Raw genomic sequence first — 72,089 nt, 5'->3', positions numbered from 1 at the left:
AAATATTAAAGTATGTATATATATATATATATATATATATATATATATAAAGTGTGAAAGCTTCTTCAAGAAGCTTTACTTTAATTAATGTTTACTATTATATATATATATATATATATATATATATATATATATATATATATATATATATATAAATAACACAAGCTTCTTGAAGAAGCTTTGAAAGTCAAAATCCAAATTGAATTGGATTTTTGGTGTGCGTGAGTGCACTCTCTCTCTCTCTCTCTCTCCTACGACTCTCTCTCTCTTCGATTCCGGGCTAGTTTTATGCCGGATCAACAAACCAAAGCCACCACGACGCTCCTAGCGAAATTCTCTACAAGTCTGCCGGAGCGGATCGTCAGGAAAACGAAGTTGGATTTCATCCCAAATCCAAGGTAAGACTTTATATTCAATATTTAGATTTTTGACAGTTGAAGAAAGTGATATACGCGTAAAAATACTGAACTTTAATACTGGAAATTTTCAGTTCCAGGGTGTTGATTGGGAACATTGGGAATCATCTCTAAGTTGAGGTAAGACTTTTTAAGTCGAATTTGACTTGGTGATAGTTATAGAAAATGTTGTACGTACGAAAATACTAAACTTTAATTCTGCGAGTTTTCATTTTCAGGGTGTTGAGTTGAGAACCTTGTGGGTACGGGGAAGATTTTCTTAAGGGCTTTTCAGGAATCAGATAAGGGAATAAACTAAGCTAGTTTTGTTTTGAGAAAATGTATGCATATATATGTAGCATCTGGTTTCAGGAAAAATAAATATATTTATATATATGATTTATATTTGAAAAATACTGTTTAAATGATGATATATTGAATACGTGGAAAATTTGTTTAGTGTGGCATGAGTATAAAAATGTTGTGAAATACTGTTTTTTGGGAATGGGGACGATATGGATTTCTATAATGGAAAACCGGCGTACGGGCCGAGATATATATATATATATGTGATTTACCGGCATACGGGCTGTGCTATGTGGATGAGATTTGCCAGCGTACGGGTTGTGCTACATGATTTGCCGGCGTACGGGCCGAGCTATGTGATTTGCCAACATACGGGCTGTGTTATGTGATTTGCCAGCGTACGGGCCGAGCTATGATAAAATGTGAAATACCGGCGTACGGGCCAATGATTTTCATGATATATGTATATGTGAAAAATGATATGAATGATTTGATAATTAATGATATGAGTTATCCATGTATCACGATTTTAGTATATGTATATGATATCAGAACCTAGTTGGCTTGGTCTATGCTAGCACTTGCACAGTACTGTTGCTATGTGTCCATGGTCCTCGTGATTATGATATCTGTGTTAACGCCACTGTACGGAGTGGTGTGAGATTGGATGGTCAATGTGGTTATTTTCAAGAAGTGTGCTGTTATCGCCCCTGGTGTACGGACCATCTAGGTAGACCCATCGGACCTACAGACTACTGTTTGACTTGGCAGTGGTCGGCCAACCATTGTCAGGTCCCGCCTTCGGGCCACACAACCCAGTCATGTGGGGGTAATACATGACAACAGCCAGCTAACCTACCAGGATTGTTTTATGTTATTATTAGTGTATGAGATTAGATATGTTTATGAAAATGCAGTATATTCTGCTATGTGTTGATATATATGTATGTTTTCCCAGATTTGATAAACAGTATTGAATATGTTATGTATGGTATATGTAGAACACATAATACTTATGTTGCCACACACTGGTATTAGTTTATTTCCCTTACTGAGAGGTGTCTCACCCCTAAATCTTATTAACTTTTCAAGAGCCCCGGATAGGGGAGCGGAAAAAGCCCCGCTGATATAGTACGGTCTATCTACCCTTTTTGAAGGGTAAGTTTTGTAGGGACAGTTAGATTTTGTGGAAAATGTCCCTAGGTTTTATTTTTGGGATGTATATATGAAAATACAGTGATTGTAGTAACTCTGGTATATTATGGTATATGGTATTGAGATGTACATGTTTGTATATTTTCTGCTGCTAGGGCTTCTGCTTTATACTTTGATATATCCTTGGTGCCCACGGGCCCAGGTAGATTGTGACTTGCTGAGTTAGAATGTATGATGTGATGATAATTTATTTATTAAAAAAATATATATGTGAAAAAGGAGCAGGTCATTACATGCATAATTATATACTTAGTTGACATAAACATGTACTATTATTGCGTATAGCGAACATAAAGCTGAACTCCTAGCCCAAAATGAATGGAATATTAACGAAAGACATAAGAAGAAATTTATCAATTGGTTTGGGAGTCGTGTAAGTAACAAATACTGCTTAAGTGAGAAGCAATGTATGTTTTTACTATTGACGATTTATTCTTCTAAACTCTTGTTTATTGAATAGATAAAAGTCATGTATTACAATAAGGAACCAAGGGTAAGTAAAATTTGTACGCATTGGCATGTGACCCTGATCAATAAGTTAACCGTTACAATGGTTGCATTGTCAACGGGTTACGATTTCATACAAAGTCCCTCGAACTGTATAGAAGAACCCAAAATTGTGGGGTTGTGATGCTAGACATAGAAGGATATGAAGAAATTGACTACTTGGTGTGCTGGATGACATTATAGAGCTTAGCTATGAAGCAAACAGACTCATCCACCTGTTCAAGTGTACCTGGTGGGACATCGGCAATAAAAAGACTGGGATAAACACCGATGCCTACTTTACCAGGGTTAATTTTAGCAAGACCTAGTATCAAAATGACCCTTTCGTGCTTGCGATGCAGGCAGAACAAGTGTTTTACCTTAAAGACACCAAATTTAAGGGTGAATAGCATGTGACCCCAAAGATTCCTCCCCGAAGTTTGTACGCTATTGCAGAAGTTGCAGATGGTGAGATGAGTGCCAGTGAGACTGCATTCCAAGAAGATGAGCCATCTGTCAGTGCAGCTGCGCAATCTGCTGCAAATGTCATTGAAGAAGGTGTCGATCCTATACCATTGCATAGGTATGGTGCCACGGCTGAACACGTAGGGACTGCTGACATTATAATTGAACCTTTTGTAGATGTTCACTTCATTGACGATGAGGAAACTGATAGGGAAGATGAAACAGGGGTCAAGTACTGTAGTGAAGAGGAAGATACTTTAGAAAGTGAGGATGATACCGATATTGAGGACGTACAAAGGGGGTAAGCATGTTATTTTTGTCACTATGTATCTGACATGTGTAAATAACTTAAAATATATGTATAATGCATCCATCTAATATTCATACTTCTTATATTTACTTGTCTACTAAATTGCAGATATGGCACCAGGAGGTCGACGTTGGAGACTTCCTTTTAGGCACACGAGTTTATCGCATAAAGATGATCTAACATCCTCGGGACCGGCGGAGCCCGTCGATCCTGATGCGGAGGCACCATTATCTGAGCCATCGGCACCTAAGCCAGACATAGATACCACTTATGCGACTGATACGTACGGTGAGTTGTCGATCGTGATGAGCAATGTTGGTATGGATACGATTAATTTATTTACATGTCAATTGTTGATGATAGTTATTCACGTGTATGATTATAATGTTGTTCTTAAATTAACTCTACTTTCAGCATCTACATCCACGGTCAGGTCAGGCCGTGGTGCAGTGAAGAACATGTCGCTGAAGAAGCACCTGGATAGGACAAAACAGTGGAATCAGATTGACATTCCTCCAGGATACACCGCCTCGCTGAATGATTGGTGCACCGCGTGGACGAGGGAGCTCGACATTATATGCAGATAGTATGCTCCAGTCACTACATTCAGCTGGCCGCAGGTGACTCAGGAGCAGCCCATGGTTCTTTACATGCACATTTTGGTAAGTTCCCAAATCCTATAAAGTTGTTTTTAATTTAAATGTTTTTTTACTTTTAATATACTAGCCAATTAATAACTATCTAATATTGTAATTGTATTACCTATATATGCAGGAGGAGTTTGATATAGACATCCTCAAGGATGACCATGTGAGGAGGGCGGTCGATGTCCAATTGTGTAATAAATTTAAGAGCTATCACTCAAAAATGCGCTCCCATTTTCGAGTGATAGGAGATGAAGCAAAAGCGCGACCATACGATGAGATATCCCAAGAGGATTGGAAGGTGGTGTGTCGCCATTTACATGACCCACGCTATCAAGTTATGTGTTTGTATTATAATCACAAATTTTGCACAATGATGTTGCTAATAAACCCTCATTACATCTTCCTTGTAGGCCATATGTGAAACAAATGTTGCGAACCGCAGCAAACTCCCTACGACGCATTGCGGTGGATTAAGGCTATTCGTAAATCATCACCAAGTAATTACTATATATAAAACTATTTGACCATTACATGACATAATACTAATGATGTCTTATATGATAATGTAGCATGATCCCGAGACTGGCGTAGAGGAGCCGCTGCCGGATCTTTATCAGAGAACACACTAACGGCGATCGGGGGAGTGATGCGAGGGTGCGTAGAACAGACATGTAAGTGAAACAAAAGATTTAGTTTATTACTTTATTCAAAAAATTAAAGTTTTAGTCTTACTTATTCATTTTTATTAATTTCGTGACTAAAATTATGCACGAATGGTTGAGCTGAGGGATGCACCTGTTTTAGAGAGGAGTCAACACATGACAGATTTCGAGATCACTTCCCAGGTGCTTGGGCAACGAGCAGGGGGCTGAATGAAAGGTCTTTGAAGTGGATACATCACCCCAACAGCATCATCATCCATGGGTGTGGCGGCTTGTGCAGAGATGGAACGAGGGCGTCGAGAGGCCGAGTATGAGAAGCAGGAGATGGCTCGACAAATGCAGATGATGGAAATGGAGAACGCACACAATTGAGAGACACGATCTCCAACTTTCAAGCCCAGATGCAAGCCATGATGGATAGGCAAACGTGGTTCGAGGAAATTATGCCCCAATCTCGACCAGATGATGCGGGTGGCTCCTCTAGTTAGAAGGTATGTATGGTACTTATAGCTTAACATAGTACTTGTGTAAAAGTATTTTATGATTTTGTTTGTGTTACAATATAGAGAAATTTTCAATGATTAACAAATACTCATACTAGCTCCTCTGAAGAGCTTTATATGTTATTCTAATTTGGACACTAAAAACCATTAAGCTGAGTGTTAGGGGGTGACAATTGTAGACACCCTATTTTTACCCTAGCCAAATAGAACAAAGGAGTCCCTTCTCATTATATTATTATTATTACCTTATTTTTATTATTATTATTTTCTTATAATTATTTGTATTATTTATTATTGTTCATTACTAGTATTATAATTAGTGTTACCTTACTATTATTTTGGGTATATTTTTTAATTTTTTTTATTTATTATTATTTTTATTATTTTTATTATTATTTTCCTATATTATTAGTACTTTACTATTATTTTGCTAGTATTTTTATCATTACTATTATTATTTTTCATTTTTATTATTATTACTAGTACTTTGATTATCTTTATTTTATTTTTACTTTACTATAATTATTTTTATTTTTCATTTGTTTTATTGTTTTTGATATATTACTATTATTATTATTATTATTATTATTATTAGCATTAGTATCTTATTTTGGCTATTATTATTTTTATTATTATTTTTAGTATTATTACTTTATTTTTATTAATATTAATACTATTATTATTTTACCAATAGTATCTTAGTTTTTATTTTTACTATAATTATTTATTATTATTAGTAGTAGTAGTATTATTATTACCTTATTGATACTAATATTATTATGATAATAATTATTATTATTATTATTTCCTTTTTCATTATTACCATAAGAATAAAAGAATTAAAAAAAAAAAGAAAAAGAAAATCAAAGAAGGAAGTTGCTTTAGGGTTTTGAGATTTTTTTTATATAATGGCAAAGGGGAGCACACGGCTAGAGGGGGGGGGGGGACACAGCCGGCAGCGCACAGCGCACGGAGACACAGAAAACACAAAAAAAAAAAAAAAGCCATCTTCTTCACGGCCATTGCACATCTGACTATCTTCTTCTCTCACTCTCTCTCCCGTAGCCCAGGACCCGCTTCCTCACGCCTAGCCTCCATCTCCATCCGCTGCAACCGTCAACGTAGCCTCCTCTGCCCCAAGTACACACATAGTAGTAGCCACGGCCCCGATCCAATTGCAGCTGCTCCACGGCCAGCTTCTGCAACTCCTTCCCTTTCACCAACGTCCACGGCTCCTCCGGCCTCGACATCACCACCCCATTGCATTCTTCATCGTCAACCATCTGCCGTCGTCGTCGCCGTCGCTCGCCATCACAGCTCGTGCATGCCGTCACCAACCCCCAGCCACCACCCATACACCAGCAGCCCCTGCAGATCACGGCAGCGTCTCCATCAGCTGGATCTCCGACCATCTATCAGCACCTTAGCTCTCCTCCTGCAGCCACAAGCACGGCCAGCACACTCAGCCCCCTCACGCACGGCAAGAACAGTAGCAGCAGCAGCAACGTCGGAGCGGAGCAGAGGTCTTCACCGGCGAAGTAGCGCAGGCAGCGTTTTTTTTTTGGGTAACTTGATAGATTATTATTGTCAGGATTTTATTATAGTGTTTAGTTTTATTTTGTATATTGTTGTTAAAAGGTTTTATTGTTAGGTATACTTTGTGCTTTTTATAGGGAGTTTTCTTTTATAGTATATTATTAGAGTTTTCCTTTTATTATTATTAGTATGTGCTTATGATATAATTGTTAATATTGTTATACATATTTACTGTATATAATCTATATTGTTATCTATTCATCATATATAATTTTAATTATTATTATTTATCTTGTTGTTATATTTAATGCTTATAGTGCGGTTATATTTAATTTAATATGTATTGCTAGGGTTGTGTTGTTAGCTGTTCTAATTGTTGTGAGAATTTTAATATGATTGTATTTATCAAAACATTAATATTTACATTGAGGGATTTGTATTGTTGACATATGTAATTCGATGCTTAATACGTCTTTAGGGTGTCGTTGCTACTTGTTATGTGTGTAATATTAATATTATAAGATTTTATCATAGTGGTATTTATTAAAATGTTAATGTTCATATTGTAAAGTTTAAATTGGATTTAATTTTAAAATGTATTTCTAAGGTTTCATTTCGTTGTGTTTATTGTGTGTTTGATATTTATATTATAAGGTTTTTATTATTGTGGTCTCGATTCAAATGTGTGATTTTCGTATTAGGGTTTCCTTTGTATACATATTGTTGTAGCATTTAATTAATAATTGTATCTATGTTATTGCTGTAAATATCCTATGGTATGTTATTTATGTATTGTGTATTTAGGGTTTAGATTATTACATGTTTTGTTTAGGATTTTAATGATACATTTAGGGTTTTGTTCATCATGTGTTTTATTTAGGGTGTGATTGGTCTCTCATGTTATTATGATATATTAATGGTAAGGTTTTAAATTATTTCCACAATTATTATTGTATATTTTAATTCTAGGGTTTAAATTGTTTCCCATGATTTTACTTGTGTAATATTTTCCATTATTGTATATATTGCATGTGTATTATAGGGTTTAATTTGTTTCCACATTTTTATTGTACATTAATGGTAAGGCTTCAATTATTTCCATAATTATTATTGCATATATTGTATATTTATTTTAGGGATTGGCTAATTCCATAATTTCATCTTATTTGTTTCCATGTTTGTTTTTAACTTTTAGGGTTTGATTTATTGGCGAGTTCTTAAATGTTTCCTTTATTCTTAATATTAGGGTTTTGTTAGTGCTATGTTAAAGTTTTGATTATTTATAATTAGGGTTTTTGCATGTATTTGTTAAAATGTATTATTATCATATTGTATAGTTATTAAAATTATGATATATATGTATTATTAGTATAGTAGTATTATTATGGTATAATATTAATATTTACGTATTAGGATATGTATATTATTGTGATATATGTGTATTAGTATTCTAGTAGTATTGTTATAATATATGTGTATTACTATTGCTAATAGTGTGATATAGGTATATTATCATTCTAATAATACTATTATTGTACAATGTTAGTACTTACGTGTTACGATATATAATATTAAAATATTGTTTTAACATTTATATGTTATTAATATTATGAGATATATATATGTATCACTATCATAGTAGAATAGTTATTACATGTAGTGTATTATCATTATGATGTATTAGCCTTATTATTATCATATATATATATATATATATATATATATATATATATATATTTTACTATTTTTTATGTTTCTATTGTATTACAATATTTACTCTTTCTAGTATTTTTGTGTTATTGTATTAAGTATTTTCGTATTTATATCCCTATGATTTTATTGCGGGGGTATGAGCCTTCGGGCATCACGTACCCTAAGCTCTGAGAGAATATATATATATATATATATATATATATATATATATATATGTATATATTTATTTACTTATTTATTTTTTACATGTATTTATAAATTCATAAAAAGGAGTAATTTAAAGACTTGTTAGATTAACTTAGGGATGATTTCAAATTAATTAGGTACTGTTCGTAAGAACGGGCGCGTAGGGGGTGCTCGTACCTTTCCCTGGCGTAACCGAACTCCCAGCCCCAACTCTGGTAATGTAGACCGATTCTACCCCTAACGGGGTAGTAATCATGTGTTCTAACCGCACTAAAGGTTAGTGGCGACTCCGATACCCATGTTTTTCCATGAAAATATTAAATTGATTTTTGATTTCGCCGCCCGGGGCACACGCGCTCCCGGGACATCGCGACAGCTTGGTGACTCCGCTGGGGACCTTAGAGAGTCGAGCCATTAATTAATTAGAAATTATCCCATGTTCTAATTTAATAAATCTTTTAATTACTCTTTATTTTGTGAATATTGTAATTTGTAAGTAACTTTGATGAATTGTAGATATTTTACTTCCATAATTTGTAAATAACCTTAATTAATTAAAAATATTTGTTTTCCTAATTTTTTGAATATTAATTGTGGATATTTTGTTTCCAAATATTTTGAATAAGCATATTAATTGTAGATATTTTGAATAAGCATATTAATTATAGATATTTTGTATACTAATCGTAAATATTTCGTTTCCTTATTTTTTGTTTCCAAATTTTTTTTTTTGAATAAACATATTAATTGCATATATTGTGTTTCCTTATCTTTTGAATATATATATTAATTGTAGATATCTTGTGTCCATATTCTTAATAGCATGTGAATAAATGTGGGGATAGCGGGATTAGGTTAAAATTTGAATTCACACACTCTCACTAGCCCTCTACCCGGGCTTCACCCTTTAAGATTAGAAAGGAGCACAGTACCGTTAGCCCTCATGGGACAAGGTCCTTGGGAGCGCGCAAACCACTCCGCTCAGTTTGAACTTTGCCCAAGCCCATTGGGTGAGGATAGGGTTTAGGCTGGGAACCTTTGTATATAGGGATTAGAGCTTACCCACACATACTTGTATATAGTCTTCCTTAACTAGGATAGTGCCATGACAAACCCTGTATATACATACCTACCCTAGGTTGGGACATCCTTATCCCCATACCGTCTATTGTATATATGCTGTGAGATACCTTGTATTATACCATGCATGCTGCATCCATTTTAAACTTACATACTACTTAGCCAGTATTCTAAAAAAGCCCAATAATGAGACCATGACCCATCCTTCCAAAAAAAAAAAAGAAAAGGAAGCACTTGGCCCAAACATTTTAAAAATATGGGTCGGCCCAACCCTTTTCAAATAACTCGGGCCCAATTCTTTAAAAACAAATATTGGGCCTGACCTTTTCCTAAGCAAAAACTCAGCCCATGCCTAAGTTTCAAAAATGGGCAAACCCAGATTTCAAAAGAGGACTTTAACCCCATTGCCTAAAAATTTGGGCCAAGATTTTTTTCAAGTAATCCAAGCCCAATTCCTTTTTAACTAGGGCCTTAACCCATCATGAAATAGCTCGAAGCCCATATTTTAAAATACTTGAGGCCCAAGTGCACACTAAAGTCCCCAAGTCCACATTGAATGAATCCAATGGGTTGACAGGCCTGGGTCAACCCCAACCTCAGAACATAATTTGACCCTTTATAGAATCTGAGGTACATGGACCATCATCAAGGAAATGAATGGGTAAGGGAGAAATTGAATTGAAATCGTGACCCATCAATGGTCATGTTAATCTTGACCCGTTTCATTAGTGGGATTTTTCTAGAATTCTAGCTAAGTAGTAATTTAGGACATCATATTCATGCATTTCATTTCATACATAGTCATGCACGATAGGCTGCATGCACGTTTATATCTTTGTTTGTATATGTAAGTGCACTAGTTGCATTCATGCACAAACACCTATTGCATACCCTAATCATGCATCAAAACGCTTTCACTCATGCAGTACATAATTGTGTATTTATGGTTCTAAAAAAGGAAATTTTTTGGTTCACAGTTCCTAATCAAAGAGGTGGTTTGAGTAATATAAAACAATAATTGAGACCACCACGCATCAGTACAATACCAGGCAAAGAGCGAGAGAAATGAGCGAACAATTGGAAAATAGAGTCCTGGGTCTAGAACAAGGACAAGAAGAGATAAATGACAAGATAAGTAAGGTTCTGGAGTTACTAATGAACAAGGGAAAGGCAGTGCATGTTGATCCCGAAGTAGATGTGGACCCCGCTCATCCCCCTGGGTTCACCCCAGATCATGGACAAACATCAATTCCGCACCTGGTGTCATGGGGGGTCCACCGCCAAATATGCCTCCTTTCATTCCTGCCATGCCAGCGCAGGGGTTTCCAGTGGTAGGAACTCCTCCGTTAGTACCGTTTGATATAGGAATAAGCAAATCTGAGGCTGAGCGTCGCTGCGACGTATTAGAAGAACTCTTAAAAGCAATGAAAGGTTCTAATACTTTCGATTCAGTTAATCCAAATGACCTTTGCTTGGTGCCGAAAGTCACCCTGCCGCCGAAATTCAAAATGCCAGACTTTGAAAAGTTTGACGGGACCCGATGCCCTCGAACACATTTAGTGATGTACTGCCAAGCAATAGCCGCTTACTCAGACGATGAAAAACTATTGATGCATTGCTTTCAAAGCAGTTTGACAGGGTCTGCTATCCGTTGGTACATTCAACAAGATAAGGCTCGGGTCCGCACTTGGAAGGACTTGGCTAGTGCCTTTATTACTCACTATCGCCACGTGACGGAAATGGCACCTGATCGAATGACTCTGCAAGAAATGGAGAAGAAATCCACCGAAACATTCAGAGAATATGCTTATAGATGGAATGATATGTCGATCCAAGTGGACCCCCCGGTGAGTGACCGAGAGGCTATCTCCTTGTTCGTGAGCACATTAAAGGACCCCTACCGTACGCACCTTCGGGGAGCAACTCCCCATGATTTTATGGATATTGTGGCTGCGGGAGGAAGAATTGAAGGCAATATCAAGGCAGACCTAGTCAAGGATAGCGGCACAGAAACTGGTTTAGGCAAAAGGTGGACTAATAGGAAGAAAGAGGAAGAGGCGCAAATGATATAGGGGCAGTTTAATTGGAAAAAACAGTACACTAGAGGTGGGAACCAATGGCCCAAGAAAAACTTTGGTTTTGAGCCCATGGTAAATCAAACGACGCATACAGGCACAAGGCCCCAGATTGTTCACTCTGGTCCACCGAGCCAGCAAACACAAGATAGGTTTGTGACCAGAAACTTTCGAAGGGTGGACCCTATTCCTATGACATATGCCGAATTATTTCCTCAGCTGCGGGAAAGGGGGATGGTATCTGCAATCCCTGGAATGCCCGTTGCGAACCCTCCTCCACAGTGGTATGATCCTGGGGTTCGTTGTGAGTACCATGCTAACTCTCCCGGCCATACCATTGACTGTTGTTGGGCTTTCAAGCATAAGGTGCAATCGTTAAAAAATGCAGGATGGTTAGCTTTTGATGACAAGCAACCAGGAGTCCAGGGGAATCCTTTGCCCAAACACGAGGAAGGAAGTGGTTAACATATCCAGGAGGTTCCCAAATCAATGGTTTCAGTCATTATCCACCGAGGTTAAAATGATGGAGTACCGAACTTTTGACTATCTAATCCTTTTCAGTTAATGTTCTTTTGTTTTCTATCGTTATTTGCTTTTTGTAATCCGTGGACGCCTGTGTCTCGGAATATTTTCTATATTCAATAAAATGAGTTATGCATTTCATTATCTTACTTGCATCATGAGTCCAGTTGCCAAATTTTGTTTACTTATGTTTCATGTCGGAATAGGGAAAGTAATATTGCCAGTGTTCATGAGCTAGAAAGAGATGTTAAAGGATGAAACAATCATTGAATTGAGATGATATGAAGAAGTTTTTTGTTACTTTCAGAAGTGGTCGCGCTGTTCTGATAATTTCCAATCAATTAATCACTCATGCTTTGATCAAATGATGGATGGCCCTCTTTGGCCGACCAATTATCTCTAAAAAGAATCCAAACAATGATTTACCATTTGTTAACCAAATTGAACTTGAATGTTAAGCCAACTTTTTCTTAAAATTCATATCACCAAAAATTCAACCTGGGTTTGGGTCCCTTAGCGTTTGGCAAATCATTTGAGACAATAGTCATTACCAAAAGGATGGCAGGCCATTATTCTGCTACCCAAAAGTCAAAGAAGAAATCCCTTGCCAACCCCTTTTACTCCTGAAAGATTCATTTCTTGATTAACCTGTTGAAGGATCACACCCCACACTAGGGCAGTTTTTAAAAGATTGGTCCCAATTGAAGTTCAAATGAAAAAGAAGTCAAGATTCCTTTATAAAAGGAAAAGCGAAAGTTGCAATAAAAGAAGGAAAAGAAGATGAAAAGGGAGAAGAAAGAAAAATATGGGACATACTACATATGTGATCTTGGACCAAATTACCCTTGATGAAATTGATGATTTTTGAGCCTTATGTGACCCGTTTCTTCTTTAACCTATGCTCTTAGCCTACATTACGATCCAAATGAAAGTCCTGACCAGATTGGTATACATTGTTGTCTCTAATGATTTTTCAGACTCAATATTGAGTCTGAACTATGTAATGACCTGATCCTGAAAAGGTACGTAGGCAGTTTGTTTAAACAACAAGTTCGGTCAACATCTTGCAAAGCGCCTTAACTCGAACTGGGGGCATAAAACATCATTTGGGGTGGTATATTTGAGCCTTAGTTTCCCTTTTATTCTGAAAGCTTACATCCCTAAGCCTACGTTTCGTCCCGAGTCTTAAAGACCATCTTGAGATCAAAGCATGGGTTGATGGAACTGGGATAGTTGAAGAGAATGACAGTCGTCTAGGCTGGGAAATCAACGTTACACGACTTTTGAATACTGGTATGAATTTTTCCCTATGATAGCATTGAAACATGGTAAAACATTTATTTTGTGCGGATGGTCTTCTGATTAAGTAAGTTGATGTCATAGTTGCATAATCAATTCATCGTTCCTTTAAAAAAAAAGGAAAGAAAAAAGGAAACCTTCTTACTCTTCAGAATGTTAAAAGAGGATAGATAGTCAAAAGGTTTCAAAATCCCTAGTAGTTTCTACAACAAGATACCTGTGGAGAAAGAGCAGCCTAACTGGGGCAAATGTTATGACAAGTTTCAAAGAGAATCCAACAATAGAGTCAAGATCGGTGGCAGATGAATTTAACTGGGGCAAATTTCGAGTTGAGTCTCAGTAGGTCCCATTCAAGCACCTTCTTATCAGATTGGAATATGGAATCAAAGTCAAGATCAGCTGTAGGTCCATTCAATTGGGGTAGATTTTGTGATTCTCATTTGAGCTGAGTCGATCACTTCCATGACTGAATGAATAAAGAAGATTAAGCCAAGATCCGTTACAGATCCATTCAAATGTGGCGAATTTCATGTATAGACCAAAGATGAGATCATTAGGAGAAAAGATCCATGCATTGTCATGCATTACCCCAAATTTCACGCATTGTCATACATGTCATGCATTGCCATGCATTCCTTGCATTACCATACATCTCATGCATTTCATGTATTACCATGTATCTCATGCATTTCACGCGTTACCATACATCTCACGCATCACCATTGTGTGTTTCATACATTACACAAAAAATAAAAAATAAAAAATGCATACATATAAACATAAGTTAGCAGCATGCATATCAATAGCAACATATCACTGCATTCTAGCATCATAATTTATCAACATGCATACATATAGCAGCATATCTTTGCATTCTAGCATCACGGGCAGCAATAGAGCACCCTTCACACTTGTCTTGAGCTTTCAAATTATTATTTGACATCCTGGATGGAGAGATTTCAGTTGTGTTTAATTTTGAGTTGGGGTAACTGACCCCAAGCGCACATTGATTTACTTGGAAAACTGGGACAAGTTGACCCCAGACACATATTGATTTATTTTGAACTAGGGCAATAGATCCCAAAGACAAGGGGATTCATTCATTGACATTCGGACTTTACCCCAAGTGTGTTCTCCAAATAGAGTAACAACTTTCAAAACTTTGCTTGCACACCTTATTACTGGTTGAGATGGCTGGATCATTGTGTCCCTACGGCTCGGATTCTTACATTCGAAGCACACCATCATTGTGTCCTATGGCTGGATCATCGTGTCCCTACGGCTCGGATTCTCACATTCGAAGCAAGCCATCATTGTGTCCCATGGCTGGATCATCGTGTCCCTACGGCTCGGATTCTTACATTCGAAGCAAGCCATCATTGGGTCCCATGGCTGGATCATCGTCTCCCTACGGCTCGGATTCTTACATTCGAAGCAAGCCATCATTGTGTCCCATGGCTGGATCATCGTGTCCCTACGGCTCGGATTCTTACATTCGAAGCAAGCCATCATTGTGTCTCATGGCTGGATCATCGTGTCCCTAAGGCTCGGATTCTTACATTCGAAGCAAGCCATCATTGTGTCCCATAGCTAGATCATCGTGTCCCTACGGCTCGGATTCTTACATTCAAAGCAAGCCATCATTGTGTCCCATGGCTGGATCATCGTGTCCCTACGGCTCGGATTCTTACATTCGAAGCAAGCCATCATTGTGTCCCATGGCTGGATCATCGTGTCCCTACGGTTCGGATTCTTACATTCGAAGCAAGCCATCATTGTGTCCCATGGCTGGATCATCGTGTCCCTACGGCTCGGATTCTTACATTCGAAGCAAGCCATCATTGTGTCCCATGGCTGGATCATCGTGTCCCTACGGCTCGGATTCTTACATTCAAAGCAAGCCATCATTGTGTCCCATGGCTGGATCATCGTGTCCCTACGGCTCGGATTCTTACATTCGAAGCAAGCCATCATTGTGTCCCATGGCTGGATCATTGTGTCCCTACGGCTCGGATTCTTACATTCGAAGCAAGCCATCATTGTGTCCCATGGCTGGATCATCGTGTCCCTACGGCTCGTTTTCTTACATTCGAAGCAAGCCATCATTGTGTCCCATGGCTAGATCATCGTGTCCCTACGACTCGGATTCTTACATTCGAAGCAAGCCATCATTGTGTCCCATAGGTGGATCATCGTGTTCCCATGGCTCAGATTCTTACATTCGAAGTAAGCCATCATTGTGTCCCATGGCTGGATCATCATGTCCCTACGGCTCGGATTCTTACATTCGCAGTCAACCATCCCTGTGTACCTCAACTTGGATTCTTACATTCAGTACAAATCATCTCTGATTGGCAGAAATAAACAACTCTTGATTAACTTGAAAAGCCATAGAAAGTTGAATGGCTTGGCTAAAATAGGTGTCTTTTATCTTTGCAGGCTCGTTGCTACAAAAAACGTAGGAGAGTTCCTACCGTTACATTGAAGCAACAAAGCCTACAAAGAGGGGCAGCTGTAGACACCCTATTTTTACCCTAACCAAACAGAACAAGGGGTCTCCTCTTATTATTATTATTATTATTATTATTATTATTATTATTATTATTATTATTATTATTATTTTCCTATATTATTAGTGCTTTACTTGTATTTTTATTATCATTATTATTTTTTTTTTCATTTTTATTTATTATTACTAGTACGTTTATTTTATTTTTACTTTACTATAATTACTTGTATTTTTCATTTATTTTATTGTTTGTGATATATTATTATTATTATTATTATTATTATTATTATTATTGTTATTTGTTTATTATTATTTATATTATTATTATTATTTATTTTCCTATATTATTATAAGTAATTTATTATTATCACTATTATTTATTTATTATCATCATTATTATGATTATTTTATCTTTATTATTTTTATTTTTACTATAATTATTTATTACTATTTACTATTTAGTATTATTATTATTATTATTACCTTATTGATATTTATATTATTATGATTATTATTATTAATATTATTTCCTTTTTCATTATTACCATAAGAATAAAAGCAGAAAAAAAAAAGAGAAAGAAAAAATAAAATCAAGAAAGGAAATTTTGTTAGGGTTTTCAAAAAAACAAAAAAAATTCTTTTATAAGGAGGAGGCTGCGCACAGCTAAAGGGGGGGCGGAAACCAAAGGAAATTTTTTTTTTCTTCATCTCTCTCACACGGATACTCTCATCACAGCCTCACGGCATCACCCCACCATCATCCTCACCATTCCCTTGATCTCCATAGCCTCTCCCCATCACTCTCACTCCCTCCAAAATCCCTGCAAGTAGCCGAGCATCCCACGGCCACCATCCTCCAGCCTGCAGCAGAACCCCCAGCAAACCACTCTCCGGCCACTCCAGCAGAGCAGAACCCACGGCCCCCTGCTGCCACCGTCACAACCCCACGGCCACCATCATCCTGCCTCCTCGGAACTCCAGCCACCGCAAGCACCAGCAGCATATCAGCTCCAGCGTTCTCGCTGCTCACGGCCACGACCCCATCACCGACAACACCCACTGCAACTCCACAGATCCACCCGCCGCAGCGCCACCAGCGGCTGTCGCACGTTCTCCAGAGCTCCTCTCCACCCTCGGCCTCCCACAGCAACAGTGCTGCCAGCCCTCTCGGCCAGATCCCAGTGGCCACACTAGAGTCTGCTACGGCCAGCTTTCCTCTTCTGCTGTAAGCTGCCATAGAACAGAAGCAACCCGAGGCCACCTACTCCACGCCTCCCTGTTCCAATTTCCCACAGTAAGTCTCTTCTGTGAGTCTCCCTGCACAGAACACACACACACAGGCATGCAAATTTCATTTTATTTTTGTTATTTTGTTTTATTCTGTTTTTATTTATTTCTCTTCTAATTTTGGTCTTTACTAATATCTAATATTCGGGTTTTTGTTTTGTTTTGTTTTTTTTGTTTTTTATTTATGCAGGTATGTGTAATATTTAGTGTCTTTGTTTTGTAATATATAGCCTTCATGTTTAGACTCTTATTATATGTATTAGTATTATTGTTGGATTATTATTTTTTTTAATACCTTATTACATGTCCATATTTATTGTTTGAATATCGGTGCAAAGTGTTTATATTATCATTGTATTTTCAATCATTGTGATATACTTATTTATTATTTAGGGTATCTATGTTATTGTTGTTTACTATCTTGTAGTATGTTATTTATTTTAGTATATACTGTGTATTTAGGGTTTAAATTATTACGTGTTGTATTTAGGGTTTTAATGGTATATTTAGGGTTTTGTTCATCATATGCTTTATTTAGGGCTCGATTGGTCTCTCATATTGTCATAATATATTAATGGTAAGGTTTTAAATTATTCCCATAATTATTGTCGCGTGTTTTATTTATTAACTTTAGGGTTTAAATTGCTTTCGGTAATATTACTTGTGTAATAGTTTCTATTATTGTATATATTGCATGTGTATTATAGGGTTTAATTTGTTTCCACATTTTTATTGTACATTAATGGTAAGGCTTCAATTATTTCCATAATTATTATTGCATATATTGTATATTTATTTTAGGGATTGGCTAATTCCATAATTTCGTCTTATTTGTTTCCATGTTTGTTTTTAACTTTTAGGGTTTGATTTATTGGCGAGTTCTTAAATGTTTCCTTTATTCTTAATATTAGGGTTTTGTTAGTACTATGTTAAAGTTTTGATTATTTATAATTAGGGTTTTTGCATGTATTTGTTAAAATGTATTATTATCATATTGTATAGTTATTAAAATTATGATATATATGAATTATTAGTATAGTAGTATTATTATGGTATAATATTAATATTTACGTATTAAGATATGTATATTATTGTGGTATATGTGTATTAGTATTCTAGTAGTATTGTTATAATATATGTGTATTACTATTGCTAATAGTGTGATATAGGTATATTATCATTCTAATAATACTATTATTGTACAATGTTAGTACTTACGCGTTACGATATATAATATTAAAATATTGTTTTAACATTTATATGTTATTAATATTATGAGATATATATATGTATCACTATCATAGTAGAATAGTTATTACATGTAGTGTATTATCATTATGATGTATTAGCCTTATTATTATCATATATATATATATATATATATATATTTACTATTTTCTATGTTTATATTGTATTACAATATTTACTCTTTCTAGTATTTTTGTGTTATTGTATTAAGTATTTTCGTATTTATATCCCTATGATTTTATTGCGGGGGTATGAGCCTTCGGGCATCACGTACCCTAGCTCTGAGGGAATATATATGTATATATTATCTTCATTTATTTATTATTTTATTTATTTATTTATTTTTCACATGTATTTATAAATTCATAAAAATGAGTAATTTAAGGACTTATTAGGTTAACTTAAGGATAATTTCAAATTAATTAGGTACCGTTCGTAAGAACGGGCGCGTAGGGGGTGCTCGTACCTTCCCCTCGCGTAACCGAACTCCCGGCCCCAACTCTGATAATGTAGACCAATTCTACCCCTAACGGGGTAGTAATCATGTGTTCTAACCGCACTAAAGGTTAGTGGCGACTCCGACATTCCATGTTTTTCCATGAAAAATTTAAAAATGATTTTGATTTCGCCGCCCGGGGCACACGCGCTCCCGGGACGTCGCGACAACAATAATAGGGTCCAATTTTTTTTTTTTTTGGGGGGGGGGGGGGGTGAGAGATAGCATTACATGTATTCTCTAGGAAAAGTACAAATTTAGGGAAGAACTAAAGTCTCATATTTGGGGCAATTTTTATATTATGTAGTTATGGATAGTTTGCATGATAATGCAAAAAATTAATATTACAAACAGATATGACTTGAAAATAATATTATTTTTTAATCTTTCTTGTTTCAAAAAGTTCCATTAGTGTTGCACTTTTTGGATGCATCATCCTTGTGAAAGCATCCTCCTTATGGATATGCCTATACATCCTCTCTGTGGATTCAACCTCCTTTTAGATGCATCCTTCTTGTGGATGCATCTTCGTTTTCATTGCGGCTTCCTTTTGAACGAACCGTCCTTTTGGATATGTGCTCCTTCTAAATGCATCCTCCTTATGGATCCATCCGGCTTTTGGATGTTGTCATTTCTAATTACTTGATATGGTTGCATAATGCGTACATGTTTTTTTCTTATGTAATTATTATTATAGTTGTATATCTTGTTCAGTTGGGAAATTTTCATATGATAGCTATTCGTCTTGTATGGATGATAGCTTTACTTGTTGGATATTCTGAATTTAATGGAATGTACTACTGTCGTGAATTGTTGATTGGTACATGATTGTGTGCTAGTCTAGAATGTCTCCTGCATGACGGATGCAGTTGATATGTATTGCATGCTGGTAGTGGATATAGGTTCTCGTGTGCCTTGAACTTCTTATAAATGACTTATTTGAACCTATCAGGTGTAAGTTTTATGGGAAAATGTCCAATTTACAGACGGCATGCTGCCGAAATTTCGTTAAAATTTTTCCCAAAAAAAAGAAAACCATGTACATCGATAATTATGATAAACTTTAATGTTAAAATATTTTTGAAATTATGAGTGAAAGTTAAGAATCATAAGAAATGAGGCAATATAGGCTTAGTTCATTTAAAGAAACATTCATTTATATGTTTTTGGTCCGGTAAGCCTAAGACATTCATTGTCGAGCCGAAATCATTGAAAATATTATAAACACTTGACTAAGGATTTAAAAATTTGAAAAAGGCATAAGTTGAATATATACATAACTCAGATGGAGCATCATTTTCATTATTATTTAAATTAAATGCTCTCATCATCTCATAACATTAATGTCCAAATGCCTAAATGAATAACAATACTACACCGAACTCAATACTATCCACTGTTCTCTGCTATTTATATTCTGAATTTAATGGATACATGTATTACTGTCGTGAATTGTTGATTGCTACATGATTGTATGCCAGTCTAAAATGCATCTTGCATGGTGGATGCAGTTGATGTGTATTGCATGCTGGTAGTGGATATAGGTTCTCGTGTGCCTTGAACTTCTTATAAATGACTTATTTGAACTTATCAGGTGCAAGTTTTTTGGGAAAATGTCCAGTTTACAGACGACATGCTGCCAAAATTTCGTTAAAATTTTTCCCAAAAAAACGAAAACCATGTACACCGATAATTATGATAAGCTTTAATGTCAAAATATTTTTGAAATGATGAGTGAAAATTAGGAATCATAAAAAATGAGGCAATATAGGCTTAGTTTATTTAAAGAAGCATTCATTTATATATTTTTGGTCTAGTAAGCCTAAAGCATTCACTGTCGAGGCGAAATCATTAAAAATATTATAAACACTTGGCTAAGGATTTGAAAATTTGAAAAATGCATAAGTTGAATATATACATAACTTAGAGGGAGCATCATTTTCATAATTATTTAAATTAAATGCTCTCATCATCTCATAACGTTAATGTTCAAATGCCTAGATGAATAACAATACTTCACCGAACTCAATACTATCCACTGTTCTCTGCTATTTATATTCTGAATTTAATGGATACATGTATTATTGTCGTGAATTGTTGATTGCTACATGATTGCATGCCAGTCTAGAATGCATCCTGCATGGTGGATGCAGTTGATGCGTATTGCATGCTGGTAGTGGATATAGGTTCTCGTGTACCTTGAACTTCTTATAAATAACTTATTTGAACCTATTAGGTGCAAGTTTTATGGGAAAATGTCCAATTACAGACTGCATGCTGTCGAAATTTCGTTAAAATTTCCCAAAAAAAAAAAAAAAACCATGTACACCGATAATTATGATAAGCTTCAATGTTAAAATATTTTTGAAAGGATGAGTGAAAGTTAGGAATCATAAGAAATGAGGCAACATAGGCTTAGTTCATTTAAAGAAGCATTCATTTATATGTTTTTGGTCCGGTAAGCCTAAAACATTTATTGGCGAATCGAAATCATTGAAAATATTATAAACACTTGGCTAAGGATTTTAAAATTTGAAAAAAGACATAAGTTGAATATATACATAACTCAGAGGGAGCATCATTTTCATAATTATTTAAATTAAAAGCTCTCATCATCTCATAACGTTAATGTCCAAATGCTTAGATGAACAACAATACTACACTGAACTCAATATTATCCACTGTTCTCTACTATTTATATTCTGAATTTAATGGATACATGTATTACTGTCGTGAATTGTTGATTGCTACATGATTGCGAATGCAGTTGATGTGTATTGCATGCTGGTAATGGATATAGGTTCTCTTGTGCCTTGAACTTCTTATAAATGATCTATTTGAACCTATCAGATGCAGATTTTATGGGAAAATGTCCAATTTACAGACGGCACGTTGCCGAATTTTTGTTAAAATTTTCCCAAAAAAAAGACCATAAACATGGATAATTATGATAAAATGAATGTTAAAGTGATAACGATTGGATTGACATCTCTATCAGTCCTAATTAAAATATTGCGCAGATAATGTCAAATTCTAAGTTGGATTCGTCTAACAAGTGGATAGGTAAATGTAAATATTGCCCTTATAGCCACATTCACCCTCCCTCCATTTATGCATCAAATTTCAAGTTTTGAAAATTCGTAAGAATGCCAAGATGTGACACAAATTAGGGATTCATCTGGACATATGAGTTGCAATGTCACTGTAGAAAAGAACAAAAAAAAGTGGAAAAAAAAGGTCCATGCACGAGATCACCGATGAAAGCGCCTAGGGCATATTTTATTTTCCATGATTTTTTCAGCTACCAAACAAATTACCAATTTCATGTCCATTTGACTAGCATATTTTACTTATTTTTAATATTTTCTCATTAAGACTTGAAAATATACACACTTGTTCATGCCATTTCATGACCTTTTTCTCCACGAATCTTCCTATTTCCCTCTTCTGCAAACCTCACAATCACTGTTTAGAGTTTTATTTCAAGTAGAGTAATAATGCTTGTCTACGAAATAGTAAAGCATGCTAATGGACACGCGTCCCCGGTTGGATTTATTCGCTGCATCTCCTTCCCCACGCAATGCTAATACCTCATTGAGTCATTGTGCAAATCCCCCATAAACTAATCTCATGTTGCGTTCCAAAGCATGCATTTTAGATCTTAAATTTAGATTTAAATAAACTTTAATAAATTTCAATATAATTTTATGCTCCTCGTGTTTGGAGACACTTTGGACTTGAATTTACATTGAATTTAAATAAAATGTAATATCAAATTATATTAAAATTTGTCCAAATGCATTCAAAATGTTCGAAATCTATGCTCTTGAATGCAACGTTACATTTTTCATTATTGATATTACTACAGTACAAATTATGTAATATGCATGATTATGAAATTTTTGTGAATTTGTTATATCATATAATTATTTTTCCTGATTATACTGAGTGTCAGCTCTCCTCCATTTGTATACTAAATTTTTTTAATGATTTTTAATTTGTAGGATTCGCGGTTGTCATAACATCAACATGAGGCCATTTATGCATGCACTACAGTCATCAGATGCAACTTTTGACTATTTCTTTATAATTTTTATTGTTATTTAAACAAATGAAGTTTTTTTATTTTAATTTGAATTTGTACTAGTATTTGTATTTGAATTTTGAATATTTTTAAATAATTTTTGTTATTTGAACATATGCTATTTCTTTATTTTAATTAAATTTGTATTTAAATTCAAAAATTTGAATGATTTACGAATTTTGTAGTAATTATGGTTTGAGTTTATGTATTTGAAAATGTAATTACAAATTTTTATATAAGAATTGATGATTAAAAAAATTAATATTAAATATTTTATTTTTATTTTTCTAATTATTGGTAAAGGATTCAAATTCATCACTAATACCCTACTATTAGTGACAAATTTGACTCATTCACTAATGTTAGGGTATTAGTGACGAATTTGACTCCTTCATTAATGTTAGGGTATTAGTGACGAATTTGAATCATTCACTAATGCCAGAGTATTAGTGACGAATATGTAATTCGTCACTAATACCAAACTAATAGTGACGAATTTCAATCCTTCGCAAATATCCTACTTTTAGTGACGAATTATAAATTCGTCACTAATACCCTACTAGTAGTGATGAATTTCTAATTTGTCACTAATACCCTACTATTAGTGAAGAATTTGAGTTGAGCCCTTCTAGACTATATAGTGACGGTATTAGGGTTTTAGCGACGATTATAATCCGTCACTAATACTCCATTATTAGTGACAAAATTTTGAACTCGTCACTAAAAGTTAGTAGTAACGGCACGAATAGCAACTATTTAAAAGCCCACTAATACCCTGATTTTTTGTAGTGTTTTCTCCTAATTTCTCTCTTTCTAATGTTCTTTATGTGTCTTCATTTAAATTTAATTTATTGTCCATTAGCAAACTTACCATTGATCTCAATTGTGTTGCTATATTTTTTCCTACCTTTTGTGTTTTTCAGGACCCATCAACGAGGAGGCTGATTGGAACGTGTGAAGTACGGGATAGATTTTACCACTATAAACCTCTTTCCGCCTCAATTTTCCACTCTTAGCGTGCTTCTGACACCACTCTTTGGCATCATCATCTTGGTCACCCCTCTCTTTCATGTATTCCGAAAACTTTAAATATTTCTTCTTCTTATTTGCCTTGTGATGTTTGTGTTAGAGCAAAGCACTCTCGTTTACCTTTTTCTTTAAATACAAATAAGAGCACATTTTGTTTTAATCGGATTTATTGTGATATATGGGGTGGTTATCCTACAGTTTCACTTTCTGGTGCACATTATTTTTTAACAATCGTGGATGACTACTTGCGTGCTACATGGGTCTATCTTATGCATTTCACTTGCCTTAAAATTTTTTGCACCATGATTAAAAATTAATTCAATTGCACTATTAAGCACGTACGCACTAATAATGGTAGAGAGTTTCTATTCACTCTACTTCAAACCTTTTTCCATGATCAAGGCATTTTTCACAAGCACACATGTGTGGATACACCTTAACAGAATGGTGTTGCCGAGCGTAAACATCGCCATCTTCTTAATGTGGCTTGGTGTTACATTTTCAAGCTAATCTTCCCATATCTTTTTGGGGTGAATGCATTCTCACAACCACTTATTTAATTAACCGCACTCCTTCACCCAGCCTCAATCATAAGTCCCCTTATAAGCTTCTTTTTCAGAAACCACCATCGTATACACACTTACGAGTGTTTGGGTGCTTGTGCTATGCCCAAACCGCTCACCAACATCGCGACAAATTCTCTCCTACTCTTCGATGAGTTTTCTTAGGTTATCCTACTCATCATAAGACTTATTGTGTATACGATCTTGAAAATAAAAAAAATTTCATCTCCCGTAATGTCACTTTTGAAGAAAATGTTTTTCCCTATCATCTCATACCTCTAACTCCTACATCTTCTCTAGTCCTTCCCCTTCCTATTCCTAATATACACCATTATTACACTTTACCTACCCAATCAACCACACCTACCCCTAGCCCCTCATCTCTCCCGCCTTCTCCCTTGGTATCCACACCGAGACCCTCACCCTTACTCCCTTCCCCACCACTCCATCCACCCATCTCTTCATGACCCAAACAAGCTGTCACACATCCATCTTACTTGGATTATTATATTTGCGCTATTTTATCAAAGTCCTCCACGACTTCACAAGTTTTAAGATCTTCCTCAGGTACGGTTCATTGTCTCTCCTCTTTTTTATCTTATCATCCTTTTTCTACTCAACATTTGACTTTTCTTTTTGTTATGTCCCAACATCTCGAACCCAACTTATATTCTCAAGCCGTGCTACACCCACATCGGTGCGATGCCATGGCTTCTGAAATCCAAGCCTTAGAAGTCAATCATATTTGGGTTCTTCAATATCTTCCACCTGGAAAAAAACCAATTGGCTGTAAATGGGTATTCAAAACAAAAATTTGGGCCGATGGATCCATAGAGCAACACAAAGCTCACTTGGTGGCCAAGGGCTACACTCAGGTAGAAGGTTTGGATTATCATGACACTTTTGCTCCTATTGCTAAACTAGTTACTGTTAGGTGTGTTTTTGTAATGGCTGTAACTCGGAATTGACATCTCCTTCAATTGTACATTAACAATGCTTTTCTCCATGGTGATCTCGACAAGGAGGTTTATATGACCCCTCCACCGGGTAATTGCAAATAGAGGGAGACTCATGTTTGTCCTCTTCAGAAATCACTTTATGGGCTTAAGCAAGCCTCTCGCAATTGGTTCTCTAAATTATCTTCTATTTTACTTGCTGAGGGTTTCACCCAATCTTAGACCGATCACTCTATCTTCACCCACTCTCGGGTTCAGTCTTTTACTCACATTCTTATTTATGTTTGTTGACTCTATGAGTCAAATCCTGTTTTGATAATGACAAATCATTTGGTATTTGACCTGTGCAATTGAGTTTGTGAACAGGATCATGATTTAGAATGTACGAACGGTGAACTTGTATAGAAGCTACGAGGAACCTAAAGTACATATCACTTGGCGCAATCCATGGAATAAGAGGGATGAAAGGATGATGAAGCAAGCTTCAAGTTCAAGATCTTCAATGGAATGGGTATTTAGAATTGAATGTATTTACATATGTGATATGATATATCTCGAAGCTCAAATATACCCTAAACAGACCTTAGGACTCATGCATTTCATGAAAATTACATTTACATTAGTTCTAAGTTGAAAGAAATTTTTTAAGGTAAACTTTAGAGGCCTCGTCGATGAACCTAATGGCCTTATCGATGAACGTATGAAGGCCACTCGGCGATGAACAGTGTTGTCTCATCGACAAACAAATACCAAGAGCCTAAAAAGTTCAGACAGTGCTCTCGTCGATAAACTTATGGCCTCGTTGACGAACAAGTGTTATACACTCGTCGACAAACTTACCCATTCGTCAACGAAGGTCGGGGCGCTGATTCACGTTTTAGCCTGGACATAGACTAAAACTTTTATTTTTAAATGATCCAATGACCAAGATTTAATCTAGGGTCGAGAACACTTATAAAAACAATCTCTAAACCCTAGAGCACCACTTTTTGCCTATCTCTTGAGAGCTTTGAGCTGATTGCATCAATCTTTGGCATATCATTGAGAAGCTTTGAACATATTGCTAAGAATCGTTGCCTGCACTTCAAAGAAGTCACATTTGTCTAGGCATTTGCATATTCAAAATCTGAGAAAATACACGCATAATTCCTGCTAAATCTGGTTTGATCTTGAGGTTTGGAAAAATATTTTATTGAGCTTTAATTTTTTTATTAACCGATCATCTTCTCCATTATTCGTTTATTGAAAAATATTTGTAGGAGCACGAGCCTAATTTTCCCATAGCTATTTATTTGAAAAATCTTTTGGGAACAGTATTCTAAAGTTTTGAATCCTTGGGATATTGAAAGTTATATTTTTATCTAAAGAGATTTATCTTATTGGTGCAAAAAGTATTTGAAAAATAGTGTTTTAAATCTTTGAAATATTTAAAGTCATATTTTTATTCAAGGATTTAATCTTACAAGTTATTTTGATAGCAAGAACTTAGATCTGCATAATATTCAAGGTTATTTTTTTAAAGATCTTATTTGGTATTTTTGCATAAAGTGATTTGAACTCAAACCCTAAGTTCTCCAAAGCATTTATTTATAAAAATTATTTTTGGGAGATATTGATAAAAAGGTAGATTTGTGAAGCATATCATTCTTCTTATACAAATCATATTATTACATACATACTGAGCTTCAAGTATTTATCATATGATTATGTGTTAGGATTAATCTTGTACTCACTAGCTTGGTTAGAAGCATTCTAAGTTGTTGCATAAATTGTAATCTTTATTTTGCAATCACGGTTCGGGCTATGGGATTGAGGAAGAAGTTACGCTTCTTGTAAGTAGCAGGTTGTAAAGGAAGCTCCATTCCAGTTAAAGGAGCGAACTTTTTGTGGAATCCTTGAGTGGGTTGCTCAAGGCGAGGACATAGGCTGGGGTAGGCCAAACCTCGTAAAAATCGAGTTTGCATCTCTCTTACCCTTACTTCTCTTTAATTTCCGCATAATCTCATTGTGTATGCGTTGAACTTTTAGTACGTGTGTGAGTAATTGAGTAACATTGTATGCTTGATAAAGACATAGATAAAATTAATCAAATGTGAAACATTGAGCATTGAGGTGGTTGTGAGTAGCTTGCAAGTTTGAAATTGATAGTTTTCAAAATTAGAACCTAAATAACCTATTTTTTAAATTGATAGTTTTCGGCCCAAATAATGGATTTTGAATTGTGAGATTAGTAGATTGGGAGATTTCAAAAGATTTTGCTCTAGAGATTGCTACAGGAGTGTTTTAGATGTAGTCTAAGTCTTCTATACGCATAGGGTTGATATATAAACTATATTTGTTACCCTTGATGTAAGTTTGACAACTTGACGAATTGATAGTGAAAAGCAGCCGCTTGCTCCTGTGGACGTAGGCACATTGCTGAACCACGTAAATTCTTGTGTCGTGTTTTATTCTCTTTGTGGTTGATTGTGTTTCTGTATATTCTTCGTTGAGTGTTTGCATTACTTGTCTGAATTTGAATTATGTGTGTTTCTACTGTGCATTAGATTAAGAGATTTCAAAAGATTTTCCTCTAGAGATTGCTACAGGAGTGTTTTAAATATAGTCTAAGTATTCTGTACACATAGGATTGATATATAAACTATATTTGTAACCCTTGATGTAAGTTTGACAAGCTTGACGAATTGATAGTGAAAATCAGCCACTTGCTCTCGTGGACGTAGGCACATTGCCGAACCACGTAAATTCTCCTGTCGTATGTTTTTAGTGCTTTATTTTACTCTCTTTGTGATTGATTGTGTTTCTGTATATTCATCGTTGAGTGTTTGCATTACTTGTATGGATTTGAATTATGTGTGTTTCTACTGTGCATTAGATTGGGAGATTTCAAAAGATTTTCCTCTAGAGATTGCTACAGGAGTGTTTTAGATATAGTCTAAGTCTTTTGTACACATAGGATTGATATATAAACTATATTTGTAACCGTTGATGTAAGTTTGACAAGCTTCACGAATTGATAATGAAAATTAGTTGCTTGCTCCCATGGACAAAGGCACATTGCCGAACCACGTAAATTCTCATGTCGTGTGTTTTTAGTGCTTTATTTTATTCTCTTTGTGGTTGATTGTGTTTTCGTATATTCATCATTGAATGCGTGCATTACTTGTTCAGATTTGAATTATATGTGTTTCTGTTGTGCATTCGAATCAACATAAATCTTAGAATTAAATAAATAGAAACTAAAATTGCAATCGCTCAAATGAGATTTCATCATTGTATGATTTGTAGTCTCAACAATTACATCAAGAATTTCATTCAAGAAAGTCATGAGCAAGCTAACATACTCTATTGCACTTTTCACGAGATAATTCAAAAAATCTACTATTGCTAGATCATACTTATTATTTTGTTCCTGTTTTTCATTTTGTTTTTATTTTTTCAATTATGGGCAATCGTGTAGCAATAGTGTCTAATGGAAGGGTTAGCTCCCTAATTACCCTTGCTAGACCATTTGTCTTTTTTTCTTTGCTTGTTCTTTTTTTATTGTGAGCAATAAAAGTCATTATTATGTAACAGCAGTGTAGACACCCTATTTTTGCCCTAACCAAATAGAACAAAGGAGTCCCTTCTCATTATATTATTATTATTACCTTATTTTTATTATTATTATTTTCTTATAATTATTTGTATTATTTATTATTGTTCATTACTAGTATTATAATTAGTGTTACCTTACTATTACTAGTATTATAATTAGTAATCATGTGTTCTAACCGCACTAAAGGTTAGTGGCGACTCCGACATTCCATGTTTTTCCATGAAAAATTTAAAAATGATTTTGATTTCGCCGCCCGGGACACACGCGCTCCCGGGACGTCGCGACAAGTAGCAAGCTACACGACTAAATATAATACTTAAAAGTTATATCTTGTGACATTTTGCTTACTTATTAGTTTCTATTTTGTAATGTTGTGATGATTTTTTTCGGGACGCATACAGAATCTTCATTTAAAGTCTTGTTTGGGGTTTAAACAGATTTGTGGTTTTTTGTATTCTGAAAATGGTTAATGTGGCATGCTTTCCTACATCTATTCCATTTAAGAAAATAACTTCAAGGAGTTTTACCCTCCCTCCCAAAAAAAAAAAAAAGTGCAACTAAGATTTTGTTTGGTGCTGTAATTTTACTAGCTTCAATTAATTTCCTTGTAAATTGAGTTTGTAAACTCAATAGACAAAATGGAACAGATGCATCTCTAATAGAGATTAATGAATACAACATAAACCATCTACAAAACAATCTTTAAATGCTTCAAATTCATGAACTGATTCTTGGAATACATTATCTGGTGGCATTAGAAGTATACTACTAAAGTGTCCATGCAAGATAATTTTTGAGTAAACTTTTGATAAATTTTGGATTTTGAACTTGAATTTGTGTCAGCTTGAATGAATCTTAATATAAATTTTTTATTAAATTTTGTTCAAATTTACACAAATTCAAATTTAAGGTATAAGTTCAAACTCCTAAATACAAGTATAGGATGGCAAAACGGGTTAACGGGCTGCGTTTAGGCGGATCATAAATGGATCGGGGTTAAACGGATTGGGGTTGATCCATTTATTAACGGGTGACTATTATGTAGACCCAAACCCGCCCGTTTAATAAACGGGTCACCCGTTTAAAAACTATAATTTATTTATTTTAAAAATTTTTAAACATTTCATATAAAGTGACTTTAAAAAAAAAAGAAGACTCCTTCATTTTATTTTTAAATGGATCACCAGCCGGGTGACCCTACCCAAACTTGCCTAATCCGTTTAATAAACAAGTCGAGTTCGAGTTTGACTTGTTTATAAACGGGTCATCTTGTATTAAACCTATATCTGATTTAAACGGACGGGTCATGGGTCACTCATCAGATTTCGACCTATTTTGCCACCCTTATGCAAGATTTAATTTAAGTTGAAATTTTTATAAGTTAACTAGCCTATATGAGATGAAATATTAGAAAAGTGATTATCAAAATTCCTTGAAAAAAATCAAAAGATAGATGTATTTTAGGAATTAAGGAGATTCTAGTTTATCCTTCAAATACGTATTGAAAGTTGTTTATCACAAACTAGCAAATTGAACATAAAAAAAAAAAAGAAAAAAAAAGTGTATAAATCTTTGAATTAGGAAATATGATGTTCAACAAAAACATGACATTAAAGAGTTCACGAAAAAAATATTAAAAAAAGGGAAAATAACCAAAATTCAAGAAATGAAGAAGAAAAAACAAATTCAAATTGGCTCCTTCAAGAAAATATGTGAAAAAAAAAAAAAGAAATTGTAAAACAAAATCTATCCAAACACATATTTGCAAATGCTACCTACCCGTAGAGTGTTTCGTCTGCTTGTCACACATCAATTAAGAATAAAAGAAAAAATACATTTTCAACTTTCCTTAACATGTTTTGTAGTTTGTACTTGTGAAAAGACAACTAGTAGGACGTTCTACGAGCCTTATTTATCCGGGCTTCTATATATTTTAAAAAATTATCTCGTGATTCAAATCTTTTGTGTTGTTATAATAATAAAGTAAGAAAAAATTAATAAAAAAATCAAGCTAACCATCTAATTAATTAAAATTAGCTCGAGTTATAGTTTTCCCACAATCAATTTAATACAAATTTATCGGATCGAAATGGATTTGCAAATTAATAAACCGAACTAATCTAGTTTTATGTTAAAAGTTGGAAAGGCCCAAAACTAAACCCTAAACGAGACAAGTTAGAGTTGGAGCACGTTGTGCCACGTGGGGGGGGCTGGTCATCGGCATTCGGCAGCCGCAGGATCCACGCTGGTCGCGTAATGAAACAAAAGGTGTACGGTGGATACTGTACGGCGATAGCTCCACTCCCCACGCCTCTGCAAATCTTCATTATGATAATTGGAGCGCCCAAGCCAAAAGAGAGGAGAAAATATCTGGTACATGCGAGTCACCACCTTAATTAGTACACTCACATCAAAGGGCTCGTGGAAAAATCATTTTTCAATTATAAAATACTAAATTAATATTTAGATCTAATAAAACAATATAAAACTTACATCATTACATTACGCTAACATTTTTTTTTTTTGCATATTTTGTATAAGTATTAATGTCAAATTAGAAAACAATGTGTTACTTTTGTAATTATAATTTTTTTTTTAAAAAATGAAAATGGTTTTTTAAAATTAAACAAACTTTAATGCCCATTTAATTATAGAAAAGATGTTGTTTTTCATTTATTTTCAAAAAAAATTTAAAATTTAATTTTCTAGTTTTAAACATTTTTATAACATAAAAAAACAATAATAAAAATCTTAACACTGCTTTTTGCTTGTGCAAATAAATTATTTTTCATTTTACGTTTTGAAATAATTTCAAATTAATTAAAAATTTCCCATTATTTTCTAAATTTTAAAAATAATATAAGAAATTTGAACCTTTTTTTTTTTTTTTTATATTTAACTTCTTACTCGTTAACAGAGTATAAAATTCTCATCTTGGGCCCTGATTTATGTTTATTATTTATTAAGTACGTTCGAAATCCAAACTCCAAAATTCATGATCCCAAATATTACCTTATTATTTTTAGAAAAATTAAAAGACAAGTTATTTTTTTTAATTAATTTGAAATGTACAAATAAAAAAATATTTTTACACAACTAAACAAGCTTTTCATTTTATACTTTTTTAATGCAAAATTTTAAAATTAAATATAAGTTTAAAATTTTAATTCTTTGGAAAATTTAAAAATGAAAATAAAAAATATTAATTTTACTTTCATCTCCTCTCACTTGCACGGATCTACTTATTGGTGCAATATTCATCCGTGAGTTTTTTTTTTTTCTCTATTATTTGATCAATTGTAAGCTCATATCGAAAACACGAAAAAAATATTAGAAAAAGGGGGCGAAAACGGGAGGGATTCCACCTTTTTTATATTTAAATATTATGAAGGAAAGTGAGAAATAAAAAAAATATATTAAATGAGTGAGCAAAATTTTAATTTAATACCTTCTTATATATTATTTTTTTCTTAAAATTTGGAAGCAAAATTGTTAATGGAAGTTGTGGGGGGAAACATAATACTTCCTAATTTTGGTGTACCATACTGATTGGTACACCGAATGTACCTAATATTTTCTAGGGAGAGAGAGAGAGAGAGAGAGAGAGAGAGGACATTGAAGGGATAAAGAGAAAGTCAACAACGTATCCCAGAGTCTGTCCACTCTAATAGAACCCACATTTCCCCAATCAACGAAACTTCTCTCCTCCTCTTCTCTTCCCCACATTTATTGCCAAAGTTTTTATTAAATTTTGTGATTTGGACCGACCGACGTAGTTGCCCAGAAGTCTCCTCTGGTCTGCTCCCTTTCTTTCTTTCCAGCTCATCCTCTTCCGTGTCAAACATGCGCATGCCCTCTTCACCTGCCAAGCCGGTTTTCTTGACCCGACCAACCGCCCGGCTGCCCTTCCTTCTCTTTTCTAAATGCTGCTGCCTCGCCCAATGACTATTTTTCTTTCTTTTATTTTTTGAATTTGTCCAGAGGCTTCATCCACCGGTGGGCTTTAATTGTTCTTATTTAATTTTAAGAACAATTAGATTTATCTTTTAACCTACATGTAAAAATAATAATAAAAAAAAATTATGCAAGTATTCGGTTTGAATTTTTTTATAATATATAGTATTAATACGAAATATTACGAAATATCAGTCCTTTATATGTTAAGATTTTGCTTAATGCCTTTACATTATTATTATTATTATTATTCAATACAAATATCTTAAGATGTAAAGCACCGCCGGATGTAATACAGAAGAATTCAAGTTTAGGTTTTTAGGACCATCCTCTTTTTTTTAACCTATCTTTTGCATCTATATTAAAAGAGTTGCTTCATAAGTTACTTGAACATGAGCTGTAGGGAAAAAATGAAAGAAAATAAGAATTAATAGACAAGATCGAGTATATGTAAACTATATAATTTTTTTTTCTGTATTTACTAAAAAAATTGAATCAACTTATTCAAAATGGAATAACAAGAAAAGAATCAAGATGGGTTCTATCCTCCCCAACTGTAAGGGATCAAAAAAAATATGAACATGTGATCACAACATCCTCAACCCAAAGTGAACAAATTAAACAACATACATCCAATTTTTCAAAAAAGGAAAAAAAAAAAAAAAAAAAAAGACCAAGAAAAAATTGGACCATTGATCTCAAACTAAAACAAAGAAAAAAGAACTGCTGATTTTGATTCACTGTCGATGCTGTTGTTCCCTCATTGCCGCGGTGAGGTTGGCGGCAGTAGCAGCGGCCGTGGCGATGCGGAATTATTGTTATTATTGTTATTGTTCGAGCGAGGACCATTGAGGATGGAGGTGATGGCTGCCGCGAGAGCGGCGGTAAAGTTGGGGTCGGCGGTGATTGCAGCGGTTGCCGCACTCACGGTGTCGGCCAAAGAGGGCTGTTGTGGCGAGTGGTGTAGTTGCGGTTGTGGTTGCGGTGGCGGTGGTGGAGCTTGGTGGGCTAGTTGGGCTGTTTCCATGTGGTCTTGGGAGAGCTGGAGGCCAGAGAACTTTGACTGGTTGTAAAGGGCTTGTCCGAAAACCTGAGGCGGCATGGGCTGCGCCGGCACGGTGGCGAAGCCCTGAGGTGCACCCGCACCACCGAATGGGACTTGGAACTGGGGGGAGGGTCTTTGGAAATTAAGTGGGCTTGGGGTGTGGGTCAAGTCAAGGGTCACGGTTGGGAACGGGGCCGAGGCCGATATCGTTGCCATGCTCGATGAACATGGCAAGATCGTCCTCGCTAGAAAATTAGGGTTCATCAACCCGTCCGGGCTCGACATCGAGCCGGATAGAAGCATATTTGCAGCGGCCGATGTGGTGGATGCCATGGCCACCGCCGCGGGCGGGAGCGGGTGGTTATGGTTGCCTTCATAAGTAGTAATGAGGATCGATCGGTCTTCCGCGCAACGTTGAACCTATAGATATAATTTACATAATCAATTTATGACTGAACTTCTTTGTTATCGAAACAAAAAAATAAAATTCAATGAACGAATTACACCGAAAAAAGGCTAAGATATTTACTTGTTTGCGAACTGGGCAGCCAACAGCCATGGTGCACCGATAATATGCGCGCGGGCAAGGATTTCCTTTCGCCATCTTCTGTCCGTATTTTCGCCATTGGCATCCGTCAGTGATCTGAAAAATTAAATCCACTATTAATCAAGCAACAGTAAACAACAACAACCACAACAGCCACCTTGTTGAAGTACTAATTCAATTTTTTGTCAATAAAATCTGAAGTAATTATTACCATGGGAGCTTCGGACCGGGCTCGAACCGATACACGAGCTTTTCTCATGGTGGCTTCGGCGGACTGATCCATAGCCATAGGTTTCGGGGAGTTTAATTTTGGAACCTTGTTCGAAACCCATCCTTGTGTTTCAGACTCCGGGCTCTCATCCCTGCCATCAATCGAAACTATATCGTTTTTGTTGGTACTTTTTTGTTCCTTCGAAACGATTTCGGAAGCGTTCGGAGGCGATCCCGAGCGGGTTCGTTCTTCGGACGAAGAGTCACAAGGCTCATCGGTCTCGGCAGTAGCGGTACTAGGACCAAGATCCATGAACTGTCTAGGAATCAGTGCACCCTCGTGCTTATTCTCTTCAGATTTTCCATCTTCATTAGCCTAAGTTTTATTATGCCCACATATGAATTCATTAATCACTGTTTTAACTCAAAATTAATCGGAATTCGATCCGATTTATCGAAAGAAATCGACTGATAAAGTACCTCATGGGGTGCATCTGCCGGTCGGTTTTGTTGATGCTGCATTAAGGTGAGGAAGTGCATGTGCAGGGTGCTGTAGTTGTTGGTGACTTGAGCTAGCATCTCCTTCAACTTCTGGTTCTCCTTGTTCATCCGTTCTAGCTCCATTTGCAACATCGCCAGCTGAACCACGTAATTCAAACTTAATTATCCTTGAGCAAAACATTACTTCGAAAAAAAAACGCAGACAGTATCTACCTTTTATCAGGAGTTCAAATTTTTTAATAATAATAATAATAATAATAATAATAATCAAACAATATCTGTTTTTGATTGGGGGTTAAAATCCAGTCCAGCTACTTAATTTCCGTAAGAATTAAATAGGAGACCATCACCATCAAAACAACTAATGGCAATAATTATACTTAATTATAATTACCTCACTCTTGCCTCTCTTATCTTCTGCATGTTCTGGGGAAATTCCATCATCTACTGTTGATTGATCGCTTCCAGTATTGGCAGTAAGAAGATGCAAACGAGTCTGCAAAATTTACAAAAAAGGGGAAAAAAAACTTAAATAACATGTATATATGCATCTAGGTGATAAAAATTTGTGGAAATTCATAAATCATAAAATAAGTTCGGTGGCTTACGTTCACATCCAAATCGGACCTGGGATCAGCTTCGCCACCGCCACCGCCACCGCCACCGGAATTTTCCTTCTTGACATCAACAGCAGTACTGGCGGTCTTGGAGTTATCCAAACCGCGCAACCGATTCTTGTCGGAGAAGAAGTCCACCTCGCCGACCACGGCCCGGTTCTCGTTGGGGGGCGGCGGCGGCTCTGCCGCGGCAGCAGAGGCGGCAGGCCGATCCTCCCCACGGCCGAGGAACTCGATGCGGGAAAACATGTCTCCGCTGGAGTCCACGATAGGATGAGCAGCAGCAGAATTGGCCGTAGCAGCCGTAGCAGCAGCAACAGCAGCAGTGGGCCTGGGCTTCAGGAACGACGACGGTTTGGGGAGGAGGAAACCGGCGGAACTGGGATCGGAGTTAAGGGCAAGACCCCATCCTCTGTCCATAAATGAAATGGAGATTGGGAATGGAGGAGGAGAGTGTGGGAGTGGAGAGAGAGATTATATGGTGGGGACGAAGAAGAAGCAGTCTGAAGTCTTTTACCGGTGCAATGGGCGCGCCTATAAAAAGGGATGGGGGTTAGAACTTAGACGTGGACCGAACTGCCGAGAAAATTGATTTCCTGATTTCTCATTTTCCTGAGAAAACGAGGGGGATTAAAGGGTGAGGTCAGACGATGCGTGAGCTGAGCTGACAGCTGGCAGTGGGGCCCATGAAAGATCGAAGTGAGGGTTTCGTCTACAACTGGTCAAACCAGAGTTTGACTGGTTCGGGCGAGGACAGAATGGGGATTTCGGGAATATATGGAAATGTATATGTGACTGTCCGTGAGAGATTGAATCCACCGCCCCGGGGGGTGCGGCGCGTTCCACGTGAGGGATTTAAAAAATTAAAATTTAATAAAGAGAAAAGAGATAGGGGGAAGCTGAGTCAACGAATTTGACGGCCCGGCTCTTTTGGGGGGGAGGGGGGGGTGACCGGCGACTGAGGCAGCCGGTGGGTGGCGGTCTGACCGCTGCCCACGTAGAAAGATCACGTTTTGGATCGGATTTTTGACTCTTTCGGGGAGCGTGACCGGGAGTCCCGGTGGGACCGGGTCCCTTGCTTGGACTTTTTGGGCTTCTTGTTCGAGCATGTTACCATGTCCGTGCCGGACCGGTCCCCATCCCCCATCCCTCTTTTGACTGCGGACATTTAAAGTCCTTCGGTTAATAACCTTATTTCGTATTTAACTCAATACGCAATATATATTTTTAATTTTTTTATTAATTCTAATTTTAATTTTGATAAAAAACACATTATGAAATAATAACAATCACGTCAGCTCGCCTAAAGTTGTTCTATAAATTAAAATATATTTTTTCTTGTCTGTTTAAGATTAGCAATTTACCAATTTTTAAAATTATAATAACAAAATAGTAAAGATTAAAATTTATAATACCATAAACTCATATGGCAATTAAATAGGAGATAAAAAATATATATATAAAGGATAAAACCATATGAGGCTCATATATGATATTTTCTCTCCTGTTAGTTTGTGATTGTCACGAATTTTTAATATTGTTCTTATGATAATGTTTATATCTAGCAAAATAATAAAGGGTCCGCATCATCTTGACCCACAATAAAGATACTTGTCGCTTGCTTGCACCTAAGACATTGACACGCTATTTTTAATGTTCCAAAATGATAATATATAAATGAAAATGACCATATTTTTATTTTTGGTAGAAGAAAACAAGATTATATTAATAATATTTTCTTTCAACTTTTAAGGAAATTTTTCATAACTTCACTTTTTTGAATGTTTTTAGGGCAAAAAATACTCATTTTCCTAAGGTTTGGCAAAAAAAAAAAAAAGACTGTCCTAAGGTTTCAAAAGTGTCACAAATCTCTTGTAAAATTTCCAAAATATCAAAAACCTCCTTTGAGTTTTGGCAAAAAGATATAAATATCCCTTAAAATTTTTTGCCTTTTTGTAAAATGCAAGAGAAGGTTTATATCCTTTTGATAATGCTCAGGAAATGTCTCTAAAATTTTGAAAACTTCAGATTAAGTCTCTTAATTTTTAAAATCTTAGCAAAAGTCTTTTTCCAAACCTTAAGAAAGGTTAATATCTTTTACTTTTTTTTTTTTTAATTTACGTACAAGAAGATGAATATATAAAGTATATATCATTTTATTTGATAATAAGTTATATAATTCTCAACAACGATTCTTTTAGATTGCTACATTTTTTTGAAAGTTTTCTTATTATAAAAAAAATGCACTGAAAAGAGGATCCAAGAAATCAGATTTGATTGGTGGATCCGATATGTCTGATCGAACCCAATGATTCGACCCATTTGACCGAGTTAGCTTGATCCATTCTGAGAACCTGCGGACCTGAAACACGGATCCAAATTGGATTCGGGTCCAACATTGGTTAAGCCCATATAAAGCCTAATCCCAGTTTAATGCAGATTTGGCTCGGTGAGTTGACTCTCCGAGTTAATCCGAACTAAGCCCACTGAGTTCGATGGAATCCAACAAACAAAAAAAATGCATAAATAAATAAAATTGACAAAAATAAAAATAGGTGTTTGGTTTGCAAGAAAATAAAAAAAATGAAGAGGAGGAAAAAGAATACAAGAAGAGAGGAGGAAATTCGTATTAAGAAAGAGTGAGAGGGGTGCCTGCGTATATTAGCTTGCCCTAGACTATTGGGGGGAGATTTCTCGTCCGATTGCGCTAATATTTTAGCAGGTGGTGCCTGACTCATCCTTTTTCACTCTGGATGGTCCGATTGTCATTTGGAGTTTGGAAAACCACAGTTTCCTAACTCGGAAAGTAGCCTCATTGCAGCAATAGGGGTGCCTGTGTAGTCAGTTTGATCTAGAGGATCGAGTAGCAATTTCTAATTCGATTAAGCTAAAATATTTACAGGTTGTATATGACTCATCATTCTTAATTTTAATCGGTTACATTGTTATTTAGAGCTTTTAAAATGTGTTTTTGTGCCTTGGACAGAAGTCTCATTGCCGCAGGATTGGAGGTACTTGCGCAGTCAGTTTGATCTAAATGATCGGATGGTGATTTCTCATCCGATTGAATGGAAATTCTTATAGGCTGGTCAGGATTCATCCTTCCTAATTCTGATCGGTCAGCTTGTTATTTGAAGTTTTATAACTTCAATTTTCTGACTCGGACAACAGTCACATTACAGCAACAATTTTGGGTAAGAAAAAGTGTTAAATTTTTTAGAATAGATTTTAAAAAATAAAAAGAAGGCCCCGGAGAGTGACACGTGTCATGGTGACACATATCAAATTGACGTCGTGCTAATGTCGCTCTATTATGGTATTTAAAAAAAAAAAAGAACAAAGATACCACGTGTCACCTTTGTGAGTGGACACGTGGCACCCATAGGTATAAATTGGTTCATTTTAAATGAACAGGTTTACTTGGTTCACCATTTTATTTATTTATTTATTTTATTCTATATATTTTTATTTAATATTTTTAATTTATTTTTAATTTTAAAATTAGAGAAAAAAGCATAAAATTACAAAAAAAAAAAGACAAAAATATTTTTGAAGTTAAGGAAAATATTTCTAGTTATTCTGACTTGAAATTTTAAAAAATGGAAAATAAATACAAAATACCCAAATAAATAAAGAAAAATCTTAAAAAATTCTAGAAAATTTTAGAAGAATATTTGAAAAATCCCAAAAAATTTTACAAGGATTTTCAAAAAATCTGGGGATGTTTTCAACAATGATTTTTTTTCCATTTTTGTGTGGGTGCATTCCGATAATTTTAAAAAGAGTAAAAAAGTATTTCATACCTCCTGTACCAGCTCTAAGGGGAGGTTTATGATCTAACAAGATACTCTCATTTGGAGGTCTTATTAGACATTCCTAAATCGCACATTGATTTTATTTTCTTTTTTAAATTTATTTATTTATTTTAAAAGAATTAATTAAAGATCATCAAATTCAATTTAGGGATATTTCATAATTAATTAGGTACCATTCATAGAACGGATATGTAAGGGGTGCTAGTACCTTTCCCTTATATAACTGAACTCCGGATCTCGATTATGGTAAAACAAACTAAGATTAGGTGATCTAACCGCATCAAAATAAAAAATAGGTTAGTGACGATTCCATTCAAATTTCAATATCTATTATCTCACGTCATTTCGGACCCTTATTTGGGATGTTGCGACAAGCACGATGGTGGTTGGAGTTCTCGGCTTGTCAAAAAAAAACAAAAAACTCGCTCATATAAAACCTTGTGTTGGTTTTATTTAACATAGAATTGGAATATTTGAAATCACATTCTTATGCTAAATTTTAAAATGATATATATATATACTCTAAATATGCTGATTTTTGATAATTTTAAATTAAAAGCTCTCTTTCTCTCTAAAAATTCAACGCTAATTTTTGATAATCTCAAATTAAAAAGATAAAAATTCTAAAAACAAATTAAATATTTTTTTAAATAAATTTACTATGACAACTTGTAATGTTGTTAATAGCAATATTAAATCATGCGATTATAACTTAATTTTCTCAAAACCCTCTATTTTAGGAGAATGTGCTTTGCAATATATAGATTTATCAAATACATTATGCATCATCTTTGAATACTAATTAACATTCAATTAACTAACTGTTGTTTAGAATCACATGCTATATAAATAAAGATTACAGTTCACGAAAAATATTTTTTTAGAATTAAATAAATAAAATTGAGAATTAATGAATTTAAATGTCTCGCTACTTTGTCAATTGATTATTTAGTATCGGTCCTTTTAAACTAGAAAAAGATTGAACCACTAATATAAATGAGAAAATAGTCAAGTCTCTTGACTATTCAATTAATATAGTTGTCTAAATTTAGCAATTATATTAAAAATAGAAAATATTATTATTCTAAAATTAAAATAAAATATTTTTGTATTAAAAATTAATGATATCCCGTGCATTAAACATGTCTCTTCTAGCTGTCTAAAATTTGGAAAAAGTTTTTGACCAGAGAGGCCAGTGTGGCTCTCTCAGGCTTTAACATAATTTAAAATTTTCTCTTTTAAAATGCTTTATTCAATTGTTTATAAATATATAGTCTTTATCATAATTATAAAAATAAAATTACTTACTTAACAAGGTTTATATTAAATAAAGAGGATTGACTAGATGAACTCCTCACCAAACATTCTCATTGGTCAAAAGTCTGGAACCTATGGCTCCCTCTCAAGATTTTACAAGATAATTAATTAGATTATGGGTAAGATTAAGCATGAAACTTACTTCACACTCTACGATGCAAATATTAAAAATATAAAACTAAATTAAGGGCAAGATTAAGTACACATGCGTGCTTGATAATATATAGAGTAAAATCCAACAATACCATCTAAATTAATTTATTCACGATATGAACATTCTACTAGTTGATTGTCAGTAAATTGTTACGTATATGTAAAAAAATTGAATTTTTAGTCTTGATAATAGGGTAAAATCCAACAACGCCCTCTGTATTTTTGGAAACTATCAAAAAGCCCCCTAAAATCTAAATCTATTGATAACAGGAACCTTCTGCTAGTCAATCGTCAAGTATATGTTAAAAAAAATGAATTTTTATTCTTAATAAAATAATATTTTAAGAATTTTTTTTTTGAATTATTAAGTTATTCACTTTACATGTATTTTTATTTTTTAAATACTAATTTAATTATGTTATCGTACTTATGTCAACTGATTGTCCCAAATTAATCGGGTGGTTAACTCGAGTATCAAGTGTCCAATTTATTTATGAGTTCAATCTCTAAAACATATTGTAAATAAATTTTTTTACTTTATTTATAGTTAATGTCAAGCTATCTTTATATGTACTTAACGGTTGACTAACGATCAACTAGCGGAAGATTTATCTTGTCACTAAATTTAAATCTTAGGGTTTTTTTTTCTATAGTTTTCAAAAACATGGGGGGTGGAGTGTCATTTTCGGAAAACTCATGGGGTGTCGCTGGATTTTACCCTTGATAATACAACGTGAAAAAAAAAAAAAAAAAAAAAAAATAAAACTGAAAATCTAATAATTAATAAAATCAATAATTAATCACTCCATTGTTTTTGGGCATAGATTATGCAGTTAACATTGCTAATCAACTTAAAGTTTAAAATCCAAAAGGGTAATTATGACAAAGACATTGTCATTAAGTGTGGCTTGACTATTATTACTTCCTCCAGTTCATCTTCTTATCATCTATTCTAACACTGATTTTCAACGCCTAGCTCAAGAAAAACAAAAGAGAAAAGAAAAAAAAGGCAGTTAATTAATTATAACCGATACTTTCAACAAGTTGTGACGTTCTTTTTTATTAATTAATTTAAATTTAAAAGTGCTTGATTTGAAAGTAGGGTTTAGGGTTTTGGAAGAAGAAGAAGAAGGAGGATTGCGTCCTGAGGTGGTAAAACTATGACAACTGCTAGCCGGCTTATTTTCTTTACCACGTACCATAGGCTATTGTCTTCTTTTGAAGAAACTTTACAAGCATGTGTACATAACTTTGAAATGTCTAAACATTATTCTTGTTTAATTATATGTAAATTACTAAGTTGGTCCTTTGATGTTTGTTTTTTGTTCATATTTTAATTCTTAAGGTCTTGATTTTTATGCTTTATTTTTTGTACTTGGATCTAAATTATTGCAATGTAGTCCTTGCCTATCAAAATTGACAAATAGAGTATTATTAGACCATTTAATAAATTTATTATTAGAATATTTAAAATATTGAAGCATTTCTATTCTTTTGTTAAGAATGAGTATGCATATAATTAGGTGTTGTTTGGTTTGTAAAATCCAAAATGCCCTTGAAATGATGTATTTTAAGAATCATTATTTCGATAATAATGAGGTGCATATTTTTTTTTTTAATTTGTGCTATAATATTTCTATAATATAATAATTATGTTATTTTCTAACACCAAATTCGGGGGAATGAAAGCCGCCTGTCTATTGATGCACTTCTGGTAATTCACTGGTGTAATGCCGCAAGGGGGAATCGAACCCGTGATCTTAGGGTCACCAAAATCATAAGTTGCCCTTACCACTTGAGTTGACCTAACTGGGCTATGTTTGTGATAGTGGTATGATATTATGTGTATTGCATTCTTAATTAGATTGAATCTTGAAAAATCTTTTGAATTAAAAACATCGATAAAATTGCTATCAAATTACGATGTGACTCTTAGTCATTAAAATTTGCACAACTTGCTACACAAATTAACTTATAACTATAATTTTTTAAATGACTTTTTTACACTCTAAGATACAAAAGAGTCCTAAATCAAACTTTGAAAGGCAAAAATGACAAAGTTGTATTGAGGTAATGAGATGTTGAGCTAAGATTATAGAAATGAGGGCGGGCAACTTTTTTTTTTTTTTTTTTAATATTTAATTTTTATCGAGTCAGGGGAAGAGAAGGTAGCTCAGTGAGCACATCTGTCACCCTTGCCACCTCATCTCAAGGTTCAAAATTGAGACATCGACAAGTTTCAAACTTTACTTATTTTTATGGGAGGAAAACTAGATTTAACACTCGTTTTAGGGGTGACAAAATAGGTCAAAACCCGATGGGTGACCTATGACCCGCCCGTTTAAATCGGATTTGAGTTTAATATAAGTTGACTCATTTATAAACGGATTAATCCGGACCCAATTCGTTTATTAAATGGGTTAGGCTGGTTCGGGTCGGGGTGACCCATTTAAAAATTAAATGAAGAAGTGTTTTTTTTTTTTAAAAATATATTATTTTATATGAAATGTTTAAAAATTTTAAAATAAATAAATTATATTTTTTAAATAGATGACCCATTTATGACCTATTTATTAAATGAGTGGGTATGAGTTTATATAGTAGTTACCTGTTAATAAGCGGGTCAACCCGAACTTGAATCCGTTTAACCCCGACTCATTTATGACCAGCCCAAATTCGGCCCGTTAGCCCATTTTGCTACCCCTAACTCGTTTGTTTGAACTCAATTTGCTCTAAATAGAGGACAAACTCTTAGTGTCTAAAATTCAGTGAGAATTTTTTTAATTGGTGCTAAATTATCTCTGGCTCAACTAAAATTTTTTTTCATTGTTAACTTAATAAGTGGTTTATTCGACATCACCTTCGATAGTTTTGCTCATAAAGAAATTTTATTTCTAAAATATATCATGATATTTTTATTTGCATATTTTTGACAACCTGTTTCACATGCATGTACCGTAACTAAATGACTAAAATACTTAATATTGAGATTTAGTGACAAGTTTTAATTATGTTTTGAACTTATTATATGTACTAAAAAATTTATTCTACATTCAAAACTTACATCATGTTTGATTTGTAAAAATAACTGGAATAAAAATAAAGTATAATGGCCCAGCCGAGCTTGCTTAAGTGGTAAGGGCGGACTTGTGAGTTTGACAATGTTAAGGTCACGAGTTCGATTCCTCACTTGTGAATTGTGTGGTGAATTACCAAGGTGCATCAATGGACCGACGACAACATTTCCACCCCCGTGGGTTTGATGCAGCATTGAAGGTATGGTTGGAATTCTCATCTTATAAAAAATATATATATAATAAAAATATAAATAAAAAATATGAATAAATCAGTTGATCGATAAATTCAATTTCTTTTGCCCATATATATATATTTCATTCTTATATGTCAAACATTTAGAACTGTGTTTTTGATGGGCAAAAAGGTAAATTAACGATGGAATATGTCAAAATAAAAACATTGAAGATTGAATTGCAAAAATGCAAAACTTGAGGGACGATCAAGCAATATTTGTTACTTAATTAATTAACATTGGGAAGAAAAAACGTTGGCCCGATATTGACCCTGGGATGAACAGATCAAAGAGGTGGGGCCCACTGGGTGGCCCAAAGTCCAAGGCCCTTCTTTCCGTCGCCCAATGGAAAAGCTTGTAGAGGTGAGCAAATCTCGTGGGCTTGGACCTGGAAATTGGAATCCATCCAAGGAAGGGAATTGAATCGAAGTTCCCCGTGCGTGCTGCCATTGTCGTATTTGGCGGAAATTGAATTTAATTCCCGGGAAAGGAAGGGGAAACCGCGAAGAAATTGAAAAGGGTGGGGATTCTGTTCAAACAGACGGCGCCCAAAGAAAGGGAAAAAGTACACAAACAAGGGAAATGGGAAGGAGGGGAATTGGGAAATGGCATGCATGCAGGTGGGCTAAGGCACCTCTGGAAAGAAAAAGTAGAGTTTTGTTCACGAGCTTTACAGATTTAAAACGTGATCCAAGCAATTAACCCTCTTCTTTTTTTTCTTTTTTTTAAAGCCTTCTCTACGTCACCCTTTTTTTTTTTTTTCTTTTCCCCCTTTTGACAATATTTGTCAAAACCTACTTTTCCTCTTTCTATTTATAGTCCTCATTTGCTCCACCCCCTTGAAATTAGCTTCATTTATATATATATATATATATATATATATATATATATATATATATATATGTACACATATGTCGATGTATTCATGACCAAGGGTAACACATCTTTGTGATGCATGGGTGAGGAAAAATGTGGGTTTTCATTTATCATCCTGATTGAATAGGGACAAGTTAGGGTTTTACGTTCTTGACTCAAGTGGTAAGGACGACTTGTGATTTTAGTGACCCCAAAGTTACGAGTTTGATTCCCCCTTGAGAGTTTATTCCAGTGAATTATCAGAGGTGCGTCAATGGACGGAAGACTTTCAACCCCCGGATTTGGTGCCGCACCATGGTAACAAAAGTGGCGCGATGGTGACTAGAGTGACCGGGTTATAAAAAAAAAAATAAAGTTAGGGTTTTACGGTTTGAGGGTTTGAAATAAAAGACATGATAAAAAGATAGAAAAATTGTATGTTATATAAATAGAGAAAACAAATATATATAATAACATTAAGTAATTTTTTGATTACATGCATTAAAATAAAAATATTTATCATTTTTTGTTAGCATTTTATACATAGTAGATTATGTAATATTATTTGTAGAAAAGGGATTTTCCTGACTATTATTTTGCATTCATTTTTTAAATGCCCCTGATTAATTATTCAATGATTTTTTACTAATTAAAAAATATAATAGTAAAATTGATAATTTATTTATTTTTCTAATTTTTCAAAAGGAAAAATTTTGGAGAGCCGTGAGCCTAGGAAGGACTTAATTAAATAGGGCCAAGACCTTTTCTTGCATCACTTAATTATGTTCATCCTTGTGCTTGAAAAGCTAAAAAAGGAAAATTAAACCATAAACTTCTATTTTTATTAAAAGAAAATTTTTCGAAAAAACACCTAGGTAGCTCGGTGGTTAAACTTTCATAAATGTTCAAGTCTCTAGTCAATTTTAATTTTGAAAAGAGATCGAGTATCGGAAAAGATATAAGACGGGAGAAGAACCATATAGCTATACTTCAACTTTAAGTGTAGCTCAAACTCGATCATATAAAATATATAAACCTGCAAATTAACAGACCCGAAAAGAAAAAGAAAAGGGGTTGAATATATGTGTGTGTGTGTGTGAGAGAGAGAGAGAGAGAGAGAAAGAGAGAGAGAGAATTTGAAATGAAAGTCCTCTAGAGGATTTGTATGGTAGTTGAAAAATAATAATTTGGAGATGGGGCATGCATGGAAAGGAGGGGGAGACAGATCGAGGGGGTACATTAATATTAAATCCAAATAAATATAATGTGAAAATGCAAATCCTTGGGTTGAAAAAGGGGGACTTTAATTGTACGTAGCATACCCATATATGCAGACACATACCTATATTCCCGTTGGGGAAAGTAATTTGTTGATGACTGTAGAGGTTGAATATTGCTCTCTCTCTCTCTCTCTCTCTCTCTCTCATTGCATGCAAAAATACGAAGTCATATGGGCTCATGTCCAGGGTGGTCCTAGCTAGCTAGCTTAGCTATCCAATTTGCTTGCAATTAAAGTTCCCCATTATACACATGCAATGCGCATGTACATTGCTCATTTGAGTTTCATGATTTAATTATGGGTAAAAACCACTGATTTTGCCTGATATTTGATATATTTTTTTGAGATTTTAAAAATATTTCGAACTCGATATGATCTGATTAAGGTTTGGTACAAAAACACGAAACTTGTATAAAATTTTAAAAATATCACAAACCTTCTTAAAATTTAATTTAGAAGACTTAAATACGCCTCTCTTTTGACTAAATATCAAGAAAAATCCGAGTCTTTTTGACAAATTTGGAGATGTTCGTATAACTTTTGAGATCTCAAGAAAAATCAATTTATCTTATGTCTAGGGAGACTTTGGATTTCGAGTTGTATTGGATTCGAACAAAAGTTAGTATAAAATTATATTGAAATTTATTCAAATCCTCTCAAATTCAAATATAAGGTCTGAAATCTATGCTCCCAAACACTATCTTAAGTTTTAACCAAATTTCAATGTGATTTTTGAAACGTCAGAGACAAAATTTAAATTGAACAAGAATAACTTTTTCTATACTTAATTAATCTGATACAAAAATCTTGAGTGCTTGAATGTATAATTGTGAAAAATAATTTTTATTTTCATTAAAAGAGTTATGAAATTTTATTTCATTTTTTAGCTTTTAAATTTTGTATAGTAATTTAAAAAAAAACTTATTATTTAAAACCTTTAATTTTACATAATTTCTAAACATTTAAAAATAATGTAATATTCTTATAATTTTCAAAAAATATATTTAAAAAATATTTTTCCAAATATATATATATATATATATTTTCAAAAATAGATTTACCCTTGACTTTCCTCATCATTGATGACAAAAATTAATTACATTTATGCTTGATGGTCCAATGAATAGAATTAATTGGTGACCTAACTCATTTTAAATAATAGCGTGTGCAATAAATAATGGTAACATTAATGCCATTTATAATTTTCATTTCACCATTCACTAATAATGTTAATGGTGATCAACATTAAATACAAGCAATTCTCACACCCTATTTTTCTCTATTTAAGCAAGTAATATAGCTCAAACATCTCGGATCGAATTGTGACTTTGGTGACTACAATATCACGGGTTCAATTCTCCTTTGAGAATTTATTCCGATAAATTATTAGGGGTACATGAATGGACGGACAACTTTCACCCATCGAATTTGGTACCACACCATAGTGTCTAAAGTGACATAATAGGATCTTCAATCACTTTTTCTTTTATTTTTCTCTTTCTCTCTTCTAGATATTTCGGGTGGCATTTTGTAGCCCACCAAAAAAAAAAAAAGAAAAAAAAAATAAAGAAGTTTGTGGTTGATCGGTAGATGCATTATTCAGAGGAAGGCCAAATTGACGTCGGTCCAAAGTCACCAAAATTCATTAAAAGCAAAAGTAATATACAACTATATAGAACTGGCAGAAGCTGGTGGTAACCATAAATATGAGAGAGAGAGAGAGAGAGAGAGAGAGGGGATTTTCAAAGAAAGAAGGGAGACCAGGCCAATGAAATGAAGGCTAGGTACGTGGATAGGTTTCTCTTCACATATCCAACAACACGTACGACTCCAATATTGGTCTTCCAATGCAGCTGTTGATAATTGATTAGTTAAATAGATAGATACATGCATGAATCCCTAGCTAGCTCTAGCTTGACTTGGCTTGTCGTATTCCTCTTCTCCATTTCCTAAAATACTCTCTCTCCTTGCCCATTTGAACGTGCATGCGTCCGCAAAATTCCAATGTATAAATATCTATATTATATATAAAAGATATGGGATCCTGTGTGCCTATAAAATCACCTATATATCAATTACCGACTCATTTCGCTTACGTTTTGGAAAATATTTGGCTTCTCGAATGGTGTGTTTCGCTCGCACGTAGGGTCGGGAAGGACCGAGCCCCACATTTAGTTCGATAGAGTTTATGCTGACTTTGTATGGAGCGTATGAATGGTTTCTAGTTAGCCGTAGATATATATCACAATATGCTCGAAGGATGAGCTTAATTCAAGATCATCTACCTACTAAACTTTTATTTTTGATGTGATATATTCTATTTCTTCTTTTCTCACTCCTTCTCTAGGTTTATTAGAAGTTGAAATCAGGCATGAACTACGAAATGTAAGGTGATTTATTTTTCATTTAATATATGAAATTTGAACATTAGATCTACCGTGATGAAAGAATGTACTATATTAATTAATTATCTTGAAAATTATGAATTAATTTATAGTCAAATCTTTTCGATATAAAAGACATAGAGCATCCTTGTTATCGAAATTGCGTTCCCAATAGAAAAAGATAAAAGTCTAACAAAAAATATAAACTAGTTCAAATAAGAAATAAGCTTAGATAAACTAAACACCAATTTCAAAACAAAACGGAAGCAAAAGCAGGTGGGGGGGATTGAAAAGTGAATTAGTGAGAAGAGTTGACTGAAAGACCATGCATACTCTTCAATTACAATACCCACGTGGATCCATAACTTTTCAATGTTGCATGACGTAGAAAAATGCATGGTTAGGTTTGACAATAGTATAGAGAGAGAGAGAGAGAGAGGATGCTTTTCACATGTGAGATCTTTATTTCTGGGTGTCTTAGGGTGAGAACTTGGAAATGGAAAGAACTGGATAAAAGAGAGAGGCATGAACGTGGACGGTTTTCTTTGTCTTCCAGATTTTTAGACTTGGATTGGCATTGGCAGTGGCATGCACCTTTTGGGGTTTTATTTTCAACCCCTATGCTTTCTCTTTAATTATGAATTTTCACCCTAATCTTAGTTTCTTTCCTTTCTCACCCTTTTCTTTTTTCAAACCTGTTTCTCTAAAATTCAAACCCTCCCGAGACCGACAAGCAATGGGTCACAGTTGCATTTACATAAAGCCCCATCAAGGCATGAACTACTTTTCAATGCATGCAGTGAAAACAAATATGAATCCGTCTTCCTTTTGTCAACCCCTTGGCAAACCCTAGCCATATACATTTTTCACCACACCCTATTAATCCTCTAATAACCTATAAATTTCTTAGGTATTTCTTGAATTATTCAACCCAAAGCTTTGAAGTTTGAACAAATACACATACACATAATATTATTTTAATACATACATTATTTCATGCACGAGTCTATTAGACTTGAAATGTAGATAAAGCATAGACGTTTAAATTTTCTCTTATTCTAAAATTAAGTAACATAAGAATGTGAGGGTATTTAATCCATCTCGATAATATGAAGAAATAGTTAAACAACTATATCAACCCCAACTTGCAGGTATATGGTAGCAGCTAACTATTATAATAGACAAATTAATTGACTTTTAATTGACCATCAAGCTAGCTAGCTTTAGCTTGGAATGCTAATTGAACAAAAAAAAAAAAAAATGATATTTGTAGTGACAAAATTAATTATGTTGGGTCTTTTCTCGATCAGTGAGGATGATTGATCACTGTTTGTATTTTAAAATTTTGTTACAGTTTTAAAAATTGTAAGCACTTATTTTCTATCGAGACGGGCCTGGAAGGCCGATCGTTTATCATGCAAGAATTGTAAAGTTATTTCAGGTGAAAGCCTAACCACATAACATAAAGTCTCAGTGTTAGATATATGTATTAAAAAATGGAAGAAAAAAGATAAAATAAATCAGTGTAAGAGAACTAGGTGGTGGAACCTAAAATGAGAAAATATAATAAAATTTAAAGATAAAATGATCAAAAATGAGGATTGGACTATAGAGGATGAGATAGATACAAATACTCTTTGGAGTAGATTAGCTAGCTCGATTGAAAAAAGATAGCACAAGAGATTTTAGGTGAATCAAGGAGAAGATTCTCGAATAGCAAAGAAAGTATATGGTGGGATAAAGATGCACAAAAAGCCGTAAAGACAAAATGAATTTGGTATAAAACGTGACAAAAATGTAAAAACATAGATAACTTTAAAAAGTATAAGGAGGCGAGAAAAGATGCAAAAAAGACCGTTAGTGAAACTAAATACAAATCATTTAATAGTTTGTATGATATATTAGATATAAAAGAAGGGAAAAAAGATATATTTAAACTTGCTAAAGTTAGAGAAAGAAAGAGTAAGGACTTAGGAAATGTAAATTGTATAAAAAGTGAGGTTGATATTGTTTTGATTAAAGATGAAAACATTAAAAAAAGATAGCGAAGTTACTTAGTAAGTCGTTTTGTGAAAACCAAATAGAAGGCTTAAACTTAGAAATTTCAATTGTAGAAAAGACTAAAAATTTGAGATTTATTCGCAAAATTAGAGTTAACGAAGTTAAGTTTGCACTAAAAAAGATGAAAAATGGGAAAGCCGTAGGACCAGATAACATCCCAATTGAAGTTTGGAAATGCTTAGGTGATAACAAAATTATATGATTAACTAATTTATTTAATTTAATTATAAAAACTAACAAAATACCAAATGAATGGAGGAAAAAACACTTAAATACATATATACAAAAATAAAGGAGATATTCAAAATTGTAATAACTATCGTGGAATGAAACTTATGAGTCATACGATGAAACTATGGGAAATGGTAGCTGAACAAAGATTAATGTTAGAATGAAGGTCTCAATAAATCAATTTGGTTTTATGCCTAAAAGAACTACCACAGAAGCTATATATATTTTAAGAAGATTTGTAACGACCCAAAAATTACACCATTTTTTTTAATATATAATTTACTCTGATACCCCTATAATACCTACTATAACATCTCGGGGCCCAGATGGCCCTGATGTATCCCCGTACATAAATTGACACACCTATGCAGCGGAAAACATAAAGTCATACATTCATAATTAAAATACCAGAATTCAGTGTTTCCAAACCATACATACATATTTACATGTCACCCCAATTTCATCTACTCAAAAATACAATCCTCTGAATATATTACCCTTTAAAAAGAGCAGTACAAAAGACCTCTTTATCTATGAGCCTGATCTGTTCGCTTAGCTGGATCACTTGAAAAATGTTAAACCACTGGGATAAGACAACGCTTAGTAAGAGAAAATATGCTATTACTAGTATGTTGCGACTGAGTTTCATAAATAATATATTGACAATATCTAAAACTGTAAAAGCTGGTAAATCAATTTACAGTATAACTTGTATTGATCATAGTTTAAACTATAACTATAATATCTGAGTTTTTTACTTTTTCATACTTCTAGTATTATATTATATCTACTGATATTCAATAAATTTGTATACATATACATAACTGAGATGTTTACCCTGGAAAACTGTACGTCATGATTTAACCCCTCATGACAGGGTTGTGCGACCCGTAGGCAGGACTTAATCCTGATTGACCTACCAGGTAAGTCAACTATACTCTACCAATCCTCACTCTGGCCAAATTGTAATCTCTCTTAGGCTTGGAACTGGTAACTACCTCGTCAAACCGGCCACCTCAACCCAGTCTTCTGGGGAGTCTACAATCCCTCTAGGCACGGTTGACGGAAACCATCCACACACTATCTGAGATGTGTGGTTGCACTTCGATCTATACTAGCTACGATACTGTACTCTGCTAACTGAATATAACATGATTCATTAGGGTTTGATACTGTATATACTATTTCTATAGATATCCTACTGTTTCATCATGATTCCAAAATAACCATAACACTATAAATCTGATATGAAAATACTATAATACCTGACTGTAATATCTAACTGTTATATCTGACTGAATAATCTGTAACGTCTGAGTGTTATAGTTTTAGAAAGCATGACATTCTGTAAATACAATAAAATACTTGTCTGTATAATATTTGTAAAATATCTGTCTGGTAGATATCTGTCTATAAAATATATCTGTCTATGTATACACTATAAATCATGATATAGTGAAAAACTATATAAATTCTGTACTTAACAAACATCTACTCAGACCACACAATTAATAAAACTTATGTTCTAAAATCTGTAAAACTGTATAATTTATACCCTATATATTAATAAAAAAATACTATAATTTACTAATAATATTTCTGAATTTCTTAACATAGCATATTTTCCTTACCTAACTGGCTGGGAGGCTCGGCTCCAACATAATCCTCACGCTCACGGCGTACTATCCCTAAAATCCTAAAATAATAAATATATGCATATTTCCAATAAATCAACTATATTTCCCCGAACCTACATACTTGTAAATTTTTTGAATTATAATTTACCTGGGCTCCTGAAAATATTCACTGGGTCCTCAGCCCATGCCTGCAGGGTCCCAAAAACACCCTAGTCCTGAAATCATAATATCCTAATTTTATTCCACAAAACTCCAGTATATTCTCATATAACTTAAAATCTAAACTCAAATAAGCCTGATACAACTAAAAATACCCAAATATTCAACTTACCCAAATTTTGGGATGGTGCCCAAGTTGGCCAAACCAACAATTTACTCCAGCAGTCTTGTAGACAGGATCAACGTGGTGACTTCGGATCATCGAAACGGGGAGAGACGAAGCGATAAATGTAGAAAGAAGTGAGAGGAAATGAGTAGGAGAGAGAGAGAGAGAGAGAGAGAGAGAGAGAGAGAGAGAGAGAGAGAGAGAGAGAGAGAGAGAAATGAGGAAAAATAGTTTTCTCTCGTTGAATCTCGATTTTCTGCTATTTATAGACTTTTTGCCACGTGGTCTCGTCGATGAGCCACGTCACCTTGTCTAGGAGTTCAAGAAGAAAGTTCTTTGACAAGCACCTAACCCTTGTCGATGAGTTTTAGGCCCTGAAAGCAGCCCCTCGGTAAATTCTCGTCGACAAGACACGTATCCACGTCGACGAGTCTAAGAAGACTGTTCGTTGATGGACACTTTGCGTTCGTTCGCGAGGCCCTTGAAATTAGGAATAGCTTACCAAGAGGGGAAGGGGGTGAATTGGTTTTAAAAATTTTTCCTTTAGAATTAGTTCTTTTAATTTACAAATCTTAGAAACAATCACAATTTTTAATTTACAAATCTTAAAAACAATCACAATCAATCACAACAAGATCAAACTCTCAATTTTAAGTAACAATATATATGAAAATTTGCTGCACTCATTATAAGCCCTGTATCACAAGTATTCTTCTTCCCAATGTTCAGTTTTTAAATAAACTTTCAGATTAATAGGTCAATGATAATCAACCAATGTAGTCCTTTTCGGTTTCCGCAATCAATGCTGATTTATCCAAAACGAATTACCTTCAGGTCTATTTAACAACCAAACATTCAGGATTAAAATTTAAAAACAACCACGCAGATTATATCCTTGAAAAATAAAGAATAGAGTATAGAAAGAAGAACACAAGGATTTTTACGAGGTTCGGCTTCAACATAGCCTACGTCCTCGCCTTTTGCCAAACCGCCAAAGGATTCACTATTACCGTTCCTTTATTAGCCGGAACAAAAACAATTACAAGCACTCCTTGGGTAAGGCTAGAGCCCGCCTTCTCCAAACAATCTCCCCTTGTTTGGTCCAACGATTCAATACTCAAATCGTCAATAAGCCTTGTTACAATGATAGAAAAACAAAACATACATGAACTTGCTCCTCAAAGAGCTGATCAGTACAAATTTAAAACACTAATGCACTTTAGTAAATTCAAAATATGAATTTCAGAATGAAGCTCTTAGAAATTTATCACCGTGGATATCTTTCAATGAAATAATCAGCAACTCAATGATCAAACATAGTGAGATTCAGCAAGAACTTCTTAATTTCGAGCAAGGATGAGAGCAATATAAGACACTTTCAGAATTTCAGAGTGAGAGAGAGTATGACAACAGATTGTGAGCTTTTAATAATCTTTGTGTTTAATTCAATGAGTCTTGGGGGTATTTATAGATGAATAAAACCTTCTTACTTGTTCCTCAAAGGATACTCAAACTTGTTTCCATATATTACACTTATTTAAGTTTCCAAAAATTTAAATTTCAAAAAATATATCCGTTGGAAAACAAAAAAGTTGCCGCGAGGCAGACGACTGTGAAGTCCTGACAATCGTCTGTCCATTTAATATAACGGTAAAAATCATAGGCAGAAAGGTGACAGTTGTCTGTCCCTTGAGTGGCAGTCGTCTGTCATCAGAATATAAGGTGACAGTCGTCTGTCAATATGATGACAGTCATCTGTCCATGTGAAATTTTGAGCCTTTTAGTAACATATAAGGTGGATAGTCGTCTAGTGAAACTTTCGTAGACGTCTCACTTTTCACTAACAGTTGTTTGTGGGAACCTTGACAGTCGTCTGTCAGGCTTCTGTGATTCAATTTTAAGCCTTTAATTTAGCCAGTTGTTTGTCTATAACCACACAGTCGCCTGTCCACTGAATAAATTTCTTTCTTAGTCACTTTTTGATTTCTCTCTCATTTTTACTTGGAATATAAATTTGTTTTTACTTTGAAAACATGTTCCAAGTTATTATCTTAAGGTCTCTAAGTCTCTTTGTTTAATGAGCTTCAAAATGAAAACTTCATACTTGAATAAACTTAAAGTACTTACAGTGACTTGTCCTAACTTCTCAAAAATTCTTCTTTGCTTTGAACTTTCTTTGTTGCTAATCTCTGATCTCTCAGAATAATATGAACTTTGAGCTCTCATGTTGATCTTCTTCAATCATCATGCTCTCATGGTCTTCAGACTTTGATCCATACTATCAGTTATTGATTCATGCTACATGAGTACCTTCAATATGAATTCCTGAGAAAACACAACACTCAACTAAAGCATGTAAAATCCAACTTGTTTGTTAACATCAAAATGGAGTATCAAACCTAGTAAGACCAACAATCTCCCCCTTTTTGATGATGACAAACAAGAAGCAAAAATTTTGAGTGGGCTTTAAAAAGACTCCTCCTTTCAATAAGCTTCATCAGTATCATTCATGCTTTATCAATATCATTCATGCTTTATCAATATCATACATGCTTTATCAATTTCAAGCAAAATTTTGGCAAAACACTTCTCCCCCTTTGACATCAATCAAAAAATAAAATTTGAGTATATAATAATCAAGGGCAAATATCAATTTGAGTATGTGTGATACCAGTGTTAATGTATTAACATCAATTGATTAAGAATTATGCTCAAATGATAACTCATAATACTCCCCTTGTCAAGCAGCATACTCAAATTAGAACTTGCAAAGTTTTCAGAATTATCATTAATATTAGAACTTATAATACATCAAACTAAGAGCAAAACATTGCAAAAAGTTCAGAGTTTCAGAGCTAGAATACATATATAGACTCATAGTCTTTAGCTTACACATTCTCCCCTTTTGTTCAACAAAAACAAAAATACATCCAGAATTTAAGCATATGAAAGAGCAGAAACACCAACATAAGTCTATATGTTAGAGTTAGTATCACTGTCTTCAGCAATTCTTTTTCCTTTGGATTACTGTGAACCTTCTTCTTCTTCTTCTTCTTCTTCTTCTTCCTCTTTTTCTTCTTCAGTTGCTGCTTCATTATCTCATACATCTTCGTCTGCTTCTTTTTCTTCTTTTTCTCCTTCATCTTCTTCAGATTCAGTTTCTTCCTCTTGAGAATTTTTACTATCCTCATTATCTGAATCAGTGTCATGTTTAGTGACATGATGTTCTATCTTAGCAATACGAGTGTCTAATGAGCTATACTTGTCATCAATGGTGGAGAGTTTATCTTGAAGAGAAGAGAAGTTTTCTCTTATTTCAGAACTAAAGCTAGTATAATTTTGATAAAAAGGAACAAACCAAGGTGGCATATCAGCTTCTTCAGGAGCTGGACTCCTTGCCTCAGGTACAGGTCTTGTTGGTCTATTGCCTCGGAACATCCAACTCTCAGCATACTATTTGTAACCCATTTGTTTCAATGTAGTAGATGAGAAAACATGATAATGGGTTCTTTTTACTATTTTTGAAGCTGGAGAGAGGACTTGAAAATGGGCAAAGATTGAAGAAAGAATACCACCGTATGGAAGCCCAATTCTAGGAGATTCAAGCTTCATAACCATCCACTTCAGTATGATAATGGATAAGTCTAGTTTCTTCCCTTTGAGTAAGCACCACATAACAAAACAATCAAAATACGACACGTGATCAAAAGATCCAGACCTCAGAATTATGTTGTATGCAATGATCTTATGCAGAATTTGTGCCTAAGGATTAAGTTGCTTGTATGGTGGAGGATGTCCAAAATACACAGGTGCATCATTCATCATAAGAGACAGAAATTCTTGTGGTGTAAATCCTTGTTCCATGGTCCACTGCTTCTCAACTGGTGTACACTCAAAATTCCCATGCTTGATATGAAGAATTTTTTGTAATGAGTGTGGGGTAAGTGTTATCTTTTGACCAAAAATTTCAGAAGTAATGCCATCTTCCTTCTTAACCAAGTTAGAGTAAAAAATCTTAATCTGATCTGGATAATACCCTTTTACTTGATGAAGGATAAACTTGTCCCATCCTATAGCTTTGAACATGTTTAAAATTTTAGGAAAATTTTCTTCAAAGAAGGTAACATCTAAAATCTTACAGAACATTGGTTCAATAGCTGATAGATGATTTTGATACAACGATTTCATGTGTGAAGAAACTAGCCATTTCTCGATGTCCTCGTTGCTTGTAGGCTTTGAAGAAGACGAAGAAGCTTTGTCCTTCTTTCCCACATTTTTAGTACGAACCATATTGACAAGTAGAAACCCTAGATATGTATGGAGTAGGGTATGATGGATAATCGTTTTGTGAAGCTTGGGAGAGAAATAACTGAAATGAAAGAGAAGAGAAAATGTTTTAGAGGAAGGAAGGCGAATGGTCAGTCGTTTGTAGGGTTTAAAAAGCATGTTTTTAAGTGAAAAGTACCTTACCTGCCGCGAGAAAATCGTCTGTCTCTAATTGGACAGTCGTCTGTCCACAGACAGTAGCCTGTCAGTTGACTATGAGCTCACTGGCAGTCGTCTGTCTACTGTCTTTTACACAGACAGTAGCCTGCCAGTCGTCTGTCCTAACCAAACTCAGCTTCTTCCCCTTTTTAGTTAACTTCTCTTATATGTAACATGCCTAATTCTCGTCGAATAAATATAAATTGATCCTCAACTAATGGTTTGGTCAATATATCAGCTAATTGAGCATGAGTATTTACAAATTCAAGAACTATTTCTTTCTTGTCTACATTATCTCTTAAAAAGTGATGACGTATATCAATATGTACACGTTTAGTTCTTGAATGTGATACCGGATTCTTTGAAATATTTATCGCGCTTGTATTATCGCATTTTATGGGGATTGTTTAATATTGAATTTTGAAGTCCTTCAATTGTTGTTTCATGTATAAAATTTGAGCATAACAGTTCCTAGCTGCTATGTATTCTGCTTTAGCTGTAGATAATGCTACAGAATTTTGTTTCTTTGAAAACCATGAAACTAATGAATGTCCTAAAAAGTGACAAGTTCCACTAGTGCTTTTTCTATCTATTTTGCATCCTGCATAATCTGCATCTAAATAACTCATCATTTCGAAATCGGTTCCTTTTGGATACCATAATCCTAAATCAAGTGTGCCTAGCAAATATCTAAGAATTTGTTTTACTGCTATTTGATGTGATTCCTTAGGAGCCGATTGAAACCTAGAACACATACACACACTGAACATTATATCTGATCTACTTGCTGTCAAGTAAAGTAAACTTCCTATCATTCCTCGATAATGTTTGGTATCAACTTGTTTCCCTTTTTCATCCTTATCTAGACTAGTTGAAGTGCTCATAGGAGTTCCTATAGGTTTACTTTCTTCCATATCAAACTTCTTTAACATGTCTTTAATATACTTAGTTTGATTTATGAAAGTTCCATTTTTAGCTTGTTTGATTTACAGACCTAGAAAGTAATTTAATTCTCCCATCATGCTCATTTCAAACTCTTTTTACATAGTTTTAGCAAATTCATTACATAAATCTTCATGAGTAGCTCCAAATATAATATCATCAACATAAATTTGAACTATAAGCATATTATTATCTTAGGTTTTTATAAATAAAGTGTTGTCTATCTTTCCTCTTGAAAAATTATTTTGGAGTAGAAATTTGCTCAGCCTATCATACCAAGCTCTAGGAGCTTGTTTCAATCCATATAGGGCTTTAGTTAACTTAAATACATGATTTGGATTTTTAGAGTCTTCAAACCCTGGAGGTTGTTTAACATAGACTTCTTCATTAATATAGCCATTTAAAAATGCACTTTTTACATCCATTTGGTATAATTTGAAGTCTTTATAGGCTGCATAGGCAAGAAGCATCCTTAGAGCTTCCATTCTTGCTACAGGGGAAAAGGTTTCTTCATAATCAATGCCTTCTTCTTGATTGTAACCTTGTGCTATAAGCCTAACTTTATTTCTTACAACTACTCCAGTTTCATCATTTTTATTTCTAAACACCCATTTAGTTCTTATGATTGACTTGTCTTTGGGTTTAGGTATAAGTTTCCATACTTGACTTCTTTCAAATTGATGTAGTTCCTCCTGCATAGCTATGATCCAAGAATCATCATTTAAGGTTTCTTTAATATTTTTGGATTCATCTTGAGATAAAAAGGTATAACGATTACAAATATTTTTTAATGAGGCTCTAGTAGTTAGTCCTTTTGAAGTTTCACCAATAATTTGTTCTTTTGGGTGATTTTTATCATATCTCCATTCTTTAGGAAGCTTCAGAGTTTCTATAAGGTTTTCATTTGGAGCATCATTATTGATTTCTTCTTTTATTTCAAGATCTTCTTTTTTTTTGTGAAGTATCTTCTTTTTCATCATTCCTATTTTTATTGTCATGATTGTTTAATTCATCAAATGTTATGTGCATTGATTCCATAATAGTAAATGTTCTTTTATTATAAACCCTATAAGCTTTACTATTTATAGAGTACCCTAAGAAGATACCTTCATCAGATTTTGCATCAAATTTTCCTAGATCATATTTAGTATTAAGAATAAAACATTTGCATCCGAATACATGAAAGTAGAAAATATTAGGTTTTCTTCCTTTCCAAAGTTCATATGGTGTTTTGTCCATTTTTGATCTTATTGATACCCTATTTACAATGTAGCATGCTGTATTTACAGTTTATGCCCAAAAGTATTTAGGTAGATTATTTTCATTCAACATTGTTCTCGCCTTTTCTTGTAGAGTTCTATTTTTTTTTTTCTATAACTCCATTTTGTTGTGGAGTCATAGGTGCGGAAAAATTATAGTCTATTCCATATTCATTACATAATTTTTCAACATTTTTGTTTCTAAATTCCCTAACTTGATCACTCCTAAAGCTTGTTATATTATAGCCCTTTTCATTTTGTAATTTCTTACATAAAGTGATAAGCATGTCATAGACTTCATCTTTGTTTGCTAGAAATAATACCCAAGTGAATCTTGAATAATCATCCACTATTACAAAAACATATTGTTTTCCTCCTAGACTTAAGGTTCTAGTTGGACCAAATAGGTCTAGGTGCAACAATTCTAGAGGTCTTTTTGTAGATATGTATTTTTCTTTTTGAAATTTGTTTTAACTTGCTTTCCCTTTTAACAAACATCACATATCTTGTCTTTTATGAATTTTGTATTAGGTAGTCCTTTGACAAGATTTTTCTTTGATAAATTGGATAACAGGTCCATGCTAGCATGTCCTAGTTTCCTATGCCATAGCCAACTTATTTCATTCATTGCTGCCAAACAAGTTACATTCGGATTTACTAAGTTCTCAAATTTTTATACAATAGACATTGTTTATCCTATGAGCTATAAATAAAGTTTCATTGTTCTTAGGATTTTGAATAACACATTTTTCTTTCTTAAAGATTATTTCAAACCCTTTATCATTTAATTGACTAATACTTAAAAGGTTATGTTTTAATCCTTCTACTAATAGCACATTATCTATAGTGAGTGAAGGTTCTTTACCAATTTTACCGATGCCAATGATTTTACCTGCATTATCGCCGAAGGTGACATATCCTCCATCCTTTTGTTTTAATGTAGTGAACTTGGTCTTGTCACCGATCATGTGCCTTGAGCACCCGCTGTCCAAGTACCATTTATCCGTTGACGGTGTTGTCCTAAAGCATACCTACAATGGAGGATTTTTTGTGTTAGTCTTTGGAACTCAAATTCTTTTAATTTTCTTTGTTTTATTGTTAGTTCCATTATTGACTTTCCATTCTCCTTACACTTTAACATACTTTCTTTTTAGTGGGCAATTAAACATTACATAACCTTTAGTCTTGCACATATAGCAAGTGGTGTGTTCATGTTTGTTGTTTGATGAAGTGCTAGCATAATACTTAGCTTCCTTAACAAAGTATCCCATGTATAGCTTTTTGTTCTTTTTATTTGTTTTACTATTGTAGCCTATACCTTCTTTGTTCCCATGAAGCCTTTGCTGTCCAATCATCTTTTCAACGTTTTCTTTTCCTTTGGTAAAGTTATGGATAATTTTTTCTTTATGCTCTACTGTTTTTTTGAGTTCATTTACTTCTAAATCCTTTTTATTCAAATTATCTTTATGAGTTTTGCCTAACTCTTGAGTTGCTATATTTATTTCTTCTTCCAACTTCTTAAAACAAGAATTTTTTTCTTCTTCAATAGCTTTGAATGATTCTAGTTGCTTCACTAGTTCTTTATTTTGATCTTTCAAAGTTATATTTCTTTTAGAAATTTTTATGAATCTCTTATGCAAAGAAAACAACTCAGCTTACAATTCCTTATAGGAAGACATGCTGTCACATGACTTATCACACGACTCATTTTGAGATTCTGTAGAGGAATAGTAGGAGTTTACCTTTTCATCATTCGCCATGAAACATATGTTTGCCATCTCTTGTCCGCTTGATTCATTTTTTGTCTCACTGGAGCTTGAATCATCCCACGTAGCTTTCATAGCTTCCTTTTTTTTTTTTTTTTTCTTGTCTTTCTTGAACAACGGACAGTCTGGTTTGATATGCCCTGGTTTCTTGCAATGATAACATATTGGAGGTTCATTCTTACTTTTATTTTTCTTCCTACTTGTCTCTCCTTTTTCAGGTTTCTTTTTATTGAACTTCCTAGGAAATCTCTTATTTCTTCTATAGAACTTGCCTAGTCTCTTAGTGATGAATGCTAATTCATCTTGATCTAAGTCACTTGTCTCACTTTCCTCTTCACTAGAGCCGTGGCTAGATGCTTTTAATGTAATAGATCTTTTATGCTTTGGTTCAAAATTCCTTTCTTTTAAGGCCATTTCATATGTTAGTGAACCTATGAGTTCATCTAAAGAGATAGTCTTAAGGTTTTTACCTTCAGTGATAGCTGTAGTCTTTGGTTCCTATATTAAGGGAAGGTCTCTTAGGATTTTTCTAATCATTTCGTAGGTAGTATAAGTTTTCCCTAAGGCACTTAAGGAATTTATTATGTGGGTAAATTTGGTGTACATACTTGATATTGTTTCATTAGAATTCATCTTGAATGCTTCATATTCGCTTGTTAACATGTCTATGCTATTGTCTCTAACATCAATAGTTCCTTCATATGTCACTTCTAATTTGTCCCATATTTCTTTGGCCGTCTTGCATGCCATGACCCTATTAAATTCGTTAGCATCTAAGGCATAGTATAAAACATTTATAGCGCTTGAATTGATTTGATGCATTTTATAGTCTGAATCGATCATATCCCTTTTTTCTTTTGGAATCTGTTTTCCATCAACTATTTTAGTGGGAATAAGGTCTCCATCCATAACTACTTCCCATGCTTTCCAATCCATGTGTTGGAGATAGATTTGCATTCTCTTTTTCCAAAACGTATAATTATGTCCACAAAAGATTGGTGGACGAGTTGAGGATTGGCCTTTACCGAAGGGTGCTACTTCTATATTTTCCATTTGATCTTTTTATAGTTTCTTGTTAGAAATTACTATAACTAGGCTCTGATACCAATTGAAATTAGGAATAGCTTCCCAAGAGGGGGGGGGGGGGGGATGAATTGGTTTTAAAAAATTTTCCTTTAGAATTAGTTCTTTTAAGTTACAAATCTTAGAAACAATCACAATCAATCACAATAAGATCAAACTCTCAATTTTAAGTAACAATATATGTGAAAATTTGCTGCACTCAATATAAGCCTTGTATTACAAGTATTCTTCTTCCCAATGTTCAGTTTTTAAATAAACTTTCAGATTAATAGGTCAAGGATAATCAACCAACGTAGTCCCTTTCGGTTTCTGCAATCAATGCTGATTTATCCAAAACGAATTACCTTCCGGTCTATTTAATAACCAAACATTCAGGATTAAAATTTAAAAACAACCACACAAATTATATCCTTGAAAAATAAAGAATAGAGTAGAGAAAGAAGAACACAAGGATTTTTACGAGGTTTGGCTTCAACACAGCCTACTTCATCGCCCTAGGCCAAACCGCCAAAGGATTCACTATTACCGTTCCTTTATCAGCTGGAATAAAAACAATTACAAGCACTCCTTGGGTAAGGCTAGAGCCGGCCTTCTCCAAACAATCTCCCCTTGTTTGGTCCAATGATTTAATTCTCAAATCGTCAGGGTGCACATCACAATGACCCATTTGATGAGCACCGCTTGTGAGACCCCAAAATCATGCCCAATTGATGAGCATAGCTCATGAGGAAAGGAAGGAGTGAGGACAACTAACCTGCAATGGCCCATTTGATGAGCATTGCTCATGAGGCCTCGAAGACACACCCAATTGATGAACACAACTTATGGGGCAAGTAAGGAGTGAACACGACTCACCAGTGATGGCCTATCTAATGAGCACCGCTTATGAGGCTCCAAAGACATGCCCAATTGATAAAAACAGTTCATGAGGCGAGTAAGGAATGAGCACAACTCACCAGCAATGGACCATGTAATGAGAACGACTCATGAGGCCCCCAAGACATGCTCACTTAATGAGCATAGCTCATGAGGCAACCAAGTATACACTGCGGCTCAAATTGTGCCAAAAAGTGAATACATTGGCTCAAATTGAGCCAAAAGATAAAATAACTAGCTCGGATTGAACCAAAATATGAAGTAATTAGCTCGAATAGAGACGAACATTGAACAAATCAGCTTAGAGTTTAGCCGATTAATGCAGGTATCAGCTCGGATTAAGCCAAATTGTGAAGTTTGAATTAAGCCAAAAAAAGAATCAACGGGCTTGGATTTAGTCGAAAATTGAGGCAATTGGCTCGAATTGAGCCGTACGCTGAAGCAACCATCTGATCTAAACAGTTAAGGATTAGTCTATAGTGTAGTCGCTCGTAGCTTTATCTACTACTAAGTCGGAGTACATGATAGTGGCTAAGGGTGCCAAAGAAGCATTGTGGCTTACGAGATTGGTCAAAGAGTTGGATGTCCAGCAAGGTGGAGTTTGGCTACAATGTGATAGTCAAAGATCCATCTACTTAGCAAAGAATCAGGTGTACCGTGTGAGGACAAAGCACATTGATGTGCGATATCACAGGGTCAGAGAACTAATTGCTTCAAGAGAACTTCTACTTGAGAAGGTTTATAAGTCTGACAATGCGGCTGATATGTTGACGAAGACGGTCACAATGGATAAGTTCAGGTATTGCTTGGACTTGATCAATGTCTCCAGGTGCTATACGAGAGACGATCTCAATCTACTATCTCGGGTGGAGCAGTGGTTATGCTTTCAGATTTCCTAGGTGGTGAATATTTGCCAAGGTGGAGATTGTTAGGGATGTGACTCATATTCTGAGCGGAACACATGTACCGAGAAAGCTACGTGAAGCAAGGAGCAAAAGCAAGATAAGGGGGGTGCATATAGGCATGAGGATAACCGTCGATGGTTTGGGTTGTGACCATCGAAGGTTTCAGGCAGAATGTAGAGTGTTACTTCTCGATTTCAAATCGTCAACAGTTTTGCCTAAACCATCGATGGTTTCTAATGACGAACTTCACATAATTCAAACCGAAAAGCTAGTAGATTGGGTAAATCAAAGGTTTTTTCTCTAGGGATCACTAAAAGGATGATTTAGGTAGGATCTAAGGTTCCTGTATGCGTAGGGTTCATATATAATCATTTTTTTGTAACGCTATTGTAAGCTTGACATTGTTCATTGTGAAAATCAGAGTTGCTACTCCCATGGACGTAGGAAAATTGCCGAACCACGTAAATCTTGTATCTTTTGATTATTGCTTTCATTCTTCTCATGACTAAGTGTTTTTTTCTTTAATATAGTTCATCATCGGGTGATTGAATTGGTCGTTTGTTTGATTCGTGAGTGTGTAAAAGTGCTTTCGCTGCGCATCCGCGAACAACATTATATAACAATCCATGGTTTTTATTTTAATTAAGTATACCTTAAATTTAATATACTAGTTTTAACATTTTTAAAATATTAACTCCTAATTTAACATTTCGTATTTATGATGTTGGAAGTTATATTTAATTTTGCGTGTATAAATTGTGATCCAACTTTATTTCAAGATACGTTTTTCTTCTTCAAAACAACTCTATATTCTACTCTTTTTTTTTTTTTTTTAATCAATAAATGATAAATTATATTGATCAAATGGATATGTACAGAAACTCTGGCATACCCGAGAGGAAGGAAGCAAAACTTTCATCGACAAAATGTACACTATTACATCAAAACCTGGGTATTCTACTCTCTTTTGAGATTTATATTTTGTTGAGTAATTAAACGATACCACATCTTCTACAACTTTGGTGTTTGTGAGTGCATACAAAATTGAGCGAGTTGAGTAATTCTGAAGGTCGTGCGTACAGTGACTATTTGTATCAAGACATGTTTTCTACAGGCACAAAATTGATTTTAAAAGAAGTGGTCTCAACTTTTGACAAGTATTTATATTTTTATTTAATATAAATTTTATTAATAAATATTTTTTACTTCTATTATATTTTCAATGTACCCAAATGCTAATTTGATATTCTATGGTTACAGGTAGTCTTTTCCTTTCCTTCACACTCAATGACTAATATCCAACTAGATGTTCCATCATCAATTTTGGATCAATTTAATATGACATGAATTTTTAAATTACTATATAATTTGACAACAACGTATCATGACTGAGGGAGGTCGATGATGTTGATGCTGATGTTATATGGTAACCCAAAATTTCAGCTAGGTTTGCATTGGAAGTGACCTTACCCAAGTACTTTGCATCCCCACGCTAGCTCTCTAAAGTAAGCACCCCATTTTGTTTGGGACTTATATAACAAAAATTTGATAAAATTTATTAATTATGTGAAAATAAAAAATATAGGAAAATAAAAAAAATACAATGAAATTGAATTTTTTACATTGAAAATAAAAAAGAAAAAATAAAAAGAAAAGCTGGAGTCTCCAATTCCTTGCTTGCACCTGCACACACATAAATGAGTTTATGTTAGAAAATTAGAATTGAAAACTAATTAGTTAATTAATATTGATTGAATAATTAAAATGATTAATAAACTTAATTAAAAAATTAGTTTTAAATTTGATCAATCGTTCAAATTTAAGTTAGGAATCAGGAACAGACCTACGAATTGAGGTCTTTTAAGGGTGAGAGCGGCAATCACTCAAACAAATGAGAGTGGAAGATAGGAAGCCGAGAGGTTTTTTTTAGAGAATTCGGATTGCTGAGAGATCGAGTTGATTGAGAAGTCAAGTAAAATTGAAGATACGAAGAACAAGTTGCAAAAAAAAGAGGCTTTGGAAGAATCATAGAGTGAAGATTCAGAGAAGAGCTGCAAAATCTGAGGCTTGAGGAGTAATAAAACAGAGAGCTAGAATCAGAAGAGCAGTCGCATCAAGTATAAGGATTGGAGGAGTTTGAAAACAAAGGTTAGCTCCTTTAATTTTAATTACAAAAATTGAAATTCAAAGTTTTGTGATTTGGGTGCAAGTAACGTTTTTAATTAAGATTGATTATTTATCCGGATATAAGATTCGGATCCGAATACCCATATATCTAGTTATTCCATATCCATACCCAGATTTGATCACCCAAATTCGGATTCAGGTCAACCTGACCCAGATTTTAAATGGTTGACCCAAACCCCACGACCCACTTATCCCAACTGAATCAAGCCCAGTTTAGATCGGTTCAACAGGTCTGACTTTTGAACCACTGGTTCAATTTAATTTTAAAAAACTGATTTTTAATTTTTAAAGATTGGAAAAATAATCAGAAAAAATGTTTAAAAATAAAAAAATATATAAATAAAAAATATATATCAGTTATTTTAACTTGGATAAAAAAATGAAAAAAATAAAAATTCCAAAAAAAAATGAAGAAAATTCTTTAAAAATCTCAAAAAAATTTTAGAAAAAATGTTAGATAATTTTCAAAAAAAATCTGTAAACTTTTTGGAAAAATTTGGAAAAGTTTTAAAGACTCTTCTTGATCAAATTTGATGAATTTATTATATGTATATGTGTGTGTGTGTGTATTTATTTATTTTTGTGTCTGTGCGTGCGTCCCAATAATTAAACAAAGGGTAAAGAGGTATTTTTGACCTCAGCTATATTAGTTCTGAGAGAAGTTTATCTAATAAGATCTCTTCCTTTGGTGGTCTCATTAGACATTCTTAAATCGCATCTTATTTTATATTTTATTTTAAAATATTCATATTTATTTATTTTTTAATGGAGTTAATTAAAGACTATTAGATTCAATTTAGGGATAATTCATGATTAATTAGGTATCGTACATAGAATGAGTGTGTAGGGGTGCTAGTACTTTCCCATCGCATAACTGAACTCCCAATCCCAACTTTAGTAAAAGCAGATCGAGACTACTAGTTCATTAGACTAGGATTAGTCTAGAGATCAATCAACAGGTGATAATTAAGTAAACTAATTGCACATAGAAAAATAACAGGTTAGTGACAACTTCATCAAATTTTTAATATTATTATTTCTTGCCATTCCGGGCCCTTCTCTAGGACGTTGCGACACATATAATTACAAAGCTTTAGTAGGTTTGAAGAACTCTTAATGAAAATCAAGATTGTGATCCTCAAGCCACATTTCTTCTTACTTTTCTTATATTCCTTGCCCTTTTTGTATTAGCCATCAACTTGATTTGCCTATAGGTATAAACTTTTACAAAAGATTCTCTCATATTTATTCATGTATCCTCAAATTTTACTTCTGAATTTCTTAACGAAACATATTTAGCATATTATTTAAGATTCAAACAAATTCTATCATTCACTAAGATCCAAATAATTTCTCGAAATTCTTGAGGTACTCTATAAAGATTCTTGATGCAATCTCTCCCTTGAATATCATAAAAGTGTCATTATCATACTAATCTCTAGTCATCCATCATATGAAAGAGTGACAAGGATCGAGTATAGGATAGGAAATGTGTTAGCACTAGCGAGTTATCGTGAGTGGATTGATATATATATATACATGAGTGAGCACCAACTTGATTCAAAAGTTTAAAATATTAGCTCTTACGCCCATCCATGCATCACTCTACTCAATTTTCAAATGTGGGGAAAACTCACAAGTAAATTTACTCAATAATCTCCCCTCATTTAAGAGTTTGAACTACTTTTCTTTGAATAGAAGTCATTCTTGATCACTTGTGTCATATAACAAACTAGGAGCTGGTATTCAATCATGGGAAAGCCAAAAAACCATAAGAGTCCATTCATATTTTGGATTAACATCCATAAGATCCAACTATTCCTTTTCTATGGGTTTATAGCTTCGGGTTCACATCTAAAGTATATGCTTACACAAAGTCATCCTTGGAAAGAGTATTCAAGAAAACATGGTGAAGAAGATAAAGTCATATCTTAAGCAAAAGTTATGATTAAATGAAAAAAAGAACTAAAAGAACCAAATCTTGCTATGCCATCACAAGAATCCTTAAGGGAATAGAGCAAGAAGAGTTCTTTGTGTTTAGAACATAACCTTTCCTACTAGAATTCAACCTCTTCCTGAAGATATCCTTCTAGGATTCAACCTCTTCCTTAAGATAAAACGTAAGCCCCCTCCCTTGTGTAATGAACATAGGGTTCTTATTTCTTTCCTTAATGAATGTATTTAATACAATCTATGTAAGCTCTTTTGTCAATGTTGCCCCCTATTGCAAAGTCTTGAAGGGGCCAACTCTTGAAATATAGGGGGTTGAATCTCCGAATCAAGATTATATGAAGGGGTAATACATTTGATGAGAAAAGGGTCAAAATTTCATCCAAGGGAGTCACCACTGACTTATTTTAACTCTAGGTGAGGTTAGAACACCTATTTTGTGATGCCCCGAGCTCACCAAGTGGGGCCCGGGGTATTATGTGCTACATTCACCTATCTCTGATACCAAAATACCACTCACACAACGGAAATAAATAAACATTCTCCATTAAAATGCTAGAGTTCTATTCTATACAACCTAAAAAGTGTATCCATTCACTTTATATTACATAACTAGGAATTTAAACATAAATCTTAAATACTTTATATCTTACAACTACTCACATTTACCAAAAACTAAACCCCGCCCTGGAGCTTGCTAAGCTCGATCACTTGAAGGACCTGAAAAGTTAATAATTCACTAGGGTGAAACATTTCTCAGTGAGGATGGAATAAATTATATCAGTGTAGGGAAAATGAGTTTTAGTGTATACAAAATATATTTGTTTCTTAATCAACAACAATATCAACTAATACACTTATATATATTATAATCACACATATATAACCAATATTTATAGCGAAAGTTCCCGACGATTGGGGAGATTACACGCCCATACATGTAACGCCCATTTGCTCTGATATCGTTTGTAACTTTACCCTTTTAATTTGGGTGAGACTACAACTGATACTTATCAGGGCACTCACCTTATTCAGAAAGCTCTTGGGCGGAGAGTTTTACTTCGCCCTAAATATTCATACATTTAAAATCACATACACATATCCACACAGACATTCCAGTCACATCCATAGAGGATACTGCATAAGTTCACATCCACACAAGATACTGCACAAGTTCACATCCACACAGGATATGGCACAAGTTCACATCCACATAGGATATATGCACAAGTTTCACCACAATCAACCTTCACTGCTTCATTTCCCAATGACCTATTCATAGTATATCAGTAAAATAAACTCCTCAGGCCTGCCAATGTTTTACCCCATTTATATAAATGATGATATAACGAACTCCTCAGGCCTGTCAACGTTATACTGTGATTTATACCAGGCAATATGACGAACTCCTCAAGCTTGCCAACGTTATATTGTGATACATACAAATAACGTCACTAACAATTCATCCAAAATATATCAATAATTCACCACAGTAATCACAACTAGTTTATTATGAAGAGTTATTCTCATGCCACATGGTTTGGATGTCATTCATACTATAAATAATTTATATACCCTACTCACATTGGGTTTTGACCAAATTATAACCAAAACTGTTGTTTTCAAATGCCTAACTCATTCGAAAAATCATACATATATTGTAGAGACTCGAAAAATTTATTTATGAAAAATAATGAAGGAATGAAAAAGGGGAAATTTTTTTAGAAATAGTAGGCTTCGTCAACGAATCCTCTGCTTTCGTCGATGAAGGCCCTTTAGTGGTTCGTCGATGAAGTTCAGGCGTCGTCAACGAAGAGATCTTGAATGACAAAAATTTCAGGATTTGGGTTTGTCGACGAAGTCCTTCTTTCATTGATGATCCTCCTTCAGTAACTCATCGACGAAGATGTCATTTCATCGACGAGGTTGGTCGAGTCAATGACTTATAAAAAGGAATTTTCATTTCTTCATTGTTAAGAAACCTAATTCTTCACTTTCTCTCTCTAAAAAATGACGCCTCTCTCTCTCTCTCTCTCTCTCTCTTCAATTTTCTCACCGTTCGTCGTGTGATTCGATGATCGGAAGCCATTATGAGGATCTAGGAAAAATTCTTTACAAGTCTAGCAGAGTGTATTTTCAAACGGGGTCTTTCCAGGCTTTACCCCACAGTTGAGGTAAGGGTAGAAATGAGTCATTAGTCTAGTATATGATTATTTAAAAGGGGTGTATGGGCTTGGGGATGTTTAATAGTTGTTGATTTGGGATTTGAGTTGATAAACTAGGGTTTTTGAATCAGGGTTCGGGTGAGCGCCACAGACATCATTTTGGGGTTCCTACTGGCGTAGTTCAGGAAATCAGGTAAGGGGAATAGATTAAGCCAGTAGATTTGAAATTTCACCGGTTAAAATGAAAATTCTTTGCATATTTATATGATTATCCTACTAGTATTGAAAGCCAACTATTTAAACTAAGATTTTGAGCCTAGGGCTATAGTTATTATTTGTGAAAATGGAATGATTAAAGTAATGGATTTTCTAAAGTTGTGGAGATAATTTGATGTGTATTTTTAGTAAAACTAATGATGAACATGGGTTGGTTTTGTTATTTTTGATGATATAATTATGAGTATTATTTAAATTGTGTGGCATGAGTAAAATGAAATTATTCTGTTGAAGTATGATATATTTATGAGATGTTGGAAATACTGAAATGTGATGAAAATATATAATGCATGTGAATTGTTTAAGTAGAACAAGATGTGAATGTTAAATTGCAATGTTTGATTTGAGAACTTTGGTGGACCATATTGAGGCACAGTACTATTGCATATGATTTCTGTAGAGCTTAGTGCACCTACACGTCTTAGAAAAAGTGTGGAGATGGGATGGTCGATTGGGCTGAGAAGGGTTGAGTCTCTCCTGGGGTTTGGACCAGTATGGGAACAGTCAATCTGTCTTACAGACTGAAGTGGTTGTTACTGATTTAATTCTGGTGGGCCGACCAAGGTTAAGTCCAGCCTTCGGGCCGCACAACCCGTCATTGGGGGAAGCATGATGGTGATTATCCATATGGCAGTGAGTTCTAAATGCATAATTGTTTAATTTAACCAAATGTATAATATGAGAATAGCGAATGGGAAACAAATTTATGTGATGTGTAATATTGAGAATGGTCTCGGGGTACGATGATACGTAACACCCTGATGTTGATTATTGTGAAAGGTCT

General features: G+C 34.2%; 1 protein-coding gene across 1 annotated transcript; it reads right to left on the bottom strand.

The window, feature by feature from the left end:
• Positions 1-33,571: 33,571 nt before the first annotated feature.
• On the bottom strand, positions 33,572-36,648 carry LOC131153648 (probable WRKY transcription factor 31). Its single transcript, XM_058106100.1, has 6 exons — positions 36,036-36,648; positions 35,822-35,923; positions 35,407-35,565; positions 34,928-35,302; positions 34,699-34,812; positions 33,572-34,589 (listed from the first exon to the last, which is right to left on the bottom strand). The coding sequence occupies exons 1-6, from the start codon at positions 36,462-36,464 to the stop codon at positions 33,885-33,887; spliced, it is 1,884 nt and encodes a 627-aa protein (XP_057962083.1). The 5' UTR covers positions 36,465-36,648; the 3' UTR covers positions 33,572-33,884.
• Positions 36,649-72,089: the final 35,441 nt, after the last annotated feature.

The sequence above is a fragment of the Malania oleifera genome, chromosome 4 (genome assembly GCF_029873635.1).
Source record: "Malania oleifera isolate guangnan ecotype guangnan chromosome 4, ASM2987363v1, whole genome shotgun sequence".
Lineage (NCBI taxonomy): Eukaryota > Viridiplantae > Streptophyta > Magnoliopsida > Santalales > Ximeniaceae > Malania > Malania oleifera.
Note: the sequence above shows the minus strand (reverse complement) of the source record. Positions and strands in the feature narration are given on the sequence as shown.

Coding starts and splice junctions, on each gene's coding strand:
- LOC131153648 (XM_058106100.1), bottom strand. CDS start 36,464: ATGGACAGAGGATGGGGTCTTGCCCTTAACTCCGATCCCAGTTCCGCC. Junction 35,924..36,035: donor GGTCCGATTTGGATGTGAAC/GTAAGCCACCGA, acceptor TAAATTTTGCAG/ACTCGTTTGCATCTTCTTAC. Junction 35,566..35,821: donor ATAAGAGAGGCAAGAGTGAG/GTAATTATAATT, acceptor TACGTGGTTCAG/CTGGCGATGTTGCAAATGGA.